The 68,183-nt window shown below is 43.0% G+C and overlaps 2 protein-coding genes, 2 long non-coding RNA genes, 1 other non-coding gene and 4 pseudogenes across 10 annotated transcripts; 2 read left to right on the top strand and 7 right to left on the bottom strand.

Moving 5' to 3' along the window:
- Positions 1-2,320: 2,320 nt before the first annotated feature.
- LOC127780431 (receptor-like protein 43) lies at positions 2,321-7,759 on the bottom strand. The gene is made up of 4 exons (XM_052307371.1): positions 7,756-7,759; positions 6,488-6,531; positions 3,952-4,705; positions 2,321-3,141 (listed from the first exon to the last, which is right to left on the bottom strand). Exons 1-4 carry the CDS (start codon positions 7,757-7,759, stop codon positions 2,321-2,323), a joined length of 1,623 nt encoding a protein of 540 aa, XP_052163331.1.
- A 3,176-nt stretch (positions 7,760-10,935) lies between these two features.
- On the bottom strand, positions 10,936-12,011 carry LOC127765220 (receptor-like protein EIX2; annotated as a pseudogene).
- A 4,634-nt stretch (positions 12,012-16,645) lies between these two features.
- LOC127752979 (uncharacterized) lies at positions 16,646-21,212 on the bottom strand. 4 transcript variants are annotated; one of them, XR_008012727.1, is made up of 6 exons: positions 21,081-21,212; positions 20,415-20,532; positions 19,129-19,184; positions 17,530-17,731; positions 17,309-17,418; positions 16,646-17,188 (listed from the first exon to the last, which is right to left on the bottom strand). It is a non-coding gene; the product is annotated as an uncharacterized LOC127752979 (long non-coding RNA). The 4 variants fall into 4 exon arrangements; XR_008012787.1 differs by having other exon boundaries at positions 16,647-17,188; positions 20,415-20,527; XR_008012660.1 differs by having other exon boundaries at positions 16,648-17,188; positions 20,415-20,527; positions 21,108-21,212.
- Positions 21,213-26,129: 4,917 nt separating this feature from the next.
- Positions 26,130-27,704, bottom strand: LOC127780524 (receptor-like protein 12). The gene is made up of 2 exons (XM_052307479.1): positions 27,701-27,704; positions 26,130-27,610 (listed from the first exon to the last, which is right to left on the bottom strand). Exons 1-2 carry the CDS (start codon positions 27,702-27,704, stop codon positions 26,130-26,132), a joined length of 1,485 nt encoding a protein of 494 aa, XP_052163439.1.
- A 388-nt stretch (positions 27,705-28,092) lies between these two features.
- LOC127760524 (uncharacterized) lies at positions 28,093-36,437 on the top strand. 3 transcript variants are annotated; one of them, XR_008015088.1, is made up of 6 exons: positions 28,093-29,180; positions 31,634-31,830; positions 32,696-32,928; positions 33,064-33,127; positions 33,233-33,334; positions 36,316-36,437. It is a non-coding gene; the product is annotated as an uncharacterized LOC127760524 (long non-coding RNA). The 3 variants fall into 3 exon arrangements; XR_008015090.1 differs by lacking the exon at positions 36,316-36,437 and adding an exon at positions 32,141-32,573 and having other exon boundaries at positions 33,233-36,309; XR_008015089.1 differs by lacking the exon at positions 36,316-36,437 and adding an exon at positions 33,417-36,309.
- Positions 32,381-32,454, top strand: TRNAM-CAU (transfer RNA methionine (anticodon CAU)). Its single transcript has one exon. It is a non-coding gene; the product is annotated as a tRNA-Met (tRNA).
- Positions 36,438-37,933: 1,496 nt separating the features above from the next.
- LOC127780620 (receptor-like protein EIX1) lies at positions 37,934-39,559 on the bottom strand (annotated as a pseudogene).
- Positions 39,560-46,646: 7,087 nt separating this feature from the next.
- LOC127759813 (receptor-like protein EIX2) lies at positions 46,647-47,579 on the bottom strand (annotated as a pseudogene).
- Positions 47,580-52,438: 4,859 nt separating this feature from the next.
- Positions 52,439-55,323, bottom strand: LOC127780703 (receptor-like protein EIX2; annotated as a pseudogene).
- Positions 55,324-68,183: the final 12,860 nt, after the last annotated feature.

Here is a 68,183-nt window from a genome sequence, read left to right on the forward strand (position 1 = left end):
GAGCAGATCGAGGACTTCGCCCATTTGGAAGCCTTAGAAGCGGCTATGAAATCTGGCTCATTTCCTTAGCAAACGCCCACTCGCTCGCACCTTCGGTTTTGGACTGGAATCTGGATAACAGCCGGAATTCGGGTGGGTTAGAATATAGGGTGGATCATTTATACTACCTAAATAAGTCTATAAATTCTTCTCCCTTTAAATGTAAAACCGGGTATAACGCTTTCCCCCATTTTCTAAAAACTGGTGTAAATCGATGCGATTTTTGAAGTTAAAGTATACGATATACCTGTTTCGATCAAGGGCAACATCTGAGAGAGGCAAAATAGACTTATTCCTATGCTAGCCGTTTTGTGGCCCATCCGCTTGCAAATCCTCCTGCGCTAACGATTGGCCGCGGCTCACCGGCGGCAGTTGCGGACCGACTCTCCTTCCTCATGCGCTCGCTGTAGTGCAGGGCTTGCGCGTGCCGCGTCCTGCCGGTGAGGTCAGGGGTCAGGAAGCACCACGGTTGCTTCCTCAACAGGGCCGCCCCTTCCGTGGCGGCTTGCCGGGCGGAAGTGGACGATGATCCCCCTCGAGGTGTTCGATCGTATGCCTGACCGGAGCGCGACGCAGCAACAATCGATGGGAAATCGATCCAAGAGGCAGCGTGGCTGGGCGGTCCCCAAGCTGCTCGTTTATACTGGAGAGCCTCACGATTTCGAGGAGACGGGAGCCGCCACCGATTCAGAGGTCGGTGTGGCCAGGTCGCCAGTCTGTGTCATAGGCTTCCCTTACAGAGGCTGATCCGCTCTACAAATTCCAAATCCAAGGTTGCTGTAGCTAGAACAGCAATGTTTGGCTGACACTTCTTCCTATATCTCTATCAATTGATGAACGAAATGGATCAAAGGTACTGAGAAATGATTACTGCACAAGTCAAGGTATGAAACTTTCCCCTTGGAAACTCCAGTACTGGACCTGCAAATCTGTCATAGAATGAGCCGTATCCATATGCCGAGGTCTCTACCCTTCTTACAAATAGAATTTTGATATCCAAATGATTAAACGGTAAGTAGTACTGTATTGCAATGCTATTGGAGAAAAAAATGAATCTTATTACTAAGAAAAAAAAAAGCCACAGTGCAGTTGCCATTAGAGTATATATATATTTTTTCCTTGGAAGAAAAAGATTATGGAGTGCATCTTCTACCTTGTAGAACAGTAGAACTTATTCATTGAGTTATGAGGTATTTAGATACTAGTTCAATAATTCACTGGCAGCAAACACAGGCTCTTCATGCTTCATTGCCTTGTGTTTTTTGCACCAAGCGAGTCCAGCTTATAACCACCTGTACATAGACCTTATCATAATTGGCTGCCCCAACACCGACCAGTATCCCCCCACCCCACGACCACCACCACCCGCTAGTCCTTTTTTTAAAAGGGAAGTCTTGTTTTTATTTGCCATCTCATTTTTCAGTGTTTTCTTGGACATGCTTCCGCTTCTCTGAGTTAGTGTACAGGAGTGATGATAATCATCTTCAGTATAAACCAGTCTGATTTGAATTAGTAAACATCTCAAGTCTTGAGAAACAGTATCGAGGTATAAAAACTGCTTGCATTTGGTTTGGGTCTCAAAAGTTTTGTAAAATAAGCGCCCATAGCAAAACATGCCAAAATTGTATTTCATCAAAGCCAGAGAAACACTTGGCAGAGAATACCCGCTACTAGTGATAAAAACGGTCGAAAATTTATCCTAACCTTTTCCGTTCCCATATTTTTCCCCTCAAATATGTAATCAAAATAACGTTGGAAATAAAAACAATACCAAAAATATCAGAATATCAAAATCAAAACTATCGCAAATGAACATCACAAACATATCACAGTAAGTTTACATTTTTTTTCAAGTACAAGTTGAACACACAAAGTCACTCATGCATACACACCACACTCAGACTCACACAAAACAACCAATTAGATATGTATCCTTTACACATTCAAATGAGATTGTAGAGACATAACATCATGTAGTGCAGGCACATGCCCAATTAGATATGTATCCTGTACACATTCAAATGAGATAGTAGAGACATAACATCATGTAGTGCGGGTACGTGCTCTACCACTAAAAGCATGTACTATGTTCAAGAATTAAATCTCCAGGAAAATACAAACATTTTTTCCCCATGCCCAGTGGTGGATGATAAAAAAAGCTTGGGAATTTTTTTATATAGCCAGCATTTGCTATAGAAACTACGTTTCAATTTTTCACACCTACCCGTTCTATGCATGACTATTTTTCTAATTATTTTTTACCAAGACATACCATTTGTCCTCAGTTTCTCCTCCATAACCTCCTGCAGGTTACGGCCACTTGAACATACGTTCTGTCATACAAGCCATCGACAAACACAAAGCAAGTATTTCTCCATCTTCTGCTGAAGAGCATAAAATAGAATACTAGCAAGAGGCCAACCATGAAACCGATGATCATGCTGAAGTGAAATGACATGATGTCCAAGTCTTCTCGTTCAATTTTAGGATCATCATTGATAGAGCAGTTATTTGGTAGAGGATGCCCACAGAGACCGATGTTTCCAACATACATAGATGCAGGGTCTTCAAGAATGTCGAGTTGATTTCCTGCTGGAATTCTTCCAGAAAGATTGTTGTACGATAAATTCATGTGGCTCAAGTAGGTAAGAGATGCTATACTGCTGGGAATCCCACCAGAAAGCACATTGTGTGACAAATCAAGGGACTCCAATTGTGACAAGGAACCAATCTTCTCAGGAATTTTTCCACTTAAGCTATTCCATGATAAGTTCAGGTTTGTCAACGCAACAAGACTGATAATCTCTTCAGGAATCTCTCCAGTAAGATTGTTACTAGATAAATCAATGTTCACCATGTATACGATTTCACCTGTATATAGGCGTTCTTGACCTTTTGTGACTACAGTTATGTTCTCAATATAATTAACCAGGTCATTATCATTGATCCCAATTCCATATCTAATAGCCCCGGAAAATCTGTCTTCTTTATCTTGTTCGAGTGTCATCCTATGAAATTTCGCCAAAGAATTCGGTATGCATCCTGAAAAGTTGTTATGTGCAAGGTCTAAATATTGAAGACCCACTAGACTTGTAAGTTCAATTGGAATATGACCACTAAAGCTATTAGAACGCAGCCGTAAGAATACCAAAGAAGGTAATTTTTCCCCAATCCATGTAGGCAGTGTCCCAGAGAATTGATTTTCTGCAAGATCCAGAAAAACAAGGTTTTTGCAGTTCTTAAAGAATGAAGGAAATAGTCCTGAGATATTATTGTTTCTTAAGCTTATATTGATAATATTCGTACATGTGGAGTTTGCGGAGCTTGAATTGATTGTGCAATCAGGAAGTGGCCCAGTTATCTTGTTTCTTGATATATCCAACAGTTCCAGAGACTGCATCTTGCACAAATAAGATGGAATTGAACCAGAAAGGGAGTTGCCATAAAGAACAAGTGATGCTAGAGCTAACGCTCCTATGTCTGATGGAAGAGGCCCGGATAAATTGTTCTTTGAAATGTCTAAGCTGGTCAGATTGATAGGAAGCTTGGGTACTGGACCACTAAACCTATTAGAACTGAGATCCATTTCGGTCGTTTCCATGTACTCCAATGTAGATGGGAGGGCACCTACAATCTTATTGTTTCTCATATTTAAATGTGTTACTGAGGACGCTGCTTTCCAAAACCAATCAGGAACCTTGTCTGATATGCTTGTGTTTGAGATATCAAGATTGTCTACATGTGTTAGATATCTGAGCCAAGTTGGGAATTGAGGCCCTAACTGACAGGACCGAAGTTCAATATCTGTTATTTGCTTGAATGGAGGAACCCAGGTTGAATTCAACTTGATGGCTATGTGGTTGTTATCAGACAAGATCAACCAATCTAGACTTTCTAGGCCTGATAAATGGCCTTCATGTATGACCCCATCTAGATTGTTAGAGCTGAGGCCCAACTTTGTTAGATTACTGAGCTCTCCTATCCAGAGCGGAATCGGACCTGTGAGATTGTTATAATGAAGCTCAAGCATGCTCAAATTGCTCAAGGGTTCTAGTGTTGTTGGTAGGCTTCCAGTCAAGTTGCAGTCCGGTAGAAACAACACTTGTAACATATTCCATGAGCATCTAGGCAATCTATTGAATACTTCCGTTATATTCCCATTGATGTTGGTTCCAGCAGCGGCAAATTTCTCCAAGTTACATAGGTTCTTCAGATTAAATGGTATCATTCCCACAAGATTATTGCCAGATAAATCAAGCTCCACGATTGAGGTCATGTTGCCTATCTCATAGGGGAATGGTCCATAGAAACCACTATATGAGATATCTAGAAGTTTAAGGCTAGTTAAATCCCAAAACCAATTGGGTGCAATCCTCTTGTCGAAATTATTAAATTTAAGGTACAGAGTTTCAAGAGATGTTAGGTTGTTGTGCGGAACAGAATCGACCGTGCTGCTAAGCTGGCATCCAAACAAACGGAGAAATCTAAGAGATGGAAGCTTGTTCACCACCGAAACCCAGTCCACAACCGCACTGAGATTCACAAGGCTCATGTCTAGATGCTCGAGAGAAGATAACCGTGACAACCAGGATACATCCGTTGAATATAAGCTAGAATTATCATTAGAACCAAGACTGAAGTAGCGCAAGTTGGAGAGATTACCCAGCTGCGGTGGCACTGTCCCAACGAATGTCGACCAGGATAGGTCGAGATATCTCAGGTTTTGGAGAGAACCCAAGAACTCCGGTATGCGTGTCCCACTGAAATTGTTACAGCTGAGGTCGAGATGCTCCAGTTGCTTTAAGCCAAGCAACGAGGGGCCTATGCTGCCTCCGAGTCCTGGTTCCAGCGGAACCCATGGGGGCAAGATGTTGCAGCTACCTCCTGGGAGATTTAGCTCAACAATATGCCCGGTCTCGTTGTTGCACCGCACACCATTCCATTGACAACAATCGTCACCCTCCCATGACGAAAGGAGGTTTCCAGGGTCTAATAATCCTGCTTTGAAGCTGATAAGTGCAGATCTCTCACTTGGAATACAACCACCTGTGCTATTGGCATTGGCTGAGGCCTCCTTGGAGATGATTGGGGTGAACAAAAGCAAGGCTAAGGCTATTAGGACGTGGATGCATCTAAACACGTCCATGTATTGTTTTTGCAATGCAACTCGATCTAATCCTCTCAGATTGCTGGTACTTATTTGGGCATATATCATACTATATATAGTAGCAGTCAACAGCTTAACTGTTCTAGGATATGTTTTGAGGAGCTTATAACTATTGCAGCTTTTCTCCAGAATCAGAAGTTTCTCTAAAAAATTCAGCTTTTAATCCAAATTCTAAGAAACTGTAGTTATAGAATCTAAAAAATAAACTAAAAGTTAGAAGCTAAAAAAGTTTTTTCAGATTTTCAGAAATTGGTTACCAAACCAATTGCTTCTCAAAATCTTAAGCTCCCAAACAGATCCCTAATAGCTAGCTAGTAGTAGACAGAAGAATCTGCATGTGTGGTCGATGTTTGCTGTATGCGTAGCCAAACCATGATGTTTAGTGGTGTTCTTTTCTCTTGAAGATAAAGATAAAAATGAAGATTAAGTGTTTTACGTAAAATGATGTGTTATTAACATATGATTAATTGAGTTTTAATTATTACAAACTTAAAAAATAGATTAATTTGATATTTTACAGTAACTTTCATAAAAAAAGTTTTCACGCGAAACGCACCGTTTAGTAGTTTAATAAGCGCACCATTTAGTATCCAAAATTTTATCCAATTTTTGAACAGTCAGTGACAGTCAAAGTCTTGGTCTACGTCGTCAAATAGTGCCTTTCACAGATGTGTTCGTTAGACCAACTGACCATGAGAGTGTGCATGGACGCGGTGCCCAGCCGCCCGTGGTGTCGGACCGAGCCGCGGTTTCGCCGGTGCCCGATGACCTGTTGGCTGGCTGTTGCCTCCCCTTCGTTGTCGCGTCCTCACATGCATCTTCTCCTGAGCAAACCACGAATTTTGTTTCTTTCCTCAAATTGCGAATTCTTCCCTGTATAATCTGACCAATGATTACCGTGGCGTTTGATTTTTCTTTAAAAAAACACATTAAATATCAACTTGTTTGAGATTTATTCGTCGAATATTAAAGTTAAAAATAATTATTTTGATAGGAGCATGCTACGTGACTGAGTAGAAATGATATGGTTTTAATAAAACTTCAACTAAATCTTATAATAGTTCGATCTGGGATCAACTTCAAAAGTGTGAAGAGAACACAGAAGTTATATATGCTGCATACCAGAATTTAGAGTCAATAGTCATGCAGGTTTTCAGCAATTTTGAATGAGATTTAGCAATAGACTTAAACTTTGAATAAATTACTTATTCTCTTTGGTTGGTGTGGTTGTGTCGTCTTTTCATCTACTTTTTTTTTATCTGTCGTGCTTGGGTTTCAAACCAAAAACTTTATAACAAGTGATTGTAGCTTAATTGGAGTAAAAGCTGGGTTTAATATCCATTGTAAAAAAATAAAAAATAATTTGTTGTAAATACCTCCTCCTAATTTATCTTTGGTTTATCTTTGGTTTGATATTCCTCCACAATTAGCAATTGCCACTGTTCACGTGTTTTTTTCTTGTCTTTCTTCGTATGTACTCCCTCCGTTTCAAAATATTTGACACCATTGACTTTTTAGTACGTGTTTGACCATTCGTCTTATTTAAAAAATTTAAGTAATTATCTATTCTTTTCATATCATTTGATTCATTGTTAAATATACTTTCATGTACTTATATAGTTTTACACATTTCATAAATTTTTTTATTAAGATGAACAGTCAAACATGTGCTAAAAAGTCAACGGTGTCAAACATTTTGAAACGGAGGGAGTATTATATAAATTAGCACATCTTTTGATGGTCATATACATTTGTTTTCCTCAACGGCACAATGCTATGTCGACCTCATCTTTCTCATCTTAAATCTGCTAAAAAAACAAGCCACTATTGAACCCTTTGAGACAAGTGTAAGAGCAAGTTTAATAGTAGAGCTTACTACTAGGGGACGTCTAGTCGACGAATGTTCGCGTCTCACGAACGGTTCCGATAGCGTATGTCATTATCCGTACGTAATCGCAGGCTGCCAGCACTAATCATGATTTACAGTCAACTAATTTCATCCAATACATACTTTATCTTTACCTTTTTCCACTTCTTCCGTTTTTTGTTCTATCCAATACATACTTTATCTTTATCTTTTTCCAGTTTTGTTTGGATTATACTATATCTAAAAAATAATATCCGGTGATAGATCAACTTTTTATTTCTATTGAAATTTATATACTAAACTATCTAATTGCATATATAATTTCTTATATAATATATATACACATATAAAAAGTTTATATAACAAAATCTACATATATAAAGTTTATATACATAAAGTCTACATATAAAAAGTTTATATACATAAAGTCTACATATATAAACTTTATATATAAAAAGTCTACGTATATAAACTTTTTACATGAAAAATGTCTGTTATAAAAAAGACTATAAAAAATAAAATCAGGAAAAAAGTGGGACTGAAAAAAATAGAAACGTTGATACGTACGTACTTACGGGACAATCACGGAAAAAAAAGAAACAGAAAAATAAAACCGGAAGAAGTGGAAGAGGAAGCGGAAAAAAAATGGACACAAAAGAAAGAAATGTGTGTGAATCCCTACCCATTCGCGTGATCGGCCACTGGCCTTTCCGCTGCGCGACCGCTTTACGCATAGACCACGCTATGGCTTGGCCTCGGCATCACGTCACGGCCCCGCGTCCCGCCCGTGTCAAAAGAAGAGAGAGAAGGAAAAAAAAGAAAAACACGGATATGGTTGCCCCTCCACCTCCACACGTCCGTCCTTCCGGTCCGGTGGTGGACGGCAACACAACTCGACCCGAGCAGCAACGCAGGCGCAAAGCGGAGAGGGGAGACAGGGGAGTATCCCTCAATTTCGAGGAGACGGGAGCTCCCTCCGATTCGGGGGTCGGGGACTAGAGGTCACCTGGTATCCATCCACTAGCTGGAAAATTTCTTAGAAAGGGTTACTGACAGTGACAGGTCAAGGTATGAAACATCCCTTGGAAACTTCACTACTGGATCTGCAAATCTAATCCATGTGCTTTTTTTTTGGTACATCCTACAACTAGCATCATGGTATTATTGATATGCAGATGTTTATGCTGAGAAATAAGTATTTTTTCCCCTAACTCAAAAGCGTATAGCTGACAGGCCAAGTGATTCTAATGCATGTAAACCACCAATGCTGTCAGGGATGATCCCACTTAGAAGAATTGTATGACAGGTTCAAGCTTACAAATCTCTGCAGGAACTTGCCCTGTTAAACTGTTTCATGACAGATGAAAATTTACCATGTAGATGATTCCTGTCTAATATCCAAACTGCTGCCCTTTTGTAATAACTGTCAAGGTGTTATTGTGTTAGGGAAAACGCCCAAATCAACTTCATCAATCCCCTCAGAATTACTATAACTACAGTATGAAAGATTGAAAGTGAGTCATTGTCTGCAGGACTGAGAGTCACCCCTCAACTTCTTAAATGATTCTGGAATGGTGTCCGACATGTTATACGGAGGGAGTAGGTAATTGGCAATCTGTCTAGCAGAATGTGGCCAGAAAAAAAAAATGAGCGCAGGCTTAGTAATGCCAATAATATGTTTAGAAAGCACATACTGAGATATGTAGTGCTTGTAAAGTACATATACATGTCAAAGACATACAGTGAAAACTTGTACTGTATTTCTCACAAAAACAAATGGTGCAGAACAAAGATCAAATCATACCATGATACAGTTTAAGTACATGACCGGTACAGGTATTATTAAAGAGCTTCTTGGTTACAATATCTCTCTCTTTAGAACTACTACTCTGTTAAAAAAACTGATGCGCACATCACAAGAAAAAAAAGAAGAGTATGAAAAGATATGCAGTGGAATAAAACATCCATAGTTCTTCATAGGAATTTTCTTATCAAAACAGCCTTACTGACAGCTGCTTGCACATATATCTTGTCATATATCTGATCAAAAAACCGAAAATAAGCGATCCTCCATGATTTCTTGAACAGGATGGTGCAGAACACTATCCAGAGCCCCACCGCAAACCCTGCACTTGTGCTGATGTACAAATATGTTGTATCATGTGATGCGTCATCATGTTCATTCTGGACAATTTTGTTTGTTCTGTTCGTGGAACAATTGGTGGAAAGAGGAAGTCCACAAAGTCCAGGATTGCCGATGTACATATAAAGATTATTAAGTGTTTGTAGCTGTTGTCCTGAGGGGATTCTTCCTGATAGATTGTTGTAGGACAAGTTTAAGCAGCTCAAAAAAGTAAGGTCTGATAAACTCGAGGGGATTTCACCAACTAAATCATTGTAGGATAGGTCCAGGGACTCCAATCTCCTTAAAATGCCAATATCATTTGGAATTGTTCCACTTAATTGATTGCCTGATAGATTCAAACTTTGAAGCCCCTTGAGTAGAGTTAATTCTCTTGGAATAGGTCCAGTGAAACTATTGTACGACATGTCAATCAACATAATATTATTTGTGGATTGAAAGGTATAGTTAAGCTCCTGGTCTTTTATGGACATGGATATGCTAGCACCAGTGTAGTTGTCCAACCCTGATGTGTCTGAATTTTTCATGGCTGTCAAGCTTCTTATAGATGAATATATACTTCCTGATATGTTGTTATGTGCTATATCGAGAAAATGAAGTTGATCAAGCTTGTTTAATTGGTTAGAAAGGTTACCAGAAAACATGTTCGATCTTAGAATCAAAACTTTCAGTTGAGGCATTCTCTCTGCAATCCATGTTGGGATATTTCCAGATAACTTGTTATGTGAAAGGTCAAGAAATAATAACTCACTAGCATTTTGAAGGAAGCTAGGGAATTCACCAGATAAATTGTTGTTCTTCATATCTATAACAAATAACGAGAAACCAAATTGATCCAGTGAACATTGTGGGATTTCCCCTGTGAGTTGATTGTATGACAGATTTATTTCTATCAAACTCTGCAAAAAACATGCTGGAATAGTGCCTCCGATTTGATTGCGGTGAAGATGCAGTGTCGTTAGATTGGGAACAGTGAGATTTGCTGGTAACTTCCCTGACAAATAATTATCGGAGAGATCCATTGCTTGCATTGATGGCAGTTCCAATTTCTCTGGTAAAGCTCCACCCAGTTGATTGCTTGACAGGTACAATTCATAAGCATTATATGAAACAGTCCAAAACCAGCCAGGCAAGTCATCCTTTATGCTTGTATTTGAAATATCAAGGACAACTATATCAGTTTGCCATCTTAGCCATGAAGGGAACTGAGGGCCCAAGTCACATGACTCAAAATATCCCTTCTTTAATTTAAAGGGAGGAATCCAAGCTTCATGTAAATCTAATTTCAGCGAGTTGCTTGAAAGGTCCAAAAATTCCAGTCTTTCTAGAGTTGCAAAATGGTATTCTGCGAGCACACCACTGAAGCTATTTTGGCTAAGGTCCAAGAAAGTCAAGTTGCCAAATGCACCAATCCCAACAGGTATATGGCCAACCAGCAAGTTCTGAGAGAGGTCAAGAAAGGTGAGGCCTGTCAATTGTCCCATTCCAACAGGTAAATGACTAACCAACATGTTCTGCGAGAGATCAAGATAGTTGAGATTTGTCAGATTTCCCATTCCATCAGGTACATAGCCAACAATCATGTTCTCAGAAAGATCGAGATAACTGAGACTTGCTAGATTTCCTATCCAAGTTGGTAGTTCCCCTGTCAAATTTGCAGAATGCAGGTCCATCTTACGCAACTTATTCCATGAACACTTCGGCAATCTCTCCATCAGTTCTGATATGGAACTGTTAATATTAATGCCGTATAAATCCAGCTCTTGTAAATTACACAGATTTTTCATTGTTGTTGGTATGTTACCCGATAAATCGGTGCCATGCAGATCTATGGACTCAAGGGCAGACATATTTCCAAATGCATCAGGAATTGGCCCAGACCAGGCACAACCATATAGAAAGAGATTTTTAAGTGTAGTGAGATCCCAAAACCAGTTGCGTGCGAGAGGAGAGCTAAACCAGTTATATGTTAAATCTAGAACTTCAAGATGTGTGAGATTGGAATGCGATAGAGTAGAGACGGTATTGTGAAGCCCACAGTCAGATAAGACAAGGACTTGAAGAGACGGAAGCTTGTTCACCTCATGGACCCAATTCCTTTCTGAACTGAGGTCCACGCTGGTCAAATCAAGATAGCTTAAAAAAGGGAGACCCATTAACCATGAAAGATCTGAAGCATTCATATAAAAGAAATGGCCAAGGTCAAGGAATTGCAGATTCGAGAGGTTACCAAGCTGAGAAGGCAGAGTTCCCCAAAAATTTGCAGCGGAGAGGTTGAGATACCTCAAGTTACTGAGTGAACCCAGAAAATCAGGTATGCTTGTGGAATTGAAGTCGTTGTTGCTTAGATCAAGATACCTCAAGTGATGCAAATCAACAATGGAAGGGCTCATCTCACTTGTTGACAAGCTCAACCGACAGCGCCATTCGTCTGTGTTGCGGAGGTCGAGCTTGACGACATGCTCAGTTGTGTTGTCGCATCGGACTCCCTTCCACCGGCAGCAGTCTTGGCCTCGCCATGAAGACAGACGGCCAGCAGGGTCCAATAAGCTATCCTTGAAGGACAGGAGCGCCTTCCGCTCACTCGGAATGCAACTCCCGCTGACGGCGGGCCATGTCGTTGTGTTTGCAGGATGGAAAGAAGACGCGGATTGTGCTAGGGAGACAAAAAAGAACACGAGTATTGCAGTAGCAGTGGCTCTTTGCGCAAGGAGCTTGGGAGCAACCATTTTTTGGTAGGCTTTTCTGCTGTCAGGAAACTGCTAGAGGAGCGGTATTACAGTAGCTTTTTTTGAAGGAAGGTATTACAGTAGCTTCATGCCTTTATCGCAACTACTAGCTACTCGTAAGATGCTGATTTTGTGTTTTGAACGAAAGCTAAGATGCTAATTATATACTCGAATGAACTGTTCCGCGTGCATGCACAGCACTAGGATCTAGGTCTTCGTAGTTCAAGTCCAGGTCGTCTCCTTCTCTTCTTTCACTTTTTTTTCCATAAAAATATCCAAGAAGACCCCAGCAGTTGGTCTTGGTATTTGCGTGTTACAATACTACATTCATCGTTGACGCAGCAGCTGGCCCAAGAAAGTAGACTTTCGATGTAGTCAGATCGTAGCAATAACTTTGGATTGGATAATGTCTCCAGTGCTGGAGCAAGAAGAGCAGGCACGATAACAGACTATAAATTAGTTATAAACACATTTCGATGAGATAAGAGATAAGAGATAAGAGAGAAGAGAGAAAAGAAGCGGGCTACAGATTTATAGCCAGCTGCAACACAGACTTCAAGATTCATGTGTGTATGACAGGTAGGTCCACATATTAATTGTGTATTATATGTTTGTAGGTAACTATTATATAAATTGACTATTATATTGGCTATAGATGATTCGGAGCCAACAGTTGGCTATACTATTAAACTTGCTAGCTCACTAATAGCTCCAAATCATCTATAGCTAATGTAATAGCCAATTCATACAATAGATGCTTACTATACTATTAATATATGGTTCCATCTGTCATACACACATTACGTCTTGGAGTCCGTGCTACAGCTGGCTATAGATGTGTAGCCCGCTGCTCTTGCCTCTCTTTCTTTATCTCTTTAAAATATGTTTATAGCTAGCTTGTAGCCTGCTATTGTACCTGCTCTTATAGCAAGTTTAATAGTATAGCCAATTGCTGGCTCCAAATCATCTATAGCAAATCTAATAGTCCATTCATACAATAGTTACCTATAAACATATCCTACACAATTAATATCTGGACCCACCTGTCATACACACATAACGTCTTGGAGTCCGTGTTGCAGCCGGCTACAAATCTATAGCCCGATTTCTTCTCTCTCTTCTCTTTTCTTCTATATATAGGGTTATAGCTGGCTTATAGCTTGCTATTGTACCTGCTCTAATGATATAGTCCGATGTTTACTCCAAAAAAATTACCACATCAGCTAGAGCCATTATTTAAAGGTGGTATATACATGTATACTACTATCTCCATTTTAGGTTATAAAATATTTTGACTTTGGTCAAAGTCAATCTGTTTCAAGTTTGACTAAGTTTGTAGAAAAAAACATTTTCAACCCAATACAATTATTATTAAAATATATTCAATTATTGATCTAATAAAACTAATTTAGTATTATAAATATTACTATATTTATCTATAAACTTAGTTAAACTTGAAATAATTTGACTTTGATTAAAGTCAAAACGTATTATAACCTGAAACAGACGTAATATTATAATAGTGATCTTATCACATCATCTCCATGAGTGCAATAAATGAACCATCTCAACTATCGAGGCGCCATCTAAACTCCACTGATCGTATCATATCGTACTACACACCATATATTGGACTAGTGGCAGACCTAGAAAAATTATGTCGGGTGTGTACGAAATATATCTATGCCATATGGTAGATATAGAGTTAAAAAAAGATAAAAGAAACACAAAATATACATATAATTTGGCATTATGAAAATAGAACACAAAAAGAAAACAAGGATTTAAAACATGGCGTCCATATATATTGAGAAGAAAAAAATGTAATTCCAACCAGGTAATTTGATTGGTTCTTCCACTGATATGGTATTTGTTGAAAATTTGGTCATAATTCGGTATATTTTAATCCAAAATAACAAGATAATAAACATAATATTTACAATGGGATTTGATCCAGTAATAATGATGAATGTAATCAACATGAGCATGCTTAACGTAGAATAAGCATCAACAATCACATAATAACACAATGCTGACATTGCGATGAACATTAACCGTAAAACTTCTAATTGAAATAATGTAAGAAGGTTATACCCCAAGAATGATCCTCCGCTAGAGTTTGAGGCAGTATTGCCTCCGTTGGTGTTGACGGGAGCCTCATTCTCCTTGTCTCCAGTATTGCCGTTGTCTCCAGTGTTCGACATGTTGGTGAAGACAAAGTAGACGTTGACGAACAGTGAGTAGTCGCGCCTTGCGCTCCCAAAAACCTGATCACCCGCCCGTCCGTGGAAACGTCGCAGCATTGCGTGGTTTCGGAGGCCTACTCTCCCGTGTTGCCGTTGTCTCCAGTGTTCGACATGCTGGTGAAGACAAAGTAGACGTTGACGAACAGTGAGTAGTCGCGCCTTGCGCTCCCAAAAACCTGATCACCCGCCCATCCGTGGAAACGTCGCAGCAGTGCGTGGTTTCGGAGGCCTACTCTCCCAACACGTGTGCACACACTTGTCGGGATGGGATTACCGTAGCAGCAACAACCTTGGAAATGGATGAAAGTGTGTCTCACTTCTCCTTCGGGAGATCAAATCCATTCTCATTTTATAGGAGAAATGGAAGATGAAGAGCAAGAATCATGGAATAGGAAGAGGAATAGAGTAACTAATTCTCATCAATTAGCCATCAACCATCCTCCACTACACAACCATCAACCAACCATCAATTAAGAGTAATTGATGTAGGTTACCAATGGAATAGGAAGAGAAATAAAGTAACTAATTGTCATCAACTAGCCATGAACCATCCTGCACTACACAACCATCAACCATCCATCAATTAAGGTAGTGTTTGGTTGCTGGGATGAGGTGGGATGGGATGGGATGAACCCACTTTTAGGGGTGTTTGGTTTAGGGGTGACTGGGATGGGTTGGTCCCTAGAGAGAAATATTCCTCTCAGATCCGGGACCAACTCATCCGGCCAAAACTGGCGGACAAACTCGTCCCACCTGGGACGAGCGAACGGCGTGACGATGCTGCTCGCGCGCTTGCCCTGCTCGCCCTCAAGAGACGGCGGCGGGCTCATCGACGGCGGCGGTGACAGGCTCGGCAGCGGCGGTGGCGATAGGCTCGGGCGACGGCGGCAGGCTCCACGGCGGCGGTAGGCGACAGGCTCGGCAGCGGCGGCGTCCGGGGGCTCGGCGGCACCGGATCTTGTGGTGGGGAAGGCGGCGGCGCCGGATTTGACGATGGGGAGGGCTCGGGCGGCGGAAGATGGCTCGGGCGACAGCGGAAGGCTCCGCGGCGGTGGATCCGACGATGGGGAGGGCTGCGCCGACGGAAGACGGCTCGGGCGACGGCGGCAGGCTCGGCGGCAACGGTGGCGACAAGCTCGGCAGCGGCGGCGTCGAGGGGCTCGGCGGCACCGGATCATGTGGTGGGGAAGGCGGCGGCGGCGGATCCGACGATGGGGAGGGCTGCGCCGACGGATCCGGCGGCGGCCCGACCGTCCGTCGTAGTCCCCGATGCTCTTGGCGTCGTCGTCATCCGTCGCTGGCCTGTCCCTCTCCCTCTCCCGTGCGGACCTCGCCGCCGTCATCGTCGCCGAGCCACGGCTGCTCCACGCGAAGGTCGACGCCATCACCCGCCGCATCGCGTCCCTTCGCGACCGCAGCTCGGTGGTGGAGATGGAGGTGAGGGCAGAGGCGGCGGCGGCCATGGTTGTTGCAAACGGCATCATCAGTGGTGGCAAACGGCGTCCATCCCATCCCTCCCTCATCCCTTCAACCAAACAAAAAACTGGGATCGTCCTGTTCTATAAACCAAACACGCAAGTGGAATCATCCCAACCTCAAAATCATGGATGGTTTCATCCCATCCCACCTAGTCTCAGAACCAAACACTACCTAAGAGTAATTGATATAAGTTACCAATTCACTAATCAAATGGATTAATTCTCAAAACTCTTCATCCCATTGATATCCCATAAGAGAATGAATACACATGAATTCCTAGCATAATGAGCCTTGAAATTTATTTGATTTAATTGATTTAAATGGATCAATTACCCAATTAAATCTAACAGTATTTTTGCTCCGTCCAACTATGCCTATATCTTTTTTTAACAAAGAAAGAATAGTTATGACCTCAGGAGTTCAAACGGACATCAATTTCTTAGAAACTAGTCGGGTGCCCGTGCGTTGTTATGGATCTTAAATAGATAATATAATATGGTGTAACTTGAAAATATATAAATGTGTATGCATTATTATAAGCTTTAAGGCTATATTATATTTAAATAAAAAATAGTTACTCCGATGTCTCCCAGATGATGTCATTCAACAATTAGAAGATAAAAATTCCAAAGGAACAAGTATGCCATGGATGTACATAGGGCTGTCAAAAAAGCTCGAGGCTCGCGAGCTGCTCGAGCTCGGCTCGTCCTAGGCTCGATTCGAGCTCGGCTCGTCCTCCAAACGAGCCGAGCCTGAGCCTATCCCAAAGCTTGCGAGCTTTGTCGAGCCGAGCTCGAGCTTCTAACGAGCCTAGTAATATATGATTTTTTGTTGCTATTTAATAAATTGGTAGATCAAATATATTATTTGTATGTCTTGTATTGGCATCATATATTTATTTTATTCTTTTTTCTCTTCTACTAGTATGATAAACCATTAATTATTTATTTTTTAAAAAAATACCCTTTGAAATATGCATTGTTCTAATTAAAAATCGAGCTCGAGCTTGATCGAGCTCGAACCGAGCCTGTTTGAAAGCTCGAACATTTTATAGGCTCGGCTCGAGCTTGTATCGAGCTCGAGCCTAAGCAGGCAAGCTCGCTCGAGCTCGGCTCGTTGACAGCCCTATATGTACACACTCATAGGTCATCTTTGGGACCAATTATACTATAGACAACCTATGACTACTCTAATCTGATTATCCCCCAAACACCAAAATTATTCACAGATATCTGGGGAACCAAACAAGTATCACATTTTTTGGGGGTTTTCTGGTCATTATGCACTCATATTGTATAATCGAATATAGCAGGTACATATTTGGACAACTGCATATAATCCATAATCAAGATAATCAAAGGCTATCACAAACATGCCGGACTTGTGCAGCCGCGCCATCACCTCCACTTGCCCCTCGCCACGTTGCCGGACTTGCACACACCAACAACAGAAGCAAGTATTACTTTACCGACAATGTCATCCTCTGCTGCTTCAGTTGTTTGAATATTGCTTCTGAATCTGGAAATTAGCAGCAAATTCAAAAGCTTTCAGTTTTAGAAAATGGCACCATGGCACTCCAAAATTATCTTAAATGCTCCTTTAACAAAAAATTGGCAAATTATCTACCACCATCTGTACCTTCATATGCATCCACCAAAATGTTGTATGAAGCTGTGTCACAATCACCCCCTCACCAAATGCTGTATCAAGGAGAGATCCCCCAAGCGCCTTGCAGCAATCCTGTACGGCTGTGGTGAATTGATATGTTACAAGGTATATTACTCCAAACTTGTAGAAATGTAAAATTTTCTGTCAAGATGTCAGTAGGAAAGTAGGCTCATGGAGCCATGGATGATCACCATCTATCTTCCATGAGGGCATCATAAGCATACACTTCGGTCTCGTGCCTAGCCTACTGCAATCTTCAAACACTTCTTCAGTCTTCTCACACTGACCTTCCCATGCAAAATGCATTCACCAGGGGCGTCTAAGTGCAGCTGGTAAGCTTGCACCCTACTTCATCTCGTTGAAGATCACCATCAGCAACATCGGTTGCTCTGCCTGTGAAATAATTAATCATAAGAAAAACATGTCGGAATGTCTTAAGAGCATTGAGGCCATCTCATCACAGTGAACTGGAAAATATTGTGCTATGACCTTTCCATATATCCATACACAATAATCATCAGGATATGCCTCTGTTTTAGTTATGCACTGTTTTCTATTCATCATTTGATACACCTCCACCGCCTTCTTAGTTGTGCCTATAATTCTATATGTGATATTTCACCTCGTTTTTTTAGAACAATGCCACCGAATCAAACAACTAACAACGCTTAAAGCGAACTACATTTACTTGCCAATTCATTTATAAGAAAGTTGTTTAGCCGCATATCCTGAAGAACTTATGTGGCAGATCCACAAGCGCCCTGCCATCATGATAGTATTTTTCTCACACCAGCCTAAGGAGTGGTGTTGTCCCATTTGTTTGAAGTATGTGACGGGCCATTCACATGAACAAATGGTTCGTGCCCCCCAGCTCCAAATTCCCACACATACTCCATGAGCATTCCAATAAAATTAGGAGGATCTTTCCGTATTGATGACCATAGCACATGACAAGAAACATTAGAGAACATTCACTAAATTACCAGGTTCACAAGGAAGATTACAACTTCCATGTGAAAGAATATCAGTATATAAGAACTGGATGATTATAAATGGACAAAAGATGTTAACAGTTGATGAAAATTTGCAAGCCAAGATTAATCTTGAATATATAGAGCTCCATCCATTAAAAATATATGTATTTATTTTGTTTCCCCGTTTTTAATGTAAGCATTCTTGCCAAAAGAAAAGGTTGCAAGCTGTTACTCAAGATAGTGAGAACTGGTGATGAACTGGTGATCAGATAAAACTTTCTAAATCACCACTCAAGGTCTGAATCTATATTGGTAACAGTTCATATGCAGGATGGAAATACATAAACATGTGAGGAGCTTTCTCTTTTGTTTTCCCATTTGTCACTCCATTTCTTTTGGATAGCAAAGAGGGAGGAAATTTCAAGCATAAGTACTAATCACTCTTTATTTCTGATAATGAATCACTGCATCAGTACTACATATGTTTGAGACAATGTACACCAAAAATGATAACTCACGTACATAGAACAAATGTGTTGATAAGGATGTTCTCGCTGTGTTAGCATTGCAGATAAAGCAGAAGAAGATTCAACAGATTTTCAGCCTACTTGTGCCTAAAGCCACTAATCTGATGTTTTGAACATATACCAAGGCACATTTTAACTGAGCAGTTCTAAAATACAAATCACGCATCTGAAGACAAACATTAAAGTTCTTTCTGAGGCACCCATCTCTATTTCATCCTTTATCAGATCAAATAAACCAAATATGGTAAAGCTTGAGCTATAAACCTATTATATTATTTGAATAACTCACCTGATCTTGTAAACGATGTCGGTCTAGAGGACCCAAAATTGCTATCCATTGGAACCCTATAATGCACAAGTTCAAAATTTTCAGAGTTCAGTCCAGTACAAACCATAAGGCAAAATCAAGGACCACACTTCCAGTACATTCGATGTCATGGGCTTTGGGCCGGGCGTCCTAGACCTATTGGATAGGATTAGATAAGGTTTGTTAGGATTAGATTAAGGAGTCCTCCATTCATCCCAATTCTTCTCCACATAACCCTAATCCTATCCAATGGGTCTAGGATGCCCGGCCCAAAGCCCATGACATTCGAATTTCAGACAGCTGGTAGACTCTTGTCATCAAAATATATTGTTCTTTTCAATATATGTTGGAGTACATAAGTCAAGAGAAACACATGACAAAAAGCATATGCCGAAAGGGTTACAAATCATGCATTCCTGTCTACCAATAGATGCAATTGAAAGCAACAACAGACAAGAAACTCTCAGCCCATCCAGTTCTAGCTTCTAACCAAACCATTAGAGAAGGATCATTGTTTGCTGAAAAATAATTTGTTGCACCAAAAGAGCTTATCTTCCGGCAATTTGCAGCACAATAGCATAATTCAATATATTTTTATTCTTTATTCTACTTGGTGAAATAATTGCAGTGCCCTGAATATTTCATTAGGGTCATAACACCTCAAGATTACAGCTCAACATTGCAGTGAGTATTGCCGAACAAATGCCCTGCAAGAGGCTTAATCCATACTACTCGAACTACTTTTCCCTGTTTTCAGTGGCAAAAGAAATTTTCCCTATTTGGGTATTGGTAAATCTGAAGATAAATCTTGGTGACTGGCAGACTGGCAGTTGTTCCCGAAACTTGACTTAAATAAGAGCTCAGGTTAGGTACTTCAGATTATCCAACAAGAGAAATACAGGATTGATAAGACCTAAAATGTAAGAACAATACTACTAATACGGTGTAAAATCAAACAAATTAAAGAGCACCGAAAAACCCCAATCACATTGAACAATTTCTACTAAGCTTACACAAAACAAAACAAAACAAAAGAAAAAAAATCCCAACCTTTGGAAATCATTATCGGGAATTCGAAGAATAAATCACAACCTTTTCTTTTTAATTTAAGTAAACAATAAAGGAATTTTGGCACATATATACGTGATTGAAACTTATTGACGATGCAAATTCAGTTACGGAGAAACTGACAGATGTTAAGAACATAAAGAATCACCATAGTTAACCAACAAGTTACAGGAATTTTTTTGATCATTGAGAAGGCACACCTTGCAAACAAGATATATATCGCTGCACAATCAAGCCTCCAAATGAACGTCCAATTAATGAAGGTGGCAAGGAGATCTCCTTCCAGGTGAAATCAGCAATATCACCAGTATGTCTGTACTGCAAGTTAATTAGATATTGGACTATATTGAGATGGTGAAATGAAGTACCCTAATAAAAATTGCTAAATAATTTGCTGCTTAATTGACTTATAAGGAACGCGTAGTCCTCTGGTTGATAATAGATCTAGAGTGTGCCAAAATATTCTCCCACCATCTATACCAGGTAACATGTCTCTTAATCAGATTTTAACATGTCTCATCATAAAAAAAAAAGTACTAATCTAATACAATCTTTGATTCAGTCTGGTGAATTGGAATTGCTGCAATCTGCAGTCTGAATGCTATGGCTAGCAAACGTCGTCCCCAAATCAAGTCCAACACATAAACATAATTAACCTCAATTCCAGGTCCAGAGACAGAGGAAACACAGCACCATGATTTTACCCTACTGAAATGTTGGTGAGCAATAACAAATTGTCATGTCTCATAGAGCATGCTGCTCGCAATTCAGCCCTACTACTGCACTTAACACAAATTACTCTCATCCGAAAATATCAAGCCATCCTATCAAATAGTAGAACTTGCAGCACAGATAGCACATCTTACACAAAAAGCAATGGTAAGATCCCGTACTTTGATCGAGCAGGATAGAGCCGCCGCTCACCGCCATGTGGATCAGCGCCCGTTCACAACGCTGGCCGCCGTGTCACCGCCCACCGCCGCAAGCACTGTCACCACCTGAACCAGCACATAAGAGGGATACCATCGAAAGTTCGAAACCCTAAACCCAGAGAAGCTGAGAAGATTTGAGACCGAGACGATTCAAGTCCTAGAGGATCCAATACTTGCCTGGGCGAGGCTGGAGGTGACGGTGGCGATGTGGAGGAGGGAGCGGCCATACTAATTGCGGAGGGAGAGCGTGGGGATGAGATCTATGGGGGCAGAGGGTGGATAAGGCCGTGGAGTCCCCGTATTGTTGGCTCTGAGATGTGCGGAGGCGTGGGTGAGGCGTCGTCGACGACAGGCTGATGGGGAGGAGGCCGACGGCGGTGGCGGGTCAGGAGGCGCGGCGCCGCGACGTGGACGCGGCGGCGGGTGAGGACTGAGGAGGCGACGCGGAGCGGGGGCGTGGGCTGATGGGGAGGACGAGGACGCAGCGACGGTGTCGATCTGGATGCTGATGGGGAGGAGGGCGGAGGAGGAGTCGGCGGCGGTGGCGGCCTGGCGGGTGGCGATGTTTGTGGTGGCGGCGAGATGAAACCGCCCACGGATTGGGGGGAGATGGAGCGCGATGCGTGATGAGGAAGAGATCGACGCGCGTGCTGTGCGCGATGGGGAGGAGATTGACGCCGTTGGATATGGTAATCGGATGCGCAAAATCTATTTCGAGAGGCATCTACTTAACGAGCGACGCGGACAATTACGTGAGAAGTACTAGTAGTGTTACAGACATATATGCAAGTAGTTTTTACTATTAGGTTGTGCATATTTTTTCTTCTTCTTATGAAATTTTCTCTTAAATTACTTATTCGATCTATAATCCGATTACATCATTGTGTTCGTAACAATTAAATCTTTACAACAAGATCTCACGTGATTATATTTTAATGAAAAATCACAAATTACTTTTATGATATGTCTAAATTACTTTTAGATTTCACTAAGTTACTTCTTAGACATAAAAAATAAATTCAGTAAAATCTAGAAGTAATTTACATATTATAGAAGTAACTTAGAATAAAACGAATGTAACTTTGGCATGTCATTTGAAGTAAATCTGTTGTAAAGATAAAAATATGACTCTATCTAGAAATTAAATTAATCAGCACAAATTATGGAATTAACTGAAAACAATAATAAAAGTAACCACCTCAGAGCATTATGAATATATAGGAAGTATTTTAATCAAATCTAAAAGTAACTTATATATATGATAATTGAATATATGATAAATTGTTCAATGAAAAAAGTATTAATTAAAGTTACTTTTTTTTATAAGTTACTTTTATAATATATGTAAATTACTTTTAAGCTTTACTGAATTTACTTTTGTATGTCTAAGAAGTAACTTAATGAAATCTAAAAGTAATTTAGACATATCATAAAAGTAATTTGTGTTTTTTCATCAAAATATAATCATGTGAGATCTTGTTGTAAAGATTTAATTGTTACGAACACAACGGTGTAATCGGATCGTAGATTGGATGAGTAGTTTAAGAGAAAATTGTATTTGAAGTATAAGTAGATGGTGTCTCTTATAAATGAAGTGGTAGCTGTGTAGTCACGTCCCATCGGATGGTTGAGATTAGGTGTGTCTGTCAGATGCGTCTGCTATACCATCACTACGGACTTTTTAAGGAGTAGTGATAATGTTAATTATTTATAATGTTGACCAATGTAAAATCAACTCACAAACTTAAAACGCAAAATTAGGTTGTTCTTGGAGATGGTTCAAAGATGTATTTTCATTGACATTTGAATGAAGGCTGCCTTCAAAATTAAAATATGAAGGTCTGATGAATTAATTTGGCAACGGACTAAGGGTCTGTTTGGTTGATGACCTGAGTTATGTGTCTGAGAAAAAAAGGTGCCTGTGTGGAAGAAAATTCGTGTTGAGTTCTACCTGGCCAGGCATGTTGAAAATTTGTTGTTTGGTTGATTATCCAAGCCTGAGTAAATATATTAAACATAAAAGGTACACTTGTGTGAGTTAGGATGATTATAAGTGTTGGTAGTAGTCACATCAATGAATGATCTATGAAGGAGAAGTAGGCATGCACCGTGCCTGAGTCAGGCGTTCATTTTCGGTGGCCTGAGTCAGGCAAGTCTTCAGGGAGACAACCAAACACAGCTGTGTGTTGCTCAGGCTTGCTACAGGCCAGGCAAATCTCCATCAGGGTAGCAACCAAACAGACCCTAACTAACAGTGTCGTATCAAAAACATCACGGCTGCTCTCAAACCCCAAATCATATGGTTTGTTTTGTTTGTGCGGGCGCGAGGACTGCAGTCTGCAGCTAGCTTAATGCTGATCTCTAAGCGTGAATATGACTACACATGCATGGCTGCACTTCAATCAGGTTAATTTCTATGCCTTGATGAGTTGCTGATCCCAGAAATTTTCACATTATTTTGGGTATGCCGGTGCCCACCCGTCCCCACCCTTGGGTCCGCCCCAGTTGGACCAAGAAAGAGTGCAGATGTGGTTACATACCTAGTACGCCACCGAGAGTTCCCAACTCCACTCCCTCTTTTCCGTGCGCACACTTTTTAAACGGTTAAACGGTATGATTTTACAAAAATTTTTAATATGAAAGTTGCTTTAGAAAATCACATTGATCTATTTTTCAATTTCTTTACTAATACTTAATTAATCACGTGTTAATGAACTATTTTGTTTTCTATGCAGATGGTAAAGTTCCCAACTCTAACTAACAAAACACAGCCTAACCGAACCGTGTCGCGAAAGCTTGTGATAGATCCACGGTTTTGCCGAACACTTTTCGATCGATTTCACCTTCACCGTGGCCCGTGACCACAGCCAGTTTGCCAGATCGGCTGCAACTCCTCCGGCCGGGCTCTTCTCCTCCTTGTCCACGGACCACGGCTTCACATCGGTGTGCTATAATTCATGGGTATTCACTTGAATATCCATGATATTTTCAAATAAACATGATCTATCATATATGTATATGTACTGCATTGATGGGTGTTGGTTAATATTGGTTTTTTCTATTCAGCACATCTAGTGTTTGATTCAATCATTCTCACTCTTTTTTTTTCCCGGCGGGAGAGGAGAGAGCGGCGGCGCTCTCTCGCATGCCGCCGCCGCCTCTTGGGGAGCTTTCCTCGGTACTAGTCGTTGCCGTGGACGAAGAACAGAAGAGAAGTGAAGAGAATAAAAGAAAAGAGAAGGGAAAAAATGCGGACCTATATTTTTATTTTCTTCTCACTTACTTGTGGGTCTTACATATTTTTTTTATTTTTTTCTGACTAGGATGCCACGTCAGTGTAACCGAACATCTATACTGCTATGGGACCTAAATTGTATCATTTTGTATAGTTTAGGGGTGAAGATTTTTGCTATTGAGGATAAGGGATGTCAAACAAACTCGGTGTAAAGTTGAGGGATGACAGCTGAACTTATTCCCTGGCAAAAGACCTCATATAGCAGCCGGACTTCGGAACGGACTACTCGCGAATGTTTGGGCCGGAATATATATGAGCTAGCCGTAAATGGGCCGCTTGATAGCCCATCCACTTCGCTGCCGCGGGGCGCCATCAAACTGCGCCGCCGCTTCCAACGATCCAATCCCACCTCTGCGACTGCGATAGTGCGATTTGGTTCGGCCTTAGCACTCGGCACGCGATTGGTGGCGGCGCCGACGAGGTCAGGGTTTCAAGAAGACGCACGGATGCTTCCTCTACATCACTACATGGCCGGCGTTCGGCCTTCGGCGGGGGTGTGTGTGGGGTGGCGGTGGACGACGATACCCTCCAGGTGCTCGACCGTTTGCCTGGCCGGGGCACGATGCAACAACAACCGATGGGAACTCGACCAGATCGACAGGCGCGGGCCTCAAGCTTCCCGGCGGAGACTGGAGCGATATCTCACAATTTCGAGGAGATTGGAGCCGCCTCCTATTCAGAGATCGGCATGGCCAAGTCGCCGATATGTGACGATGATCCGTCCTAGGTGCTGGTACCTCAAACTATCTCCAATTGTCCATGTATATAATTCATTGCTGATACAGGATAGAACTTCCCATATAAACACTCAAAGGCCAAAGAAATACCAGATCATCCTGGTTGGAGCTCAAGCTTATCTGGAACATTTCTGACAAGTCAATGCATGAAACATCCGTTGGAAACTTCAGTATAGTGAACCTGCAAATCTGTTAATATCAGGCATATACATATTCATATTATAAGTTTGAGTAAATTTCACAAAACTACATGTTTTATTGTTCAAGTTGTAGAAAGCCACAAACATTTTGACACTTGGCACTTAAGTACATATATTTTGGTAGTTTAGTTTCACAAAACCACACTATCGATGAATGGATTCACCCGTGAGATGATGTGGTCGTTCCATCTAGGATGAAGACGTGGCATACTATTAATTTCGTGCGATGGCTGGTAATAGGATGACATGTCCTCGTCCTAGATGAAACAGTCACGTCATCTCGCGGGTGAATCCATTCATTGATAGTGTGGTTTTGTGAAACTACACTACCAAAATATATGTACTTAAGTGCCAAATGTCAATATGTGTGTGGTTTTCTGCAACTTGGACTACAAAATGTGTAGTTTTGTGAAATTTACTCTATAAGTTTTTACACACCCTGCAACTAGCGCTATGATATGCAGGCAAGTAAGTATTGTAGTCCTCTTTGAGAAAATATAATTGATTACAAGAAAAGGCAGAGTGTTGTCATTACCTTGATAACTTCAATTCATCCAGCTAAAAAAAAAAAAACTATACAACACCATATATAATACAAGGACAACAGAATGTCAACCACCTTACAGACAAATATTCTAGTAGGAATAGTAAATAGCCACTTGGGAATAGTAAAACACTTAAACTTATTGAGTTACTAGGTATTTAGATACTAATAGATCGAATAATCCACTTACAGTGGAAACAAGGCTCTTCACTCTGCATCTTGGTTTTTTCGCATCAAGCGACTCCAGCTTATAGCCACATGTACATAGGCCTTATCATATAAATTGTCAATGATCCGAAAGTAAGCCATCATCCAGGTTCTCTTCATCATCAAGGTGCAAAACACAGTCCATAGACCAATCACAAATCCTATGCTCATCCCGAGGTAGAGAGATCCCATATGGCTTCCATCTTCATAGACACTTTGTTGTGTACCATTAGTTGAACAGTTCTTCAAGAGAGGAGGCCCACAAAGACCAGGATTTCCAACATAGATATAAATCTGGTCATCGAGTGCTTGTAGCTGTGATCCTGATGGTATTGTGCCTGATAAATTGTTGTATGATATGTTCAAGTGGCTCAGAGAAGTTAGAGCTGACAAACTTGGGGGGATTTCACCAGATAATTCATTGTAGGACAAGTCAAGGGATTCCAACTGCTTCAAATCTCCAATTAGTTCAGGGATTGTTCCACTGAACTTATTACTTGATAAATTTAAATTGGTAAGTCCAATAAGTAAATGTATTTGTTCTGGAATATGCCCTGTTAACTTGTTACATGAAAAATCAAGATTAACCACCTGATTGTAGATTTCAAAGGTGTAGTCACGCTGTTGATCTTTTGTGATTACTTGTATGCTCTCTTCAAAAATATAGTCCTCACTATTCTGAGCTATAACAGTCATTGCTTTGAAGTTTGCTAAGGAGTCTGGTATGGATCCTGATATGTTGTTATGTGCTACGTCCAGAAAATGAAGTTTACCAAGGTAAATAATGTTCTTTGGAATATGGCCATGGAAAATATTTGACCGCAGCCTCAAGATTTGCAAGTTTGGCATTCTTTCTGGTAACCACTTTGGCAAACTTCCAAAAAATCTATTGTATGAAAGATCCAAGAATAGTAATTGCGAGGCACTTTGAAGAAATTGAGGAAATTCACCTGAGAGTTCATTGTGGTTCAAGGCTAGACTAAGCATATTAGAACCAAATTTATCTCCAGAGTTTATGTTGGTCATGGATGATGTGTTATCAGATTCTTTCCAGCATTGCATTTGCTCAAGATTCCCTGTTATTTTGTTTCCTGACAGGTCCAAACGTTTCAGACCAATCAATTGGCACATAGATGGTGGGATGCTGCCACTGATTTGATTATTGGCAAGCAACAGCTCCTCCAGTAGTGGAGCTTTGAGATCCGATGGCAATGGCCCTGACAATAAGTTCGAAGACAAATTCAAGTGTGATATATTCATAGGGAGTTGCGGAACTTGACCTGTTAGCAAATTGGACCCGAGGTATATATGATCTGCTGAGATGTGTTTCAGATTTGCCGGTAATGAGCCACGCAACCTATTGCGTGATGCTTGCAAGAACGATGCTCGGGAAAATGTCACCCAGAACCAATCGGGAATAACATCATCCAATTTTGTATTTTCAAGAACAAGAATATCAATGTCAGTAACGGCCGTTTCCTCTACTCCAGGTGCGCGAAAAAAAAAGAGAAAAAGGAAACCCTCCGGGTGGAGAGGGGAAAACCCACGACACGAAGCCCAAAAACAGAGGCCCATGGGTTTATAGAAACAGTCAGAGGAAGAGTTGGGCAAACAAGTGAGCAGCGAGCTAAGCGGCTTTCGGGACTTTGTGTGGGCCGGAATGTAGGCTGGATCCATATATCGGCTTAGTTGTGGCCCATCCACTGCGCCGCCGCTAGCAAACCTCGAGGCGCGCGGACGGGGTTTGCACGAAATCGCTAATAAGCGACTAGTCGCGCGCGCGCGCTCGCGCGCGGCGAGTTCAGCCCTACTACTTCTAGCCCAACTCTTCCTCTGACTGTTTCTATAAATCCATGGGCCTCTGTTTTTGGGCTTCTTCGTGTCGTGGGTTTTCCCCTCTCCACCCGGAGGGTTTCCTTTTTCTCTTTTTTTTTCGCGCACCTGGAGTAGAGGAAACGGCCGTTACTGTTTTGAACGCAATTTCTTTCTCGGTTTCCCCTTTCCCGGTCTCCGCCGCTTTCTTCTCTCTGGCGATTTTTCCGGCGACGAGTCCCGGCGATATCTCCGATTTTCCCCGGCGATTTCTCCGATGAGTTCTCCGTTTCATTTTCGTCATCACCCGTCCCTTTTCAGTTTTTGGAAATTCGTTCACGAGTTTTTTGTTCGCCATTTTTGTTTTCAATCTCCAAACAGAACACTAGATTTCGCTCTCTGATTTGGATGATACGTTGGATGAGTGTATGAATATGCTCCTGATTTGAACGGATCTGTAGTTGTTTTGCTCCTGATTTGAATGGAACTCTAGGGTTTTGCTCCTATTTGAACGGATCTCTAGGGTTTGCTCCTGAGTTATAATTTCCCCAAATCTCTCCTTCGTTTCCCCTTTGTTTTCCAGCGATTTTATTAGGGTTACGGCGATTTATCCGACGATTTATTTATTCCTATGTGCTAAATGACTACAGCAGGGTATCAATTTTATGCGGCGGGATTATTCATTTTGGATGTTTGATTATTTAGCTCACGCGCTATGTTATAAGTGGAACAACTTATTTGATTTTGCGAATAGTTTTTGATAGCATGCTCTATTTGTTCATTTGGAGATGGGGAACAGCTTGGAGTTTTTCGTCTGTTTGTGTTGTGCGTAGCAGTTGATATGCACCATCGTTAACCATTTTGGAGGTATAGGTTTTTGGACCTGCGAGGCTGTACTGTTCTATGTGATTAATTCTTACCGATTGGGTGTAAAATAGATGGTTGAAACAGTCATGTGGAGATTTCAGTTTCACAGCCTTCAGTAGTGTAATTGTTTCAGAAATTTCAGGAGTTCAATCATAGATATGCAGTTTGTTACACAATGTTTTAGTTTTCTGTTCTTATATGATTCTACTACAACAAACACTACAAATGTAGGGCAGAGAATGAATTGGCCAAGTTTTTGCAGCCCACTTATACCATTGATCTTGTCTTTTGTTCAGAATAGAATTTGTTGAGTCCAAGTATCTTGGGTGGCTGAGGTCAATATGCACAAGAGCATTTGCAAAAGCCCAAAAGGTAAATAAATACATAATTCACTATACTGCTCTGGTCTTTTTCAAAGTTTTACGTGGTGCTCTTTATGTATGTAGCAGCCATTGTGGTTGAGCAACTTTTACTGTTAATCCAAGTATCATACAGCAATTTACTCTTTGACTAGTATTTTTCATGTCAAATATTATATAACAAGGTTGTAGAGACAGTTTTGGCCTATAGTTCTTTTGGTTTGGGGTGCAGGGTTCTTATGGACATTCTTCAGTGGCTTTGTAGAGAGAAAATAATATGTGGAACTTCCTATATCATACTTGAACTAAGGATTTCATATATGAATTCAAATTGAGGTCGTCTACTTCTTGCATTCCCCACTAGATGAGTGCGTCTGATGATGGGTGTGTGTGGGGGGGGGGGGGGGGTGAGTGTGGCGTGACCACCATCTGCTAGTCAGTGTCTTTAATATAGTTTATAATTAGCTTATCAGTAGATTTTTTTTTTTGGCCCTCTTGATTTATGGTATATCAGTATTTTTTAATTTATGATTTTCATGGAGATTCCATATGTTTTCTTTTTTTGGAGGCCAGCTAGCTGCCAGAAGAAGTAGCAACAACCTCTCTATGTATAATATATGGTGTAGGCATGGTTTTGCGAGTGTTGGTAATAATATCATTCAAAAAGCACGGTGAATATTGTTGTATTTTTATTTTTTTTCATAGGTGAGAGGTTAGACCATGCATTGGGTCTTAGTAGTTTAATACTGAAAATTTGCCATACTTTCAAAGCTGTTTTTATAGTTGTCTGAATCTCTATCTCCACTTTTATATAAATCATGGTGTTCAGAAATTCATCAGCAGAACTAGAGCTAGACAGTCTTTGTCTCCCATGTTTTTGAAACTCACAACAGATAGATAAGTATATATGATCTATCAGCCATGGATTTATACGTATAAAGTTTGTATTCCCAAATATAAACTTTATACATATTAGGGAGTACAAAATTTAAACGTACAAACTCTGTACATGTAAAGTTTGTACTCCCTCATATAAACTTTATATGTATGTATATACATATTAGGGAGTACAAACTTTATACCTAACAAATTTGGTACATACAAAGTTTGTACTACCTAATACAAACTTTGCTATAGCAAAATTCAGACATGTCAACATAAATTGTTGGTACAAATTCTTATTTTTTTTTGCCCATGTATGAAAACATAATACCCCCATCACATTTTTTAGTTGCATACACTAATATTATTTTTTCTACTTCTTTTTTCATTTCCCACATGGGAATATTCATCCATACATATACATATACAAACTTTATATGTACATATATAAAGTTTGTACTCCCTACTATAAACTTTTATACTTTACAAACTTTATATGTACATATATAAACTTCTTTTTTCGGTTTCTCTTTTCTTGTGAGCGCCCGCTTTTTATGTTTTTTTTCGGTTTCTCTTTTTTTATATGTTTTTCTTCCGTACCTTCCATTTCCTTTTTTTTCTGTTTTTTCTTTCCGTATCTTTTTCAGTTTTTAATACGTATGTATATAAACTTTTTATATGTACAAATATAAACTTTGTATACGCATATACAAATTTTGTGTACGTGTATTTGTTGGTTTTTATATGTACGTATACAAACTTTGTATACGCGTATACAAACTTTGTATACGTGTATTTTTTGGGTTTTTATACGTACGTATACAAACTATGCACACATATATAAATTCTGTATACACGTATACAAAGTTGGTATATGCGTGTATACAAAGTTTGTATATGTGCTACTACCAACTTTTTATATATATATATATATATATATATATATATATACATTAAAAGTTTATACATATATATATTATATACATATGTACAATCTTTGCATAGTGTAATATAAAATTTATATATATGTACATATTGTATAGTATTCGTAGTAGTATAAAATAGTATAGTAGTATAAAGAGCCGCGCCCACTCACAATGGTGCAATTTCCTTTAATTTTTTTTCCTACAGCCCTCAAAATATTCAAATAAACAACAATTGGGTTAATCACAAAACTTTTGGCTGTTGCATGCATATACATATATAAACTTTATATGTACATATATAAAGTTTGTAATCCCTAGTACAAACTTTATACTTACAAACTGTATATGTATATAAACTTAATTATATTGCTTTATACGTATACATATAAACTTTATACTTATATAAAATTTATAAGTATAAAGGTTGTACTCCTAATATAAACTTTGTATATAAAAAGTTTGTACTCTTTGATACAAACTTTGCTATAGCAAAGTTCGCACCTGTCAGCATAAATTGCTTCTACAATATACATTTTTTTCCCATGTATGAACACATAATCACCCATAACATTGCTTCTATAAGCAACTTTATGCTAGTCTTTTTCTTGCATAACTTACTCACGATGGTGCAATTTCCTTTAATTTTTTTTTTCTACAGCCCTCGGATTATTCAAATAAACAATAATTGGGTTGATCACAAAACTTTTGGCTGCTGTATGCAAGTGTATGGCAGAATAAACAAGTATGTCATGGACATGATGGCTGAGGCTGTAATGACAGAACAATTTGAAATGGATAAACTTGGTCACCTACCTACAAATTTATGTTCTAGACACATTGTAAAATGTGACAACTGTAAGATCATCCACCACCACCCTCTTTCTAATGATTTTGGGCCTGTTCGGTAGTTCTAATTGGCAGCTAGCTGCTACAGTGAAATGCATAGAAGATCAATGGTAGCAGCTGCAGCTGCAGCGGCTGCACAGCCGCTGTATAGGGCTGCCGAACAGGCCCTTTCTTTTCTCATTTTCCATTATTGCAACAATATTGTTTTTTGTTACTATTAATTTTGTAATTCTCACTTCCTGCTACCAAACTCTAGTTCTTTTCTCTCTTTTTTTTTACCCTTTTAACTTATCTTTTTTTTTTCAAATTAAAACTGCAGAGTCTTTTCCAAGATCCTTATAAAGGAGCCGAATGAAATCAAAATTTCGTGTTCGGTTTTGAATTAGAGACGTTAATAATAATCAACCAACGTCGACTATAACCCTAGCCTTCCAAGCTAACGATGCGGGTTCGATTCCCGCTACCCGCTCCATTCTGTATAAAATAACTATTCTATTTGTCTAGACATGGTAGAGGCCTGTATTCAACCTTTTTCGTCCACCGGTTTCCAGCGCTCCAGAGCGGAGTAGAGCAGTTTGGTAGCTCACGAGGCTCATAACCTTGAGGTCACGGGTTCGATTCCCGTCTCCGCACTTAGCAGTCTGTATAAAAGGACTATTCTATTTGTCTAGATATGGTAGAGGGCTGGGTGGTGAATTAGCAATCTATTTACTGAACCAAATCAAGGCTACAAGCTTGACATAATGGATATGGTGAGTTTTATTCTTTTTATGTTTTTTAATAGTAGTAGTACTACTTGTTTTTCTTTAAGTTTTACATAATCTTCTTCCTTTTTCTATGGTCTTCAATTTGTTTTATTTTCATTGCCGAACAGATTTTTCTTCCACTACAGTCAACAGGTTGCTGGTATCTTGTAGTTGCTAATTTCAGACAGAAGATTTTTGAGGTGCTTTGTCCTAACTCTAAGTTAGATGAACTGCGATCCTAGGCAGAATATGTCATATGGAACTTCAAACGGACCTTTAAGCTTGCATATCCAAGATCTATTAGAGTTAATGTTTATAGCATGGAGATTTCTATCCGAAGCGTTTCACTGTCAACAAAAGAGTTAGTTTTTTCTGTCCTCTGTCAATAATGTATCAATAGTTATTTTTTTCATTTTTCTATTTGTATGTCAGCCAAAGTTTTCTAATACATAATTAATTTGATTCATTTTTGGGAAAAAATACACGGTTGCGACAGTGGCGTTTATACCATGAAAATGATCCAGAATCATGATGGAAACACACATTTATCATTCACACCTGTGAGTAAAAGTTTATCTCACTCACATTTTTCTAACGTACCTTCTTTATGTTTCTATCGTTCCTCCTAATTTCCTTGCATTTTTTTTATAATGTAATTGAAACAGGAAGACACTAAGGTATTGCGTGAGATGTTGACACTATACATAATTACACATCGATATAACACAAAGCATAATCCTGAGACCATAGCTATCATGAAAAAATATGTGAGTTTTTTTCTAGGCTTTTTTTTTTACCTAATCTGGTTTAGGGTTTCTTTTCTTATATCTGTGTTTTCAATTTCTCAAGGATTGGCAGCTCAATGATTACAGATAGAAAGTATTCATTTTTTGGCAATGCATGCTGCCATTTTCTATATATGTACAAATCAGGGAGTGGACAAAAACTTAGTTTTGGGACCAAATATGGGAAGTCATTTTTCGATCATAGGCTTCTTTTTACCCCCATAACTGGACATGTGCCTTTTGAATTCTATATATCAGTCAAGAATATTTGTTGATTTACTCCAACATAGTATGTTTTTATTTTTTTTTTCTTTTTTGAAGTAGCTACCTTGTGCAAATCTATTGTAAACAATTGCTATCTAAGTCACAGACTCGTATGAGCCTAAATATGAGGTTGCACCTCATGTTTTTTTTATTAACATAGTATGGTCTTTTTCACGTTTGGGATGAAAGATTCATACATTTTCAAATAAAAGTTACTTATATGTGATCTCATGTATTTTCCAAATGAAAGTTACTTCTACATTGTCTCCCCATCCACTTCTATCCCTAATATACCCCATCCCAGAAAAACAAAGGTAAAGGGAAAAAATGAAACTAGTCAGGATTTAAACTAGGCCATATGGGCTGGGAGACGCACGGAAAAGAGAAAGCCCACACACACGTGCTGGAAAGAGAAAGGGGAGGCCCACGCGCGCGCTGGAAAGGGAAAGGAAAGGCCCACGCGCGCGGCAAGCGTGTCGTCTTCCGTTTTTTGTCATCTTGCCCGCGCGCACGCCGGGAGGCGCGCGTTCAGTCGCGCATTAGCGACACCCGGGTTTGCAGGACCGACTCGCCGTAGGCCGCCGCGGGTCTTCCACGTGCCCTGAAGTGCAGGGCTAGCGCGTGCCACATCCTGTCGGCTGCCGACGCGCGAGGTCCAGGGATCAGGAAGCGCCACGGTTGCTTCCTTCCGTGGCGGCTTGCCGGGTGGTCGGGCGGTGGAGGACGACGATCCCCTCGAGGTGTTCGGGCGTATGCCTGACCGAAGTGTGTTGCAGCAACGATTGATGGGAAGTCGATCCCAATGGCAGCGTGGCTGGGCGGGCTCCAAGCTTCCCGGCTTAGACCGGAGAGCCTCACGGTTTAGAGGAGACGGGAGCCGCCCCCGATTCAGAGGTCGGTGTGGCGGCCAGGTCGCCGATCTGTCATGGCCTTCCCTTCCAGAGGCTGATCCGCCTCTTTAAAAGGAAAGTCTTGTTTTTATTTGCCATCTTATTTTTCAGTGTTTTCTTGGACATGCTTCCGCTTCTCTGAGTTCGTGTACAGGTGTGATGATAATCATCTTCAGTATAAACCAGTCTGATTTGAATTAGTAAACATCTCTTTTTTTTTAACGACTCGTACGAGACAGTGCGAAGTTCTATTGATAGAGCAGAAAAAAATTACAAGATTATAACCCTGGAAAGTAGTAACCAGGAAAAGGGGAAAAATATACCACCACCCACACATCGACGGCGCCAACACACAGGTCCGGGAGAAGGCTAGCACCGGACCGGCCACCGCTAAGCATGACCGACCGCCGCTAGACCAACAAAGGAAACAGACAAGAATGCCCAAAAACGCCTTAAAACCAACACAAAGCCCAACTCCAATAGAGTGTGCTTGCACCAATCGTTCGAGTGGTTTCGACATGGGATACCTAAACGACGTCTCCAAGGAGAGAAACGACGAAAAACCGCCGCCGCCGTCCGTCAGGGACTCAAAAGAGCCAAGACTGGGCTTTCGCCCGGCAAACACCCTTGAGAGATGAGACGGCATGACAACGCCCTCAGGAGGGGGAATGGACCATCGTTGTCGGTCTGACCAAGGCCGGGCTGGGTTTTCACTCGCTGCTCATCACCTGCAAGTCCACGGCTGACGCATCAATGCTCCACCACTGCACAACCTTTGCCGACATGTGAGACCACTGCACCGTTGCCCCCCACCGGCCAGCCTTCGTGCGCCGAAGACCGCGCCACACCCCCCGAAAGCCTCACACCGTGATCGCCTCCTTTACTGCCGGCCGCGCCTCTTGCGCCAGTCCGGCCTCCCACCGTCGGCTGCACCTCTCGCGCCAAGCCGGCCTCCTCGCCGCCGGCCGCGCTTCTTGCGCCTTGCCGGCCTCCACTGCCATTGACTGCGCCTCTCTGCGCCAAGCCGGCCTCTAACCCCTCCAAACACTGCTGTGCCGGCCAAGTGCGGCCGTCTGCCACGGCCCCGGCTAGCCGTCCGAGACCGTCATGCCTCCTCCGACCGTAGACACGGCCACCACCAAATTAGTAAACATCTCGAGTCTCGTGAAACAGTATCGAGGTATCAAAACTGCTTGCATTTGGTTTGGGTCTCAAAAGTTTCGTAGAATAAGCGCCCAAAGCAATTAAACATGCCAAAATTGTATTTCATCAAAGCCAGAAACACTTGGCAGAGAATACCCGCTACTAGTGATAAAAACGGTCGAAAAATTATCCTAACCTTTTCCGTTACCATATTGTTTTCCCCTGAAATATGTAATCAAAATAGCATCGGAAATAAAAACAATACCAAAAATGTCGGAATATCAAAGACAAAACTATTGCTAAGGAACATCGCAAATGTCGTATCATGATAGCAAACATATCACAGTTAGTTTACTTTTTATAAAAATGTAAACTAACCAAGTAGATGTATCCTTCACACGTTCAAATGAGATTTTAGAGACGTAACATCATGTAGTGGAGGTACGTGCTTTACCACTAAAAGCATGTACGACGTTCAAGAATTAAATCTCCAGGAAAATACAAACACCCATGCCTAGTGGTGGATAAGAAAAAAAAGCCACTAATTGCTATAGACACTATATTTCAATTTTTCACACCTGCCCGTTCTGTGCATGACTATTTTTATAATTATTTTTTTCAAGATGTACCATTTGTCCTCAGTTTCTCCTCCATAACCTCCTGCAGGCTATGGCCACTTGAACATACGTTCTGTCATACAAGCCATCGGCAAACACAAAGCAAGTATATCTCCATCTACTGCTGAAGAGCATAAAATAGAATACTAGCAAGAGGCCAACCACAGAACCGATGATTATGCTGAGGCGAAATGACACCTCTTCCAATTCACCTTGTTCAATTTTCGGATCATCATTGATAGAGCAGTTATTTGGTAGAGGATGCCCACATAGACCAATGTTTCCAACATATATAGACGCAGGGTCTTCAAGAACGTCGAGTTGATTTCCCGATGGAATTCTTCCAGTAAGATTATTGTAGGGCAAATTTATGTGGCTCAAGTAGGTAAGAGATGTTATACTGCTGGGAATCCCACCAGAAAGCACATTGTGTGACAAATCGAGGGACTCCAATTGTGACAATGAGCCAATCTTATCAGGAATTTGTCCACTTAAGCTATTCCATGATAAGTTCAGGTTTGTCAATGCAATAAGACTGATAATCTCATCAGGAATCTCTCCAGTAAGATTATTATTAGATATATCAATGTTCACCATATATATGATTTCACCTGTATATAGGCGTTCTTGACCTTTTGTGACTACAGTTATGTTCTCTATATAATCAACCAGTTCATTAGAATCCATCCCTGATTCAGATCTAATAGCACAGGAAAGTTCATCTTGGTATAGAGGTAGTGACATTCCGTGCAATTTCACCAAAGAATTTGGTATCCTTCCTGAAAAGTTGTTATGTGCAAGATCCAAATATTGAAGGCCAACTAGGCTTGTAAGGTCAGCTGGAATGCGACCACTAAAATTATTTGAACGCAACCGTAAGAATACCAAAGAAGGTAACTTGTGCCCAATCCATGCTGGCAGTGTTCCAAAGAATTGATTATAACTAAGATCCAGAAAAATAAGGTTTTTGCAGTTCTGAAGAAAAGAAGGAAATTGCCCGGAGAGGTTATTGTTTCTTAAGCTCAAATTAGAGATACTTAAACCTGTGGAGATTTCTGAGCTTGAATTGGCTATGCAATCAGGAATTGGTCCAGTCAGCTTGTTTCCTGAAATATCCAGCAACAACAGAGAGTGCATTTTGCACAAAGATGTAATTGCACCAGAAATTGAGTTGTCATATAGAATAAGTGCATCTAGAAATGGCGCCCCTAGGTCTGATGGCAGAGGCCCAGATAAATTATTTTTGCTGAGATCTAAACTGGTTAAATTCACCGGAAGCTTGGGTACTGGACCACTAAACTGGTTGGAACTGATATCTTGCAACTGCTCTCATGAATTCCATTGAAGATGGGAGGACTCCTCTAATATTATTGTTCCTCATATTCAGATATGTCACTGAGTATGCTGCAATCCAGAACCAGTCGGGAACCTTGTCAGATATGCTTGTGTTTGAGATATCAAGATTATCTACATTTGTTAGCCATCTGAGCCAAGTTGGGAATTTAGGCCCTAACTGGCAGGACCTAAGTTCAATTTGTGTTATTTGCTTGAAAGGAGGAACCCAGGTTGAATTCACTCTGATGGCTAGGAGGTTGTTAGACAAGGTCAACCAATCTATCCTTGCTAGGCCTGATAAATGGCCTTCATGTATGACCCCTTCCAGTTTGTTGAAGCTGAGATCCAATATTGTTAGATTTGTAAGCTTGCCTACCCAGAGTGGAATTGGACCCGTGAGATTGTTATTTCTGAGATCAAGCCAGCTCAAATTTGAGTCTATGTTGTTGGCAGCCTTCCAGTCAAATTGCAGCTCGGTAGAAACAATTTTTGCAACTTATTCGAGAAACATCTGGGCAATCGATTGAATAACTCTGTTATGCTTCCATTGATGTTGGTATCGTAGGCACTAAACCTTTCCAAGTTACATAGGTTCTTCATGTTCGCTGGTATCATGTCCACAAGTTTATTCAACGATAAACGAAGTTCGACGATAGAGGTCATATTTCCTATCTCGTAGGGAAACGGGCCATAGAAACCATTCCCGGTGATATCTAGATACTTAAGTCTAGTTAAATCCCAAAACCAGTTGGGTGTGATCCTCTTGTGGAAATTGTTAGCCCAAAGGTCTAGTGTTTCAAGGGATGTTAGGTTGTAATATGGAAGAGAATCAACGCTGGTACTAAGTTGGCATCCAGGCAAAATGAGAGCTTTAAGAGATGGAAGCACGTTCAAAACCAGAAGCCAGTCCACCGCAGTACTGAGATTCACACCGTCCAAGTTTAGGTACTCTAGGGAAGACAAGCGTGACAACCAAGTGATATCCGTGGAGTATACATCACTGGAATAGGAAGTTATATGTAAGTAGTGCAAGTTGGAGAGATTACCGAGCTGCGGTGGTATCCTTCCACTGAAGGTCGAGATATCTCAAGTTTTTGAGAGAACCAAAGAACTCCGGTATGCGAACCCCACTGAACTTGTTACAGCTCAGGTCCAGATATTGCAACTGTTGTAAGACAAGCAATGAGGAGCTTATGTTGCCTCCCAGTCCTGGTTCCGACTTAGGGCTTGTTCGGATTACAGGGTTTCCATAGGATTTTTGGAGGAATATTGTTCACTAGGAAATTTTCCTTTCCTTCCATTCGGATTGCTCTAACCAGCCACAGGAAAATTGAAGGAAAGATTCCCTCGTGGCTGATTTCACAGGAAAACCGTAGGAAAGAAACCATCCACTCAGATCTCATTTTTATTTTCCTTTGCTTCAGATCGAGGCAATCGATCATTAAGCAACTGTTGTGTTCCTGTGAATGTGGATTAAGGAAGATTGATAATACATAGATTACTGTACAATTTCTATATGTTTCCCAGTGCACATCCGAACGATACTATCTCATGTTTTCCTGTGTTTTCAATCCTCTGTTTTCCACGTGAATTCCTATCATTTTCCTACACTTTTCCTATCCTACGTTTTTCCTATCCTTCGTTCCGAATAAGCCCTTAACCCATGGATATCCTGGGCTGTAGCAGCCACGGGTTTGGAGATCGAGCTTGACTATATGGCCAGTTCTGTTGCTGCACCGGACTCCCTTCCAGTGGCAGCAGTCATCACCCTTCCATGACGAAAGGATGTTTCCAGGGTCTGATAAACCTGCTCTGAAGGCCAGAAGAGCAGATCTCTCCTTCGGAATACAGCCGCCGGTCCTCTCGGCGTCGGACGAGGCATGATCTATGGAGCTGGTTTGGGTGAACAGCAGCGAGACTACGACCATTAGGATGGGAAAGCTTCGAAACATGTCCATGGCGTTTTTTTTTTTTTTTTGCTTTGCAACGACTCTGTTTCTCTATGCCAGCTGCAACCTGCAATTGTGTTGGGCTAAAATATGCCGCATCCCCCGTTCTGTACGTTGCAATCTCCCATTTTCCTACTCTTTTGTATGAATGCTGCCACCCATGGTTTGTTCAGCGAGGCTATGGGTCAAGAAGCTCTCTATGGCATGGAATTCCAAGTTATTAGGAAGATCGCCCTTCATTTCCAACATAATGTCATACCAGCGAGCCTGCTTGGTAGGCCCTGACTTCCAGGGGATGTGTGACCCTGGTACACATCAAGGGTTTATTCAGAGCCATTTTTTCTTTCCTTTGAGGTAGAATGGTTTGTGAACAATTCGTCGACTAAGGAGAACCACGAAGATTTTGGTTGCCAATATTGACCGAGTCAGTGAGATGCTTGGTTGAGTGCTGATTGCAGTTGATTTCCAGATGGTTGCTTTCGTGAAAGACTGTTACAGAACAAGTCCAAACGATTCAATCAGGAATTTTACCGGACAGCTCGTTTGTGTGATCGATATAGGTCACCACGACACGAGAGTTGCGGAACGCGTATGGTTTGTTCGTTCGCGGCAAGTGAGCAGCGCCACTGCGCCAGCGTGGTACCCTGGATTTCGCCTAGTTTTTTTTTTAGAACAGGACTTCGCCTAGTTAGAAGCGGCGGCTATTAAATCTTGGAATAAGTTCACCGAAGGTCTCTCAACTTAACTGCAAGATTTTTTGACGTCCCTTAACAGCAAAACCAGAAATCTTCACCCCCTAAACTATACAAAACCATCCAATTTAGGTCCCATGGCAATATAGATGCCTGGTTTCGCTGACGGGGCATCCTAGTCAGCAAAATAAATAAATAAAAAATATATGGGGCCCACGTATCAGCCCCACGTCATCTGTCTTACGCATCCTCTCTCTTCTCTCTCTCACTTTTGTTCTGCAGGGCGACCGGCAGATGGGGAGGAGGCGGCAACAGCGGTGGCGAGTCTGGAGACGAGGAGGTCGGCCGGCGACAAGGCGGCGGCGGCGGCGGGACCAGACATCGAGCTCGACGCCCATGGCGTGGACGAGCTCCCCGTTGCCGTCGGAGCGGAGGAGCACCTCATCACGGCGGCTAAGCTTTAGAGGAAGGTGGCGCCGAGGACGAGCGCGTGGTTGGCGAGCTTCCGCCGGCGAGGAGGGCGGCGAGAGACGACGAGGACTTGTGGAAGTTGAAGCCGACGCGAAGCTCCCGCGCCTCACCACCTCCGCCGTCCTCTTCCCGACCCCGAGGCCGTTCGGTTCCTATAGGCCCGCCAAGGCCAAGCTGATGCCGCCGCCCATCACCATCTCCAGCCGCCGTCGTCGACCCGGCACACCTCCACCTATGCCCACTCCTGCCCCATCCGCCCCTCGCCGCCTGCCACCGCGGAGGATCCCGTCGACGGCCGCAAGCTCCACGTCGCGCTTGCGCACAGCTTCCTCATCGTGTCCGTCTTCTGCAACGCGTGGTTCACTGGTTCCTGGACGATGGGGATGGCGATGGCGGCGAATGAAGCCGTAGCCACAACGGCGTCGTGATGCCATCGATGACGACCACCACCACCAACAGTGGCCGCTGCATCCATGGCGGCGAGGAGGTGGCGTGGGGGCGTGACAGTGGGGCGCATCGGTCGTGGTAGTGGGACGCTCCCAGATCCGGTCGAGGCGGCGGCGCTGCTGGTCCTCAAGTAATGTCCCGGGACTACCTCTTCGCCGCCGGGAGCGGGGTCGCAGGGGGTAGGGGACCTCTTCGCCGTCGGGAGCGGGGGCACAGGGGGTAGGGGAAGCGACGGCGCAGGGGGCAGAGGAAGCGACAGCAGACGAGCGCGTGTGCGTCAGTGTGGTGGCGGTGGCGGCGGAGCTCGGTCAGGCTCGCCTCGCCCCCATCTGCCGCTGGCGGCAGCCTCCCTAGAGAGGAGCTGAAGAGAAGAAAAAAAAAGAGAAAAGAAAGATGTGGTCCCCACATTTTCTATCTAATTTCACTTACATGTGGGACCCACATTTTTTTTATTTTTATTTTGTTGACTCAGATGCCACGTTAGCGAAACCACGCATCTGTATTGCCATGGGACTTAAGTTGGACGGTTTTGTATAGTTTAGGGGTGAAGACTTCTAGTTTTATAGTTAAGGGATGTCAAAAAAATCTCGCTGTTAAGTTGAGGAACCTCAGGTGAACTTATTCCTTAAAATCTTTCAATGTAAATGCGTAATAATGGACTAAACATGCGTGACAGACACACTTTTCGGACTTTGTGTGGGCCGCAATCTAGTACGGCTGGATCATATATCGGCCGGGCCGTGGCCCACGCCCACCCACTGCCCTCCTGCGCATGCAATGGAATAAGTTCACTTAGTGACCCTTAAAAGTGATCAAAGGTCCTGTTTGGGAAGCTTTAGATTCTGAGAAGCAGCTGTTTGGTAGCCAACTTTCGAGAATCTGGAAAAGCTCTGAAACCCAGCTTCTCTAGCTTATGGCTTCTTAGTTCATTTTTCAGAATCTGTAACTACATATTCTCAGAAGCTGTGGACTGTTTGGGGCAGCTTCTAGCAGAAGCAGCTTTTGGGAAAAGCTGCAGCTGGGATAAGCTCCCCCAAACAGGTCCAAAATCTAATCCGTGACCCTAAACCACAAATCCAGATATCTCGACCCCCAAACTCTTAAAATCAGTGCAATTTGACTCCCTAAGCGGTTTTGGAGGGCGGTTTTACTGACGTGGTGCCTACGTGGCGGTATTGACCGGATATCCTTTACACGTGGCGTTTTGGTGGTATTTAGAATTAAAAATACGTGTGGGGTCTATTTATCAGTGATAGAAAAGAAATTGTGGGACCCACGTGTCCCATCTCTCTCTCCCCTCCCTCCTCGCCGCTCCCTCTCTCTCTCCCGCAACGGGCGGCGAGGGCCGGAGCGGCGGTGGGCGGATACGGCGGCAAGCGGCGGAGGCGCGGGCGTGGCGCGGCGGCTTGCGAGCGGCGGAGACACTGGAGCGGCGACGACAGGCACTGGAGCAGCGACGACGGCGGCGGCGTCCGGGCTGAGCTCCACCGCCTCCTCGCCGACGGCGACTAGGCGTTCGAGCCGGAGGACGGCGGGCGGCGGCGGCAGGAGGCACACGCGGCGGGGTCGACGACGACAACGTCCTCCACCATCACCCACCCAACCCGAACGAGCATCACCGCCGATCCGCGTGCGGCGGCTTACAGCCGGATCGGGGGCCTGCCCTCGCAGAAGACACGATGGATATGGAGGAGAGGGGACCAATGCAAGCGGACCGTTACCTGGCTCCATTTCGCTGCGACTTGAGACACAAGGGATCAGATCGATCAAAAAGATCACACGCCAGCACGCACGCAGCGCAGGTGTCTCTAACCAGCTGGTCCGGTCCGCCTCGAACAAACTCGTCCGAGATCGCAGCCGGTCGCCGCCTCGCTGGTGCAGCTAGCGCCTCTATCTACATCTATATCAGGAGACCATCGAGAATGAGTTGCATGCATATCTCTCCTCTCGTCCTGTGAGTTGCCCAAGACGAATCGAGAATGAGTTGCTTTGCCCACAATGGCTGGAGCTCGGTTGTCTCTCGTGTTCCTGTGTCTGGTGGTGGTGGTGGCCTCCGCGCTTGCCGGCGGCGCTGATGCGAGGAAGACGGTCGGCGAGTACGTCGTCGACCCCGCCGCGTGTGCCTCCCGCCGCCGCTGCCCGCCCGTCCTCCTACTCGGAACACCTGATCGCCATTGACGAGGAGGCGGTGGAGCTGAGCCCGGGCGCCGCCGCCGTTGCCACTCCAGTGCCTGCCGCTGCTCGCAGGCCGCCGCGCCACGCCCGCGCATCCGCCGCTCGCCGCCGTCTCCGCCTGCCGCCGCTTCGGCCCTCGCCGCCCGCCGCAGGAGAGAGAGGGAGTGGCGAGGAGGGAGAAGGAAGTGGAGGGAGGGGAGAGAGATGGGACACGTGGGTCCCACAGTTTCTTTTCTGTCACTGACAAATGGACCCTACACATATTTTTTAATTCTAAATGCCACCTAAATGCCACATGTAAAGGCGACCCAGTCAATACCATTACGTAAGCGCCACATCAGCAAAACCGTCCTCCAAAACCGTCAAGGAGTCAAATTACACCGGTTTTAAGAGTTTGAGGGTCGAGATATCCGGTTTTGTGGTTTAGGGTCACGGATTAGATTTCGATCACTTTTAAGGGTCACTAAGTGAACTTATTCCGCATGCAATTGGCCGCAGAGAGCCGGCGGGAGTTGCGGATGGACTCACCGCCGCCGGCCTTCCACGCGCCTTGCAGTGCAGGGCTAGCGCGTGCCGCATCCTTCCGGTGAGATCAGGGGCCGTCAGGAAGCGCACCGCGCACGGTTTTCTTCCTCAGCTGGGCCGCCCTTGCTTGGTGGCTTGTCCCGCAGAGGTAGCGTGGCTGGGCGGGCCCCAAGCTGTCCGGTTTATACCGGAGAAACCTCACACTTCCGAGGAGACGGGAACCGCCCCCGATTCAGAGGCAGATCCGCTCTACAAATTCCGAATCCAAGGTAGCTGTAGCAAGAAACAGCAATGTTTGGCTGGCACTTTTCACTCATATCTCCATCGATTGAGGAACGAAATGGCTCAAGGTACTGACTACTGAGAAATGATTACTGCACAAGCCAAGGTATGAAAGTTTCCCCTTGGAAACTCTACTGGATCTGCAAATCTGTTACAATGAGCCGTATCCATATGCCGAGGTGTCTACACATCTTACAAATAGCATTTTGATATCCAAATGATTAAACGGTAAGTAGTACTGTATTGCAATGCTATTCGAGAAAAAAGGAGTCTGATTACTAAAAAAGAAGGCATAGTGCAGTTGCCATTGGAGTATACATATTTTTCCTTGGAAAAAAAAATTATGGAGTACATCTTCTACCTTGTAAAACAGTAGAACTTATTCATTGAGTTATGAGGTATTTAGATACTACTCCCTCCGTTTCACAATGTAAGTCATTCAAGCATTTCCCACATTTATATTAATGTTACATCAGTATGAATGTAGGAAATGCTAGAATGACTTACATTGTAAAACGGAGGGAGTAGTTCGAATAATTCACTGGCAGCAAACACAAGGCTCTTCATGCTGCATTGCCTTGTGTTTTTTGCACCAAGCGAGTCCAGTTTATAACCACTTGTACATAGACCTTATCATATAACTTGTCAATGATCTGAAAGTAAGCAATCATCCAGGTTCTTTTCATCAACATGATGCAAAACACAGTCCAAAGTCCTACCAGAAATCCTATGCCCATCCCAAGGTAGAGAGATTCCATATTGTTTGTATCTTTGTTTTCACTTTGTTTTGCGCCATTAATTGAACAGTTCTTCAAGAGAGGAGCCCCACAAAGACCAGGATTTCCAACATAGATATAAATCTGGTTATCGAGTGTTTGCAGCTGTGGTCCAGATGGTATTACACCTGATAAATTGTTATATGATAAGTTCAAGTGGCTCAGAGAGGTTAGAGCTGACAAACTTGAGGGGATTTGACAAGATAATTCATTGTAAGATAGGTCAAGGGATTCCAACAGCTTCAAATCACCAATCTGATCTGGGATCGTTCCACTGAACTGATTAGTTGATAAATTCAAATTGGTAAGACCGATGAGTAAATGTATTTCCTCTGGAATATGCCCCGTTAAACTGTTACTTGAAAAATCAAGATTCACCACCTGCTTGTAGATTTCAAAAGTATAGTCACGCTGTTGATCTTTTGTGATTATTGGTATGCTCTCTTCAAAAATATAGTTCTCTTGCTTCTGAACTAGAGCAGCCATTGCTTTGAAGTTAGCTAGGGAGTCTGGTAGGGGTCCTGATAATTTGTTGTGTGCTATGTCCAGGAAATGAAGGTTGCCAAGATCAGTAATGTTCTTGGGAATATGGCCACTGAAAACATTTGACCTCAGCCTCAGGATTTGCAAGAATGGCATACTTTCTGGTAACCACTTCGGCAAATTTCCAAAAAATCTATTCTGTGAAAGATCCAGGAATAGTAATTGCGTGGCGCTTTGAAGAAATTGAGGAAATTCACCTGAGAGTTCATTGTGGTTCAAGGCTAGACTGAGTAAGTTAGAACCAAATTTATTTGCAGAGTTTGCACTGGTCATGGAGGACATGTTATCAAATTCTTTCCAGCATTGCATTTGCTCAAGACCTCCTGTTATTTGGTTTCCTGACAGGTCCAAACGTTTCAGACCAATCAGCTGGCACAGAGATGGTGGGATTCTGCCTGTAATATTATTATTGGCAAGCAACAGCTCCTCCAGCAGTGGAGCTTTGAAATCTAATGGCAATGGCCCTGATAGTAAGTTCGAAGACAAATTGAAGTGTGATATATTCATTGGGAGTTGTGGAATTCGACCTGTCAACAAATTGGACCCGAGATGTATATTCTGTGCTGACATGTGTTTCAGGTTTGTGGGTAATGAGCCACGCAACTTATTTTCTGATGCTTGCAAGTATGAAGCACGGGAAAATGTCACCCAGAACCAGTCGGGAATAACATCATCCAGATTTGCATTTCCAAGAACAAGTATATCGACTCCAGTTTGCCATCTAAGCCATTCTGGGAACTGGGTCCCCAATTGGCATGACCTGAGATTTATAATGTTCAATCTAAATGGTGGAACCCAATTCTGTTCGATAGCAAATTGTACGGAGTTGTGAGACAAGATCAGATATTCTAATTTCAGTAGGCCTGCAAAGTGCTCCTTAAAGATGATACCGTTCAGTTGATTGTAGCTGAGATCCAACTCCGTCAAATTACCAAGCTTTCCAACTCCCACTGGGACCGGACCAGTTATCATGTTTTCAGGGGCTAAGAGAATGCGGAGGCTGCTCATGTTCCCAATCCAAATCGGTATTTCCCCAGTCAAATTTGTACGCCGTAATGACAACTCCTGCATTATATTCCTTGAGCACCTTGGCAATCTCTCCATGAGCTTCCATATGCTCCCGTTAATGTTGTTGCCGTCCAAACGCAGTACTTGCAAATCACACAATCTTTGCAGTGTCTCCGGAATCAAACCCACCAGATGGTTTTCCTGCATATCAATGGCTTGAAGGGATGTCAAGTTTCCTAAATCATCAGGAATAGGTCCATACAAATCACATGCAACAATACTGAGTTCCTTAAGGCCAGTGAGATCCCAAAACCAGATGTGTGTGAGTTTAGCCTGAATATGATTTCCAGTTAAATCAAGAACCTCAAGGTTTGTGAGGTTCGAACGGGATATAGTGGAAACTGTACGATTACATGAACATTCATTCAAGCGAAGGACCTGTAGTGCAGGAAGCATGTTCACCAACTGAATCCAGTCCCTGGCAGAACTGAGGTCCACCATACTCATGTCAAGATGCCTCAGTGAATAGAAACGTGGCAACCAGGAAAGATCAGAGTACAGCAAAACGTTCCAGCTAACATCAAGGTATTGCAAACTGGAGAGATTACCGAGTTGAGAAGGTATCCTGCCACCGAAACCCGCCCATGAGAGGTTGAGATACCTCAGGTTCTTGAGAGAACCCATGGAGACAGGTATGGTGGTTCCATTGAAGTAATTGCTGCTCAGATCTAGATGTCTCAGATGCTGTAAACCAACCAAGGAGAAGGATGAGGAGGAGCTCATCTCACCTCCCCGCAAGCTCAGAGTCTCGTTCTGGAATTCGTTGTTGCGGAGGTTAAGCGCGACGACGTTGCCCGTTCTGTTGCTGCACCGGACTCCCTTCCAGTGGCAGCAGTCGTCGTCACCCTGCCATGATGACAGCCGGCCGGCAGGGTCCGAGAGGCTTGCTCTGAAGGAGAGGAGGGCATCACGCTCGCTGGGGATGCATCTCGCATGAACACAACAGATGGATGGTGCTTGCGAGATCAGTAGCCACAACCACAAGATCATTGCAGAGTATTTGGTACTGACCATTGTATTTGGTACCTAATTGATTGCAGATTAACTAATACGCATGGAAGGGATGGTTATGAAGAATCCATGTGCGTAGCGGAAGATAGAAAAAAAATTGATAATATACCTTCCTTTGGAATAATTTGTATTTATATATCTGCATAAGAAGAATTAGCACAAATATACCCGTACCGCACGATGGGAATGCGGGAGCGCTACGTAACCGCCAGCCGGGTTGTTCACGCATGTTGAACGAGCGGCATCACTGCGGTCCCGCGCACTGAAAGTGCGGCACCGCGTCGGTGCCGTGGTCTGGGAGAGCGGGAACGTGGTGGCGAGGCGGTGCCGCGGCTGTCCCCTGCGGGACCGTCGCGTCCCCGCAGATTGGTGATGCGGGATGGCGCATGCTCCTCCAATACATGCATGCTTACGTGCATATGCTTTGCACGAGCCAGCCAATGGAATGCCGGCTCACAGGATGCTACACTACGCACGTAATCTAACTTACTAATCCCGCGCAACCAATCCGCGGAACTGCGTCGGTTCCGCACAACTGTATCGCGGCACCGCTAGACTGACACGGTCCCGCGTCTTCAAGATGCGCCGCCGGTGCGGTGGCTCGTTCCCGTTCAGCGGGAAAAGTATATTTTCACAACAACCTTAGAAACATGTATATATGTGTAAAACTACGAAAAATAATGCATATTTCAAAATATAATTCGCGGAAGATACAAGTCTCGCAGTCTACAGAAACAATAAGTTTGGGTTTTCCCTTTTTTTTTTTTTTAAGGGGGTGGGGGTGGGGGGGGGGGGGGAGGAGGGGGTTGGGGGAGTCTTATTAATTAGGACGAACAACCTCCCTTTCGATGGATGCTGCCCCGTGGAATTCCATGGTTATGAAGATTCCAAGTACTCCTTTCGATGGATGCTGCCGTGGAATTCCAAGTTAGTAGGAGTATTAGTTAGGACGAACGACCTCCATTTTCTGCATAATGTGGATGCGAGATCCCGGGCAGGGGGAATTTCGGCACACACGAAAGGCAACTTTATAATTTGCCTAGAAATGGTTTGCGTGTATCTAGATCATATCAAGTGGAGTAAAGTTTTGGCGTGTCACATCATGTATTATGTAGGGTGTCGCATGGGGTGTTTAGGCACTAAAAAAACTAATTACAGTATCTGTCAGTAAACCGCGAGAAAATTTATTAAGCCTAATTAATCCGTCATTAGCACATGTTTACTGTAGCACCATATTATCAAATCACGGAGCAATTAAGTTTAAAAAATTAGTCTCGCAAAGTAGTCGCAATCTATGTAATTAGTTATTTTTTAGCCTATATTTAATACTTCATTCAAGTGTTCAAATGTTCGATGTGAAGGAGCAAAATCTTAGGGTGGGATCTAAACAGGACTTTTGTAAACAACTATTCGACTGAGATTTTGGTTGCCAATTTTCACCAAGTCACTGAGGGGGTGTTTAGACCCAGGGGTGTAAAGCTTTGGCGTGTCATATCAGGTATTATATAGGGTGTCACATGGGGTGTTCGAGCACTAATAAAAAACTAATTACAGCATCTGTCAATAAACCGCGAGACGAATTTATTAAGTCTAATTAATTTGTTATTAGCACATATTTACTGTAGCACCACATTGTCAAATCATGAAGCAATTAGGCTTAAAGGATTCCACTCGCAAAATAGTCGCAATCTGTACAATTAGTTATTTTTTAGTCTATATTTAATATTTTATACAGGTATTAAACGTTCGATGTGATATGGTGTAAAATTTTAGCGTGGGATCTAGAAAGAGCTTCGGATGGCTAGTCGAGTCAGTGCTTGCATTTGATTTTCCTTGTGGTAGCTTTCGTGAAAAACTAATCAATGCTGTGAGAGGGTGAGAGACCGATCAAGCCCGGACAGGACAGTCCAGCTCATCTGTGTGATACATTGTATTAAGAGGGGATAATATATACTCCTTTCTAGCTTTGTTCTTTTTTTTCTTTTTTAGGACGGAGGGAGTAGGTAGGTAGGTCAATACGAGAGTTCTAGTCCTACAGTATGCGTACTATGATTTATGGCAAAAGTTGCTACAGAGCATCGAAAAAACGTGTAATTAGCTCCTGGACACTCGGGGTCTTATTTTATTATTTCCTATGAATTCGGAGAGAGAATCACTGAATAAAGACAAGTTGCCCTTGGATTTGGGGACCGTTGCGGTGGCTTTGCTTGCGTGCGCCGGCGGCACGGCGGGGCTGCGACGACGTCGGCGGGAAAGAGGGTGAGAGGCGGCCAGCGCGACCGCTCGTGACGGCGGGAGAGGCGAGCGACACGGAGTAGGTGCGACGGCGCCAGCGGGAGAGGGGAGAGAGGGCCGGTTCGACTGCTCGCGACGGCTGGAGAGGCCTGCCGCGGTGAAGCTGTATGCGCACACGCGCGTCTCGCCGGTAGCGGGCGCGTGCCTGCCTTTCTCCCTCTCTCCCAGCGCGCTCGCCGCGCTGGCCGCCGCGCGGAGGTGGTGGCGGCGGTGCTCTGGGCCGGTGTGACAAAAAGAGAAGTATGGCCTAGGATGGGAAATTCGCAAGTAATTTTGACCATCTTAGTCATGTATCCTTGTACCCAGTGCTCGCTTTCTCTTCAGGGGAAGAAAAGAGGAACAAAGCAGCATCGCCCATCGCCACATGAAAAACTAACGAATGCATAGCAGCAGGTAATGAATTGCATCAAAGCTCACCGCTGGCCACTCTTCTCTGTCCCAAAGCGCGAGCTCCGTCCTCGCCTGCTGACTTGAGCTTGATCGATCCGGGGCCGCCAATACGATTCAATGTCTATTCGACACCGCTGTCCGGCCTGATCGATCCGATTCTCACCGTGGGGAAAGTGGGAGGTCTCCCATCGGTGGAGGAGAGAGACCGGCACAGGAGCCTACGGAGGGAGAGCGGCACTCCGAAGCGAACCCACGTGCCGGTGCCGCCATCAGCGTCTGGCGCTCGTTCGCCCTGGGACTCGCCGCGCTGACCTCCATGCTGCCGCCGCCGGTGTGAGGGCAGGGGCAAAATCGTACTCGCACAAGTGTTTATCTCTCCAAATTCACAAGAAATAATAAAATAAGGTGCCGAGTGTCCAAGAGCTAATTACACGTTTTTTTGTGATGCTCGACAGCAAATTCTCGTTCTTACTGTGTCCATGAGCTAATTACACGTTTTTTCGATGCCCTTCGCAAATTTTGCCATGATTTATTGGTTCGCAACAAGTGAGCAGAGCAGTGAAGCTAAAAACGACTTCGGTTTCGGAACTTCTCGGTTGTTGGCCGGAATCTAAGCTAGATCCATATATCGGCTTGTGGCCCATCCACTGCGCCGCCGCTTGCAAACCTCGAGGCGCATGGGCGGGGTTTGCAGGACCGACTCGCCGCCGGCCGCCGCGGGTCTTCCACGCGCCCTGCAGTGCAGGGCTAGTGGATGCCACATCCTGCCGGCTGCCGACGAGGTCAGGGATCAGGAAGCGTCACTGTTGCTTCCTTCCGTGGCGGCTTGTCGGGTGGTCGGGCAGTGGACGACGATCCCCTCGAGGTGTTCGACCGTATGCCTGACCGGAGTGTGTTGCAGCAACGATTGATGGGAAGTTGATCCCAATGGCAGCACGGCTGGGCGGGACCCAAGCTTCCCAGATTAGACTGGAGAACCTCACGATTTAGAGGAGACAGGAGCCGCCCCCGATTCAGAGGTCGGTGTGGTGGCCAGGTCATCGATCTGCCATGGCCTTCCCTTCCAGAGGCTGATCCGCTTCTTTAAAAGGAAAGTCTTGTTTTTATTTGCCATCTTATTTTTCAGTGTTGTTTTGGACATGCTTCTGATTCTCTGAGTTCGTGTATAGGAGTGATGATAATTATCTTTAGTATAAACCAGTCTGATTTCAATTAGTAAACATCTTGAGTCTCGAGAAACAGTATCGAGGTATCAAAACTGCTTGCATTTGGTTTGGGTCTCAAAATTTTATAAAATAAGCGCCCAAAGCAATTAAACATACCAATATTGTATTTCATCAAAGCCAGAAACACTTGGCAGAGAATACCCGCTTGGCAGAGAATACCCGCTAGAGATAAAAATGGTCGAAAAATTATCCTAACCTTTTCCGTTACCATATCACCCCCCCCCTAAAATATGTAATCAAAATAACATCGGAAATAAAAACAATACCAAAAATATCGGAATATCAAAAACAAAACTATCGTTAAGAAACATCCAAACGTATATGGGAAAACGCGAGATGCGCATCTTTGTATTAAGAAGAAATAAATGTATGTACGAAACGAAGGGGACAAGATATAGGAGGGGGAAGAAGAAACAAAAGCTTAATCTCCCAAAGAATTTGGCGACCCATCTCCATTCATACGAACTATCATGGCCGGTATTGTTGCTCTAGCTAGCCCCTAAAGGTCCGCTTCAACCGTCATAGCTCTAGCAATCTTCACCCATGTCCTGCTCTTCTGGTTAAAGACCCAATTGTTTCTTTCCTTCCAAATCAGCCACGCTACGAGTGCTGCGATGGTGTCGAGAACATCGCAAACGTCATACCATGATAGCAAACATATCACAGTAAGTTTACATTTTCCTTTTTCAAATACAAGTTGAGCACACAATCGCACTCATGCATACATACTCAAGCTCACACATAACCAAGTAGATGTATGTATCCTTAATTTACACGTTCAAATGAGATAATAGAGACGTAACATCATGTAGTGGAGGTACGTGCTTTACCACTAAAAGCATGTACGACGTTCAAGAATTAAATCTCCAGGAAAATACAAATACCCATGCCCAGTGGTGGATAAGAAAAAAAAAAGCCAGTAATTGCTATAGACACTATATTTCAATTTTTCACACCTGCCCGTTCTGTGCATTACTATTTCTATAATTATTTTTTTCCATTTGTCCTCAGTTTCTCCTCCATAACCTCCTGCAGGCTATGGCCACCTGAACATACGTTCTGTCATACAAGCCATCGGCAAACACAAAGCAAGTATATCTCCATCTACTGCTGAAGAGCATAAAATAGAATACTAGCAAGAGGCCAACCACAAAACCGATGATTATGCTGAGGCGAAATGACACCTCTTCCAATTCACCTTGTTCAATTTTCGGATCATCATTGATAGAGCAGTTATTTGGTAGAGGATGCCCACAGAGACCGATGTTTCCAACATATATAGACGTAGGGTCTTCAAGAACATCGAGTTGATTTCCTGCTGGAATTCTTCCAGAAAGATTGTTGTAGGACAAATTCATGTGGCTCAAGTAGGTAAGAGATGTTATACTGCTGGGAATCTCACCAGAAAGCACATTGTGTGACAAATCGAGGGACTCCAATTGTGACAAGGAGCCAATCTTGTCAGGAATTTGTCCACTTAAGCTATTCCATGATAAGTTCAGGTTTGTCAATGCAACAAGACTGATAATCTCTTCAGGAATCTCTCCAGTAAGATTGTTACTAGATAAATCAATGTTCACCATGTATATGATTTCACCTGTATAGAGGCGTTCTTAACCTTTTGTGACTACTGTTATGTTCTCAATATAATCAACCAGTTCATTATCATTCATCCCTAATACATATCTAATAGCCCTGGAAAGTTGGTCTTCATTGTCTTCTTGGTGTGGTGACATTCCGTGCAATTTCACCAAAGAATTTGGTAGGCTTCCTGAAAAGTTGTTATGTGCAAGATCCAAATATTGAAGACCAACTAGGCTTGTAAGGTCAGGTGGAATGTGACCACTAAAATTATTAGAACGCAACCGTAAGAATACCAAAGATGGTAACTTGTGCCCAATCCATGCTGGCAGTGTTCCAAAGAATTGATTATAACTAAGATCCAGAAAAATGAGGTTTTTGCAGTTCTGAAGAAAAGAAGGAAACTGCCCGGAGAGGTTATTGTTTCTTAAGCTCAAATTAGAGATACTTAAACCTGTGGAGATTTCTGAGCTTGAATTGGCTATGCAATCAGGAATTGGTCCAGTCAGCTTGTTTCCTGAAATATCCAGCAACAGCAGAAAGTGCATCTTGCACAAAGATGTAATTGCACCAGAAATTGAGTTGTCATATAGAATAAGTGACATTAGAACTGGCGCTCCTAGATCTGATGGCAGAGGCCCAGATAAATTATTTTTGCTGAGATCTAAACCAGTTAAATTCACCGGAAGCTTGGGTAGTGGACCACTTAACTGGTTGGAACTAATATCCATTGCAATTGCTCTCATGAATTCCATTGAAGATGGGAGGACTCCTCTAATATTATTGTTCCTCATATTCAGATATGTCACCGAGGATGCTGCAATCCAGAACCAGTCAGGAACCTTGTCAGATATGCTTGTGTTTGAGATATCAAGATTGTCTACATGTGTTAGATATCTGAGCCAAGTTGGGAATTTAGGCCCTAACTGACAGGACCGAAGTTCAATATCTGTTATTTGCTTGAAAGGAGGAACCCAGGTTGAATTCACCGTGATGGCTATGTGGTTGTTATCAGACAACTTCAACCAATCTAGACTTTCTAGGCCTGATAAATGTCCTTCATGTATGACCCCATCTAGATTGTTGGAGCTGAGACCCAATATTGTTATATTACTGAGCTCTCCTATCCAAAGTGGGATGGGACCCGTGATATTGTTATTACCAAGCTCAAGCATGCTCAAATTTCTCAAGGGTTCTAGTGTTGTTGGTAGGCTTCCAGTCAAGTTGCAGTCCGGTAGAAACAACACTTGTAACTTATTCCATGAGCATCTAGGCAATCTATTGAATACTTCTGTTATATTCCCATTGATGTTGGTTCCAGCAGCGGCAAATTTCTTCAAGTTACATAATTTCTTCAGGTTAAATGGTATCATTCCCACAAGATTATTGCCTAATAAATCAAGCTCCACGATAGAGGTCATGTTGCCTATCTCATAGGGGAATGGGCCATAGAAACCACTATATGAGATATCTAGATTTCTAAGGCTAGTTAAATCCCAAAACCAATTGGGTGCAATCCTCTGGTTGAAATTATTAAGTAGAAGGTGAAGGGTTTCAAGAGATGTTAGGTTGTTGTGCAGAAGATAGTCGTCGCTGCTGCTAAGCTGGCATCCAAACAAATTGAGAAATCTTAGAGATGGAAGTGTGTTCAGTACCGAAACCCAGTCCACAACCATACTGAGATTCACAAGGGTCATGTCTAGATGCTCGAGAGAAGACAACCGTGACAGCTAGGATACATCCGTTGAATATAAGCTAGAATTATCATTAGAACCAAGACTGAAGTAGTGCAAGTTGGAGAGATTACCCAGCTGCGGTGGCACTGTCCCAACGAATGTCGACCAGGACAGGTCGAGATATCTCAGGTTGTGGAGAGAACCCAAGAACGCCGGTATGCGTGTCATACTGAAATTGTTGCAGCTGAGGTCGAGATGCTCCAGTTGCTTTAAGCCAAGCAACGAGGGGCCTATGCTGCCTCCGAGTCCTGGTTCCAGCGGATCCCATGGGGACAAGACGTAGCAGCTCCTTCCTGGGAGATTTAGCTCAACAATATGCCCGGTTTTGTTGTTGCACCAGACACCCTTCCATCGACAACAATCCTCCCCCTCCCATGACGAAAGGAGGTTTCCAGGGTCTAATAATCCTGATTTGAAGCTGACAAGTGCAGATCTCTCACTTGGAATACAACCACCTGTGCTATTGGCATTGGCTGAGGCCTCATGGGAGATGATTGGGGTGAACAAAAGCAAGGCTAAGGCGATTAGGACGTGGATGTATCTAAACACGTCCATGTGTTGTTTTTGCAATGCAACTCGATCTAATCCTCTATGATTGCTGGAACTTACTTGGGCATATATCATACTATATATAGTAGCAGTCAACAGATTAACTGTACTTGGGCATGTTTGGGGAAGCTTTTAGCTGTTGCAGCTGTTGGAAATATAGTCATTAATCGGCATATTTTAATCCAAAATGTTAAAGCAATAATCATGGCATAAGCATTGTAGGGTGATCTTAACATAAGCACACTATGCGCATCATGAATGTCAGGAACATGAACATAACAGTAACGCATAGAGGCATCATGAAGAACAGGAACAAGAACATAGCGCACATAGTATAGCGCTAACAACGGGAACAGGAATAGCGTTAACAATGGGAACGGGAGGAGAAGATTATACCCCGAGAATGGCCCTCCGCTGGATGGTGAGGCAGAATTGCCTCCGTTGTTGTTGTCGTTCACGGCACCTCCTCCTGGCGCACCAGCTCCTGTCGGCGGCGCACCACCTCCATCTCCTCCAGCGGCAGCTCCAGACATCGCGATGAGCAGTCGTGCGGGAGGCACTCCCCAAAAACCTGATCACCCGCCTACCCGGTGCAGATCTCAGGCGAAGGTGTGGTTTCGGAGGCACTGCTCCTTCCAATCTCTCGTGCGCGCAAGAGATCAGAAGCGAGGAAGTGAGAGCAACTCAGGCGGAGAGGGAGAAACTAACACCGGGGAAGAAGCGATGAAAAACGGATCGCACACGCGGCCTCCTTATCTATCAGGAGAAAGAACGTGGACGCGCTGTTGCGGGAGAGATCGTGGGAACGTGGGTTAGTGGCTGCAAAAGGATAGCGACGTGACGCACGCCAGCCAGCCACGCCACGCCCACGCCCTCGGCCTCGGCCTCGGCCTCGGCCCGGCGCGCGCGCGCGCGCGTGTGGCAATCCGACCCCCACCTCAACTGGTCAACAGGGAGCCTCCAATAACTCCCTATTTAGGTTGAGATATTTCTCGCTTAAATCCTGAGGTGGTATTATTATCCTTAACACTTATTATGGGCCTTTGAGATTTAATAGGATAAGTTGGGCCTAGCCCAATTATTCTAACAATCCCCACCAAATTTCAAGGCTCATAAGAAATGTTCTCAATGTTGTGCCTGTTTGATATACCAGGGTTTTGGTGGAGACTGTTAAGTTGAACTTCCACCTAGGAAATGAGCTACATCAGACCACAACTGAACAATGGACTATGCCTTGAATTGTCAGTTTTGTGTGATCAGGTTTCACTCAGAACCTTGACTGGTACTGGGCTGCCATTCGCATCCCCTCTGTTTGGAGCATATAAGTCAAACTCCAGGCATTTCATGAGTATCTAGAGGTCGCCCAAACCTCATAGACTGTGACTAGCAGTCGAACTCATATAGGTGTGTTCCTTCTAAGATGTTCTGCAGGTCAACATCTCTGCTTGGAAAAGCCACTCGGATCACATTAAGGCATGAGCCATCCTACCATGCAGGAAGGAAGAGAAGCGCATCATGAAAATGAGCCCTTTTCAAGGGTCTCTTCTCTCAGTCACACAATAGTTTGTTTCGCCATCCAAATTCACGGGATCTCCGATCACAATGGACAGGTTTCCACTATTATGCAACCTTAGGTGGGTATCAAGCCCATTTCCCTCGATGCACTGTCTATCACATTACGTGGTAGCCCCTTGGTAAACTGATCTGCTAGATTTCTAGCCGTTTGGACATAGTCCAATGCTATCACTCTGGAGTTTTTCTGCTTTCTGACAGACTTCAGTCTTCTTTTAACATGCCTGGATGACTTCATGTTGTCCTTCGAACTGTTCACTTTAATAATCACTGTTTGATTATCACAGTTCATCAGGATTGCTGGTACTGGTTTTTTCAACCACCGGCAAGTCCATCAGGAGCTCACGAAGCCATTCGGCCTCAACTGTCGCAGTATCTAGTGCTGTGAGTTCTGCTTCCATTGTTGACCTCGTTAAGATGGTCTGCTTGCAAGACTTCCAGGAAACAGCGCCACCTCCAAGTGTGAACATATATCCACTTGTGGCTTTTATCTCATCAGCATCAGATATCCAGTTTGAGTCACTATACCCTTCTAGTACTTTTGGATACCTGGTATAGTGAATTCCATAGCTCATAGTGCCCTTTAGATAGCGCATTACTCTTTCCAGAGCCTGCCAATGATCATCTCCCGGATTTGAGACAAACCGGCTCAGCTTGCTTACAGCAAATGAGATGTCAGGCCTCGTTGCGCTAGCCAAGTACATCAATGAACCAATGATTTGAGAGTATCTCAGTTGATCCCTTGCTATTCTTCGGTTTTTCCTTAATAGCACGCTGGGATCATAAGGAGTAGGAGCTGGCTTGCAGTCACTATATCCAAAGCGACTCAAAACCTTGTCCACATAGTGGGATTGCACAAGTGTAATCCCACCCTCATCTCCTCTTTGTAGTTTGATGTTAAGAATAACATCAGCCTCTCCCAAATCCTTCATTTCAAAGCTCTTGGACAGATAGTCCTTGACCTCCTCAATCACATTAAGGCTGGTCCCAAAGATCAATATGTCATCGACATATAAGCACAAGATCACCCCTTCTCCCCCACCATAGCGATAGTATACACATTTGTCAGCTTCGTTCACAACAAAGCCTGCAGATGTAAGCGTGGTGTCAAACTTCTCATGCCATTGCTTAGGTGCTTGCTTGAGGCCATACAAGGATTTCAACAGTTTACACACCATTCCCTCCTGACCTTCTAGTACATACCCGTCTGGTTGATCCATATAGATCTCCTCCTCCAGCTCTCCGTTTAGGAAAGCTGTCTTAACGTCCATCTGATGGACGAGAAGACCATGAGAGGCTGCCAGAGCAAGTAGTACTCGAATCGTGGTCAGGCGAGCAACTGGTGAGTATGTGTCGAAGAAGTCCTCGCCTTCCTTTTGGGTATAACCCTTGGCCACAAGCCTTGCCTTGTACTTTTCGATTGTACCATCAGGCCTAAGCTTTTTCTTGAAAACCCATTTGCATCCTATGGGCTTACACCCATATGGACGCTCAACGACTTCCCAAGTACCATTAGACATAATCGAGTCCATTTCACTGCGTACTGCTTCCTTCCAGTAGTCAGCGTCAGGAGATGAATATGCCTCTTCTATGGTTCTTGGGGTGTCATCCACGAGGTATACAATGTAGTCATCTTCAAAGGATTTTGCAACCCTTTGTCTCTTACTCTTGCGAGTATCTACAATGTTGTCCTCCTCAGGATTTTCCTCAGGCGTTTGATCATTGTGTTCTATCGGTGCAAAGTGCTCATGGGGTATGACAGTTTCTTTACTAGAAGTGCTAGGTGTATGTTTCATGGGAAATTCATTCTCAAAGAATGTAGCATCTCTGGACTCAAGAATTGTACCAACATGCATGTCGGGTACTCCAGAGTTTACTATTAGGAATCTATAACCCACGCTGTGAATAGCATAACCAAGGAACACACAATCAACAGTATTTGGTCCAAGTTTCCGCTTTTTGGCTATAGGTACATTTACCTTGGCCAAATAGCCCCATGTTCGTAGGTATGAGAGATTTAATTTCTTCCTTTCCCATTCCTCGAATGGTGTTGCTTCCTTATGCTTCACTGGAATTTTATTCAGGACATGACACGCAGTCAAAACTGCCTCACCCCACCATTCCTTGGAAAGCCCCGCAGTGTCTAACATGGCATTCACCATCTCAGTTAGAGTACGGTTCTTTCTTTCGGCCACCCCATTTGATTGGGGTGAATAGGGAGGCGTCCTCTCATGAATAATTCCAAACTCTTCGCAAAAGGATGCAAACTCATTGGAAAAATACTCCCCACCTCTATCAGACCTCAACCGTTTGATTTTCCTTTCAAGTTGGTTTTCTACCTCAGCTTTATAGATTTTAAAGTAATGCAATGCCTCATCCTTTGTTTTCAATAGATACACATAGCAAAATCTAGTGCAATCATCTATCAGTGTCATGAAATATTTCTTTCCCCCTTTAGTCAACACACCATTCATTTCGCACAAATCGGAATGAACAAGTTCTAGAGGTGCCAAATTCCTCGCCTCAGATGCCTTGTGAGGCTTGCGAGGTTGTTTCGATTGAACACAAGTATGGCACTTGGAACCTTTGACCAAAGTGAATTTTGGGATTAAACTCATGTTAGCTAAGCGCGTCATACAACCGAAATTCACATGACAGAGTCGCGAATGCCACACATTAGACTCATCATTCTCGCTAATATGGTTCACAACATTATGATTATTACACATGTCATTCAAAGAAAAGCGGAACAAGCCTCCGCTGTCATAACCTTTTCCAACAAAAGTCCCATATTTAGATACGACACATTTATTGGACTCAAACACAAGTCTAAAACCTTCTCTACACAATAGAGAGCCGCTAACTAGATTCTTCTTTATTGAAGGGACATGCTGCACGTTCTTCAGCTGCACGGTCTTTCCCGAAGTAAACTTCAGATCGACCGTACCAACACCATGAACAGCCGCAAGCGACCCGTTTCCCATCAACAAGGAGGAACCTCTCCCGACCTGATAAGAAGAAAACAGAGAAATGTCAGCACATACATGAATATTAGCACCAGTGTCCACCCACCAATCAGGTGAGTGAAAAACAGAGAGAACTGTAGGTAATATTTTACCGTACCCCGATGTTCCTCCGCCCTCGCTAATGACCATGTTGGCAGACTTCCTGTCTTTGCGCTCAGGACAGTCCTTGGCCCAATGCCCGGACTTGCCACACACAAAGCAGTCTCCCTTTGCCTTTCCCTTGCCTTTCTTCTTAAAATTGGTTGCAGCCTTGGGTTTGACATCAGGCTTGACTTTCTTGTTGTTGTGGGATGCATGAGGGTTCTTCTTCTGTACCATATTGGCACTAGAACCTCCCTCAACCTTTTTGCCCCGGACGTCCTTTGCCCTCGCCTTCTCCTCAACACCCAAAGAGCCAATGAGATCAGAAACACTGAACTCTTGTCTCTTGTGCTTTAGAGAAGTGGCAAAGTCCGACCAAGAAGGTGGTAGTTTGGCAATAATGCCACCCGCCACAAACTTGTCCGGCAACTCACAGTTGTTGTTCTCAAGTTCCTTAGCCAGCATCTGAATCTCATGAGCTTGTTCTACTACAGAACGGTCATCGACCATCTTGTAGTCATAGAACTGCTCCATGACATACAGCTCACTGCCGGCGTCAGAAACTCCGAACTTGGCCTCAAGTGCATCCCACATGTCCTTCCCAGAAGGCATGTGCATGTACACGTCCACTATGTTGTCAGCGAGTACACTGATCAATACTCCACGGAACAGGCAATCTGAAGCCTCGAACTTAGCCTCTTCCTCAGGAGAAAGAGGTGGTTCACTTCGTTTGCCCCGTGAAACATAGAAGCATTGCATCGCTGTCAACCACAATAGTGCATGTGCTTTCCATCTCTTATAGTTTGAACCATCAAAAGCATGTGGTTTCAGTGCAGCAGCAAAGCCAACTACCGAAAATGACCTATCAGGTTTTTGGATTGTTGGAAATATAGTCATTAATCGGCATATTTTAATCCAAAATGTTAAAGCAATAATCATGGTATAAGCATTGTAGGGTGATCTTAACATAAGCACACTATGCGCATCATGAATGTCAGGAACATGAACATAACAGTAACGCATAGAGGCATCATGAAGAACAGGAACAAGAACATAGCGCACATAGTATAGCGCTAACAACGGGAACAGGAATAGCGTTAACAATGGGAACGGGAGGAGAAGATTATACCCCGAGAATGGCCCTCCGCTGGATGGTGAGGCAGAATTGCCTCCGTTGTTGTTGTCGTTCACGGCACCTCCTCCTGGCGCACCAGCTCCTGTCGGCGGCGCACCACCTCCATCTCCTCCAGCGGCGGCTCCAGACATCGCGATGAGCAATCGTGCGGGAGGCACTCCCCAAAAACCTGATCACCCGCCTACCCGGTGCAGATCTCAGGCGAAGGTGTGGTTTCGGAGGCACTGCTCCTTCCAATCTCTCGTGCGCGCAAGAGATCAGAAGCGAGGAAGTGAGAGCAACTCAGGCGGAGAGGGAGAAACTAACACCGGAGAAGAAGCGATGAAAAACGGATCGCACACGCGGCCTCCTTATCTATCAGGAGAAAGAACGTGGACGCGCTGTTGCGGGAGAGATCGTGGGAACGTGGGTTAGTGGCTGCAAAAGGATAGCGACGTGACGCACGCACGCCAGCCAGCCGGCCACGCCCATGGCCTCGGCCCGGCCCGGCGCGCGCGCGCGCGCGTGTGGCAATCCGACCCCCACCTCAACTGGTCAACAGGGAGCCTCCAATAACTCCCTATTTAGGTTGAGATATTTCTCGCTTAAATCCTGAGGTGGTATTATTATCCTTAACACTTATTATGGGCCTTTGAGATTTAATAGGATAAGTTGGGCCTAGCCCAATTATTCTAACAGCAGCTTCCCCCAGAATCAGAAGAATCAGAATTTCCTCTAAAAAGTTTAGTTTTTAGTCTAGATTTCTAACAAACTGTAGTTATAGAATCCAAAAAATAAGCTAGAAGTTAGAAGCTGAAAAAACCAGTTTTTCCAAATTCTCGGAAATTGATTACCAAACCAGTTGCTTCTCAAAATCTTAAGCTCCCTAAACAGATCCCTAATAGCTAGCACTAGACAGAAGAAACTGCGTGTGCGATCGATGTTCGTTGTATGCATAGCCAAACCAAGATGTTCGTGGTGTTCTTTTTTACTAAAGATGAAGATAAAGTGTTTTTATGTAAAATGAGGTATTAACGAATGATTAATTGAGTTTTAATTATTACAAACTTGAAAAATAGATTAATTTGATATTTTATAGTAACTTTCATAAAGAAAATTTTCGCGCGAAACGCACCGTTTAGCCGTTTAAAAAACGTACCATTTAGTATCCAAAATTTTATCCAATTTTTGAACAGTCAGCCAAAGTCTTGGTCTACGTCGTCAAATAGTGCCTTTCACAGATGTGTTCGTTAGACCAACTGACCATGAGAGTGTGCATGGATATCAATCGTCTCGCTGTCACGGGACGCGGTGCCCAGCCGCCTGTGGTGTCGGACCGAGCCGCGGTTTCGCCGGTGCCCAATGACATGTTGGCTGGCTGTTGCCTCCCCTTCGCTGTCGCGCCCTCGCATGCATAACCACGAATTTTGTTTCTTTCCTCAAATTGCGAATTCTTCCCTGTATAATCTGACCAATGATTACCGTGGCGTTTGATTTTTCTTTAAAAAAACACATTATATATCAACTTGTTTGAGATTTATTCGTTGAATATTAAAGTTAAAAATAATTATTTTGATAGGAGCATGCTATGCGACTTAGTAGAAATGATATGGTTTTGACAAAACTTCAACTAAATCTTATAATAGTTCGATCTGGTATAAACTTCAAAAGTGTGAAGAGAACATAGAAGTTATATGTGCTGCATGCCAAAATTTAGAAGTTATATATGCTGCACGCTAACGCTCCTGGTAGCCTAGGAAATTTGGAATGAAGGGAACCGCAGAACCATTCAGCAAAAGGAACTATCGATGGGTAGCCTCCTGGCTAAAATAAAAGAAGAGGCCAAATCGTGGTCCTTAGCCGGCGCGAAAGATCTCGTTAGTTGGCTTTCTTATTAATTGCTTGGACCGGAGGTCCTGAGCCTTAATTATTTTTTGCGCACTTGTAAAGTTTACTCATCCTCTCTTCAATAAAATTGACAGCTCGCCAATTCGTTTAAAAAAAAGAATTTAGAGTCAATATTCATGCAGGTTTTCGTCAATTTTGGATAGAGATTTTAGCAATAGACTTGAACTTTGAATAAATTGCTATTTTTCTATGGCTGGTGTGGTTGTGTCGTCTTTTCATCTACCTTTGTTTTTATCTGTCATGCTTGGGTTTCGAACAAAAACTTTATAACAAGTGATTGTAGGTTAGTTGGAGTAAAAGCTGGGTTTAATATCCATTATAAAAAATGATTTGTTGTAAATACCTCATTCTAATTTATCTTTGGTTTGATATTCCTCCACAATTAGCAATTGCCATTGTTCGCGTGTTTTTTTTCTTGTCTTTCTTCGCATCTAATATATGAATTAGCACATCTTTTGATGGTCATATAATTTTTTTTCCTCAACGGCACATACTATGTCAACATCATCTTTCTTATCTTAAAGCTGCCAAAGAAACAAGCCACCATTGAACCCTATGAGACAAGTGTAAGAGCAAGTTTAATACTAGAGCTTACTACTAGCTATAAGTTTATTGCTGGGGTAACCTATACAATACATTAGATTAACTATAAGGTTAGCTCTAATTTTTTCCTCCTCTCTTACTATGAATTTAATACACATTTCTTGAAGCATGTGTAGAGCTAGCTTTCACATGACAGTCGACTCTCCCCACTTTTCTTTATCTCTCTTTCACGTAAACATATAGCACATAAGCATATAGATTGCTTGTAACTAGTGGTGAATCCACTATTGGGGCTTGTTGGTGTGCAAGCCACAGCTCCATCCCCAGCCTCTAATTACACATTAATGACTAATTAATGACTAACGTAAATGTAGCAGCATGGCAAAAAAGCTAGGTGAAGCGCTCAGTGTCAGGGTTATGGATACCACATACCTAATAGTAGTTGACTAACTCTTGGCAGGACCCACCACATACCATGTCCTATACGGAAACAACCTTCGGATATAGAAAGAGTTCCGCATAAGGAATGATGACTAGAGTTCTACATGGAAACGACAAGGACTGCTCGGATTGTATCCATATTGGTTTCCCTAGTTCTACTTGGACAAGGGGACACCTATGAGTATAAATACAAGACCCCCTAGGATGAAGAGGAGAGACGGAATAACAGAAGCCACAACATACAATCCAACATACGCCAAGACAAGACGACAGATATCGACTTCAGAGATAGGCATGGCTAGTCCCCTATATACGGTGCCTATGGCTACCGTCAGGAGAGATATAGCGTTGTCTCTGATCTCGCCGGATGCAGATTCGAGGAGGGAGGCTACCCTGTTCTCGATTACGAGTCAGTACTACAGACCGCCAAGTCGACAACAGTTAGATATGCTACCCCAAATTAAATATTGTACTGGTGTGATTATGGTGAATAAGAGCAATATCGGCTTCTGCCAACAGGATGTAGGGCTATTACCTGATAATTCAGGGGCCCGAACCTGTATAAAAATCCTCGTCTCCGTCTCTTTTACTTAAGTCTCGCGTACATCCTAGTACCAACGATCCCCATACTATGCAAATACCGGAATCGCGGCATCAAACGTCGACACTCAGTGCCCAAATTGAGTTGCAAGTGTCAGAATGTGCTCTAGACTATATCAATTTATTCACAGATTTGTGTGGATATATTAATATTGTTGTAAACTAAAATACAGAAGTAATGGGTTGCCTTTTCATCTGAAAGCGCTGAGTTGATATATTTTAGTTTGTTTCAATCCCACTACTATATTTGTACATAAACTCCACCTCAACCTACATCCTAGATTCACACTGCTTGCAATAACTCACTACTATCCTTGGTCCTTGCTCATATAGCTCATCTTCTAGCACCCTTGATGTCCAAGAGCAAAGACTCGTGACCACCATCGTCTAACAATATGCATGCTAGACACCATGAGCGGGGGCCTTACACTCATAGTGTTTGGCCAACATGAGTGACAACAAGTCTCAATAGTTGTGTTGTCCTATGGGGTTGCGACCACAAAAATGAATGAGTAATAGCAGTATTGGGGAGAATCTTAAACTAAAATAAATTAGGATGAGGTATTTACAACAAATCATCTTATATCAAACTCAGGACGACATTTAGGATGGTTTTTGTAATTTTTTGAAAAAAAAAATATTGGGCCCCAGGACCACACTCAGGAAACCCGGTCGGAGTCTAACACTAGCTAACATGTTGGACGAGCAAGGATTGTCAAAATCAAGATCTTGTGGATAGTGAATCCAAACTTAAGTAACGCAGTATGTATGTATATATATATACACACACTATATTACACCCTCAAACATTTCGTTGTAATACTGATAGTAAAAGGATTACTATATGAATATGCATTTATATGTTGTACTAGTAGCGTAGTTACTTTGGAATAGACCCCACCATCCTATCTCTTCCACATCTTCTCCCGTTTTTCAGGATCTGAGATCGGCCACGATATGGGGCGTCGTTCTCGGTGGCGACGCCGCGCCTGGAGGCCTCCACTCCCACGCCGGGTTTCCCGGATCGACCAGGAGAGAGAGGGCATGGGCGAAGGTTAGCGGCGACGTCCTCCAGCGACGGGCGACAGGCGACAGGCGACAGGCGAAATCTTGCAGCGACGGATGAAATCGGTCGGAGACGGCGAAGGTCGCAGGTTGCCGCCGTCCTCTCCGCTGCGCCATGGAGATCCGTCGTCGCCAGCCGACCTCATCCCTGCCATCTCTCCGTCGCTTGGTCGCTAGCCATAACCAGCCTCCTCCTCTCCAGTCCCAGCCCCCGAGGGGGACGGATCTGGTCGCCCTTCGGAATCTCTGGCGTCGGCTTCGTCGCGTCCCGGTGTTGACAGCCGGTGCTGCTCCCCTTCCCCAAGCGAAGGAGACCAGGCGGTATTGCAGAGGAGGTGATTGATGGCCCGGGGTGCATGCGCACTGCTCCTCGTGCCGCTGCTTTTGTTTGAGTAATCTACAAGGTGTTCTTGGTGCTGCTTGCTAATGGAGATTGTCGTCATTGATAATTGATGCATTATTGTGTTCTTGCTGCTGCTTGGAAAAGGAAAAGAACCTCTGATTTTTCTCAGTCTCAGAGCATCTTCGCGTCAGGTTGTATTTGGTTGTGATGCATTGCAGGTTTGATCCTTTTTGGGAGCCTGCTGGAATTTTCTTCGGGATGGCGCTTTTGGAAAGATTTGGATTGCAGCAGATCGATTTAATTAACATGTTTGCAGAGTTCAGAGGATTCCAGTTGCCTGGCCGGAGTGCAGCTAGAGGATCGCAGGTAATGCACAATTATGCTCTGTTTTCTTCCCCAAACCTCATCTGCATATCAGTATACGGACCAATTTATTGTCCCTTAATTTAACACGCATGTGCACATATATGATCAGTCCAATGGATTGTTTCTTACTATGCTTGAAGAAATAGATAAACATGCCAGCAGTTTCCAATATTATCCATCAGTATTTGCCTTTTGAGGTTCTCAGTTTATTAGTCTTCTGACAACATTTAATTGATATGCCAGTAGTTTCTGAAATTTTCTAGCTGATATGCTAGTATAGTTTCTGAATGTTCTAGCTGAGATGCTAGTAGTTTCTGACATTATTTAGTTGATATCTTATTAGCCTCTGAAATTTCATAGGTCAGCACATCACTTAGTTCATAGGCTAAACAGTTTTCTGAAATTTCATGGTTTAGAAGAATGTACGCATAAATGATTTTTTTAAGAATACTACTCTGAGCGTTAAAAGATGGATGGTGAATCTTTGTTCACAGAAATGTTATTCAGACTATGAATGTCATTTTGTTTTCTCGGTTTACAAGTGAAGCCTACTCTTGCAACTGAAATCCTTTGGGCAATGCATGATTGTCTTGTTTGCGGCGCTGCCTGCGTCGGTATCAGAGGGCCAGGCCGGTGATTATTGACCCAGGGCTGTACATGAAGATAAAGGCCAATGTCTTCTAGATACCGCAGTGCCAGAGTGTGCCCTATGTACAAAGTTTTTGGTTTCATACGTAGATGTATCTTCATGATGTCATACATGGAAACCATGGCGGTTTTTCATTTTCTTACCTCATTAATGATGCTTCAATCTATCTCATTCAGATGTTGCTGTTTTGAAAGGTGTTTGATTGTATTCCTCACCAAGGGAAACCATAGCTGATTGCAGAGTTGATGCTGCTTGTTGTCAACACCCTGCTGCAGAGCCAGACTGCCCATTGGATATTGGTAATCTGCATCCCGCCGTCGCATTTCATGAGCGGATTCTACATTTGCTGACCTACAGGTTTACACCAATATGGATAGCGTGGTGGTGCAGTTTGCTGAATTGGGATGTTGTCATCGCCTACATTTTTCTTTTCTTTTTTTTTTGTCTTACATCAAGATAAATGTGTGTTGTCTCCCATGTGTAACGTCACCGACGCTGGTGTTGATGTAACACCAAAATTTGTTAAAAAAAATTCCCGGTTTGGTAAGATTTATTACATTATGTGGTTGGAACAATATATTAGTGATTCTTTTACCCCCTGGAGTAATTTATTTTGTTGGAAAGAGTAATTAATTTACTAAGAGAAGCATCGCTAGAAGGACTTCTTAATTTACTAAGAGAAATAAGAGCAATTTATTTATCAATGGAAGGACAATAACTATGAATAATTTATTGAGGGAGTAGTATTGGTGTGGATAGTAATTAATTTACTGGGAGAAGTTATGTGGTTAGAATTTAAGTTTATTTTTAATTTAGAGAAGGCATCGTAAGGAGTAATTTAATTACTGACATAATGTATTGCAACGAGTAACTTATTTACTAAGAGAAGACGTTCGAGTAATTTATTTACTAAGATAAGACATCCGATTAATTCACTTACTAATAATAATATAATAACTGCGAGTAATTATTTTACTGAAAGAGGACTACATGTGCAAGAGATATGTGCAAGAGATGTGTGGTGGCAGTTAGGATGGACAGGAAAAAAAGGTGCGGGATGACAATGTAAAGAACATATTTGTTTGTAATTCATTTACTAATAGATAGCTATTAACTGTGAGTAATTTAATTACTGAAAGAAAGAATACATGGGCAAGA

Source organism: Oryza glaberrima, chromosome 1, assembly GCF_000147395.1.
Source record: "Oryza glaberrima chromosome 1, OglaRS2, whole genome shotgun sequence".
Lineage (NCBI taxonomy): Eukaryota > Viridiplantae > Streptophyta > Magnoliopsida > Poales > Poaceae > Oryza > Oryza glaberrima.

What these genes read in the sequence shown, in the direction of transcription:
- LOC127780431 (XM_052307371.1), bottom strand. An exon ending in CACTTGTTATAAAGTTTTTG is followed by an intron (nt 4,706 to 6,487) that starts GTTTGAAACCCA and finishes GTGCCACCGCAG; the next exon opens with CTGGGTAATCTCTCCAACTT. An exon ending in AGATGGGGTCATACATGAAG is followed by an intron (nt 3,142 to 3,951) that starts GCCATTTATCAG and finishes GTCATATTCCAA; the next exon opens with TTGAACTTACAAGTCTAGTG.